Source organism: Pteropus vampyrus, unplaced genomic scaffold (genome assembly GCF_000151845.1).
Source record: "Pteropus vampyrus isolate Shadow unplaced genomic scaffold, Pvam_2.0 Scaffold152, whole genome shotgun sequence".
NCBI lineage: Eukaryota > Metazoa > Chordata > Mammalia > Chiroptera > Pteropodidae > Pteropus > Pteropus vampyrus.
Window position 1 is genome coordinate 2,735,027 of NW_011888933.1, and position 60,646 is coordinate 2,795,672.

General features: G+C 35.9%; 4 protein-coding genes, 2 non-coding genes and 2 pseudogenes across 8 annotated transcripts in view; 4 read left to right on the plus strand and 4 right to left on the minus strand.

The window, feature by feature from the left end:
* Positions 1-3,329, plus strand: part of GPR1 (G protein-coupled receptor 1) — a 42,410-nt gene extending 39,081 nt beyond the window's left edge. For both annotated transcript variants that reach the window (XM_023536297.1, XM_023536298.1), the window contains exon 5: positions 1,947-3,329. In XM_023536297.1, the coding sequence (XP_023392065.1) occupies positions 1,975-3,042 (1,068 nt within the window). In that variant the 5' untranslated portion in view covers positions 1,947-1,974 and the 3' untranslated portion in view covers positions 3,043-3,329. The remainder of the gene's footprint in view (positions 1-1,946) is intronic.
* A 7,508-nt stretch (positions 3,330-10,837) lies between these two features.
* On the minus strand, positions 10,838-13,813 carry EEF1B2 (eukaryotic translation elongation factor 1 beta 2). The gene is made up of 6 exons (XM_011369675.2): positions 13,358-13,813; positions 12,710-12,832; positions 11,985-12,111; positions 11,680-11,746; positions 11,147-11,272; positions 10,838-11,036 (listed from the first exon to the last, which is right to left on the minus strand). The coding sequence occupies exons 1-6, from the start codon at positions 13,435-13,437 to the stop codon at positions 10,882-10,884; spliced, it is 678 nt and encodes a 225-aa protein (XP_011367977.1). The 5' UTR covers positions 13,438-13,813; the 3' UTR covers positions 10,838-10,881.
* Positions 11,399-11,532, minus strand: LOC111745371. Its single transcript, XR_002782614.1, has one exon. It is a non-coding gene; the product is annotated as a small nucleolar RNA SNORA41 (small nucleolar RNA).
* LOC111745368 lies at positions 11,824-11,901 on the minus strand. Its single transcript, XR_002782612.1, has one exon. It is a non-coding gene; the product is annotated as a small nucleolar RNA SNORD51 (small nucleolar RNA).
* Positions 13,814-13,912: 99 nt separating the features above from the next.
* On the plus strand, positions 13,913-37,539 carry NDUFS1 (NADH:ubiquinone oxidoreductase core subunit S1). 2 transcript variants are annotated; one of them, XM_011369676.1, is made up of 19 exons: positions 13,913-14,100; positions 16,882-16,946; positions 17,457-17,548; positions 19,783-19,890; positions 20,596-20,672; positions 21,291-21,372; positions 21,459-21,589; positions 22,046-22,231; positions 24,333-24,467; positions 25,114-25,228; positions 25,991-26,136; positions 26,545-26,673; positions 28,232-28,361; positions 29,791-29,951; positions 33,381-33,535; positions 34,828-35,003; positions 35,568-35,702; positions 35,802-35,874; positions 37,161-37,539. In XM_011369676.1, the coding sequence occupies exons 2-19, from the start codon at positions 16,886-16,888 to the stop codon at positions 37,250-37,252; spliced, it is 2,184 nt and encodes a 727-aa protein (XP_011367978.1). In that variant the 5' UTR covers positions 13,913-14,100; positions 16,882-16,885; the 3' UTR covers positions 37,253-37,539. The 2 variants fall into 2 exon arrangements, with proteins under 2 accessions (XP_011367978.1, XP_011367980.1); XM_011369678.2 differs by lacking the exon at positions 13,913-14,100 and adding an exon at positions 14,161-14,183 and having other exon boundaries at positions 37,161-37,497.
* On the plus strand, positions 28,823-28,940 carry LOC111745355 (annotated as a pseudogene).
* On the minus strand, positions 36,113-36,231 carry LOC111745339 (annotated as a pseudogene).
* A 21,119-nt stretch (positions 37,540-58,658) lies between the features above and the next one.
* Positions 58,659-60,646, plus strand: part of INO80D (INO80 complex subunit D) — a 66,361-nt gene continuing 64,373 nt past the window's right edge. The window contains exon 1 of the mRNA XM_023536284.1: positions 58,659-60,507. The gene's annotated coding sequence lies outside the window, so the exon portion shown is untranslated. The remainder of the gene's footprint in view (positions 60,508-60,646) is intronic.

The following is a 60,646-nucleotide window of genomic DNA, read 5'->3' on the forward strand; positions in this document are numbered from 1 at the left end:
ACTAGGCTGGAAAGGATTTGACACTGCGGAGGGCCAGCCATCAGAAAGAATGGAGAGAGCAGAGTAGGATCCCAGACCTGAAAGAATACGGCAGCAAGAAAGAAGCCAATTCTTGCTTACTCAAATATGACACATGAAGGAAAGGACTTGATATCAAGGAAGAAGTCAAGAACCTGGGGATATAGCTGTGGGTCAAGGTCAGAAAGAGTCTGGCAGCCACACTGACTTAGGCGTTAACTCACAGACTCTCTCCTGAGACTTTAAAATTACATTCAGTTCTAAACAGAATTCATAGCAGAGCCAATCATTTATTAAGCACATGTTAGGCACCTGTGTCATGTTAAGACTTGTACGAGGCACTGTAAGGTACAGAGGTGATGGTCATTGTTTTCAAGGAGGTCATAGTTTGGTAGAGCAGAAATTAAAGATAAATCAATGACCATATAATGTATTAGGTACAATAAGAACAGTATGACAGAAGAGGGGATTGTCTTGGTGCTTAAGAGCTCAGGCCCTGGGTCCGACACATCTGAGCTTAGGTTGTGTGATCCTAGACAAGTCGCTGAGCTTCTCCAAGCTTCAGTATCCTTTCTTGTAAATGCAAATAATAATAGTACTTACCTACAACAAAAGTTATTATCATAATCGGGAGAAGCTAATGTCAGAAAATGTTTCCAAGAAACATTTGAGCCGAATATTGAAAAATAAAGAGAAGCTGGCTGAGTGTGGGGTTTGGAGGATGCTGGTGAATTTAATTTGTTTTTTAATTATGCCCTGCCAGATTTCCTCAAGCAATTTTAGGTAGGATGATGAATTCAGTGTTAGATGACTGAGTGTGATTTGCCTGTGAGGAACATGAGATGTTTTCACCTCTTTATTCTAACCCTACTAAAACCCCAAATCTTATACATTTGCCCCATTAATGATTGTAACTCCATGAAATGAATATAACTATAATCTTTTTTCTATTTAATTTGAAATACTAACAATAAGGAATAACATAAAATAAAATTGATAAAGCTAAAATTGCGCCCAGTAAACTTTGTGTTGATTGAAATAGACCTTTAAGTCTTAACTCAGGAAAACTGTCCTTGATAGGGGGACCACAAAAGAAAACTTAATTTGGGTGAAATCATAATAAATAAAATTGGGTATGGACAAAAATAAGTAGTAAAACTGATTAGTAAATCAATTCTTTGGTGTAAATGTAGAAAATAATTAAATCAATTCAAAACAAAGGAATTTCAGTAAAATAAAAATTTAAATAAAACTTAACTGCACTCTATAGGCAATTAATGGAGAAATTAAACAGCTATAGTCAAGTTTACTCTAAAAGATACCTTTTGATTGAAAATCTTTCCACATTAATATAATACTGATGAACATGTTTGCATTTATAAACACAGAATCAAAACATCCAAGGGTGAAATACAGTGAATAAAAATCTCTAGCGCTTTCCTGTGACATCCAGATGGATGGGTCAAGGAAATAGTTGGAACTCTATATCTGGAGCTTAAGAAGTTAAGGTACAAATAGAGAGCTTAAGAAGTTAGGGTACAAATAGAGATTTTGAAGTCATTATCACGTAAGTATTAATTTTTTTTTTTTGCATCTTCTGTAAAATAATGCATAGGAAAAACCTAATAGATACCTTTTGAATGTTAGATTCTCTCTAGTCAGCCCTTCAAATACTATGAACTGAGGAATCAAACCTGTAGAGTCAGTCATTTTAACTTAACACTTACTGCATATTTTACAAAAATGAACTCTCACAGCTTTGAGAAAAATCAGTGCAAAACTGACGTCCCCAAGACTTGGATCTAGACTGTACTACTAAGAAATGTACTACTTCTAGCTCATAAGATAAAATATTTTTATCTTTATATTCTTTATTTGCTGAACATTTCTTGTCCTTTTCAAAATTCTTTTTAAATTTACTTCTATAGATTTCCTCATCCTCCACTTCGCAAAGTCATGGAAGATCTAGAGGAAACATTATTTGAAGAATTTGAGAACTACTCCTATTCCCCGGAATATTACTCCCCAGAGTCTGATTTGGAGGAGCAAGTCCCCCTCATCGCTGTTCACTGGGTTTCTCTGGCGTTATACTGTGTAGCATTTGTTCTGGGTATTCCAGGAAATGCCATTGTCATTTGGTTCACGGGTTTCAAGTGGAAGAAGACAGTTACCACTCTCTGGTTTCTAAATCTGGCCGTTGCAGATTTCATTTTTCTTCTCTTCCTGCCCTTGCATATCTCCTATGTGGCCATGAATTTCCACTGGCCCTTTGGCATCTGGTTGTGCAAGGCCAATTCCTTCATTGCCCAGTTGAACATGTTTGCCAGTGTTTTATTCCTGACCGTGATCAGCCTGGACCGCTACATCCAGTTGATCCATCCTGTCGTATCTCATCGGCACCGAACCTTAAAGAACTCCCAGATTGTCATTATATTTGTTTGGCTTTTGGCTTCTCTGATGGGTGGCCCTGCCCTATACTTCCGGGACACTGTAGAGTTCAATAATCACACTCTGTGCTATAACAATTTCCATGAGCATAATCCTGACATCACTTTGATGAGGCACCATGTTCTGACCTGGGTGAAATGTATTTTTGGGTACCTCTTCCCTTTACTAACAATGAGCATTTGCTACTTGTGTCTCATCTTCAAGGTGAAGAAGCGAAGCATCCTAGTCTCCAGTAAGTATTCCTGGACCATCCTGGCTGTGGTCATGGCCTTTTTGGTTTGCTGGACTCCTTATCACCTGTTCAGCATTTGGGAGCTCACGATTCACTACAATAGCTCTTTCCACCAGGTGCTACAGGCCGGAATCCCCCTCTCCACGGCCTTAGCATTCCTCAATAGTTGCCTGAACCCCATCCTTTATGTCCTAATTAGTAAGAAGTTCCAAGCGCGCTTTCAGGCCTCGGTTGCTGAGATACTAAAGTACACATTGTGGGAAGTCAGCTGTTCTGGCACGGCGAGCGAACAGTTCAGGAACTCTGAAACCAAGAACCCGTGTCTCCTGGAAACAGCCCAGTGAAATTACTTACTACTCTTCCACAAATCAGTTTAAGGCTTTTGTGTGGATTGCCTAACAGATGCAAATGCTTTCAGATTATTTGGTTCCAAGATACAGAGCTGACCATATCTTTTTATTGTTTTTGGTCAGTTTATTGGCATCGCATTATTTTGTGGATATAAAACTTAGGAAAGAGCTTCATTTTTTCCCTCCTGCAACTTAAATTATGTGTCATTCTTGCTGATTATATCATAGTGGATTAATCAGTGCTATTGAGGCAATATCAGTTTGTACTTTTTAAATCTTAACAATACTTTAAAGTCTTAAATCTTAATATTAAATATATGACTAACTCATTTCAAAAAGGGTAAAATAAGTTTGCTTAAGCTTACTTTAATTTTGCACAGGTAATCTAATGGATCCTAAAATGTAACATATGTACTTATTTTTATTTCATGCAATCCTTGTATATAGCTTTATAAATTAAACTATAAATTAATAGTTGCTTTTCTGGTAATTTAAAACATTGTTTCAGTCGACTATTACTGCTTAGTAGACTGCCCTCAAATCTAGTTGCTTAAAACAACTGTTTATTACTATATATCTCACAATTCAGAGAGTTAGGAATTCAAACAAAGCACAGAAAGGAGGTTCCTCTTTCTGCTTTACAATGTCTGGAGCCTCAGAGGGACTAGGATGACCCAAATGGCTGAGGTTTCCAACAGCTGGTGGCTGGCTGAGCAGCTCTCTTCCCTCCACTCCTCTCCTCTCCCTTCTTCTTCCTTCCTCTTCTCTCCTCTCCTGCCCCGACTCCCCCCACCCCACCCCACCCCACCCTTCTTTTCTCCGCTTTGTTCACACAGCTGTTGCAGCATGGCACCTCAGGGTAGCCAGATTTCTTGTATGGCTATTTAGGGTTCCCAGGGACCAAGGTAGATGGCTTTAGTCCTCTTAACAGCTATGCCCAACACTGACACAGTATCACTTCCATTGGGCAAAGCAGTCGCAGGCAGCTCAGATTCAAGGAGGGGACATAGACCCTCCCTTTCGATGGGAATATGCTCCCATATTTAATCTTTCATGATATCAATTCAAATATAAGAGTTTTGGGGAAACTGTGGATATGTGCAAGTATGTATAAGATTGCTATAAACTTAAAACACCGACATTCAGATAGTAAGATAGGTTAGCCCAATCTCAGAATGATTGCAGGAAAAGGAAGCATGTATAACTTATTGATATAATTCCACCTTTTATTTTTTATAACTATCTTTATATAGACACTAGTGTAAGACCAAATAAAGCATACCTTTAAGTCAGGTATAAATCCGTTGCATTTTAGACTGTGATACTATTTTGACCTCTACTGATTTATCCCTTTAGCCAAAAGATGAGAATCTAAGATGTAAGATGAAATCTAAGAATCTAAGAACCGTGGTAGATAGATACTGTGAGGGATGCCAAGATGCGTATGGTATTTACAGTTTAGAAAGTGAAATTAAACTTGCCTAAAAACAATCCTATAACAAGGCACACAGTAATAATTGCCATAAGAGAGCCAAAGGAAGTGCACATTGTTCGGAGGAAAGAGACGGCATCCATTGCGGAGGTAAAGGAACACTGGAAATCTACGTCTTTGCCTTCGTGGTTCCCTAAAGATCCTGCTCCTATCTCAAGTCTCTGCCATCATCTTTTATGAATCCAAACTCTGCTACTCACAGCAATTTTCAAAAAATTGATTTGTTTTTTATAATTTCTCAATTTTATTTTGAAAATTGTGAGGGGAGCTGTGTTATTTCTTGAATCGATATTCTTTTTGTTTTTTTAATTTCTTCTTTTAGTTTTTGGAAATGCTAATCTCAGATCATTTATTGGCTATGTTCCCAGACTTCTTGGTTTCTACCATGTCCAGTATGGATGAAGGGAAGGCAGAGCGAGAAAGCCTCATTGTGAGTTCCCAACCCTTTGCGCAGCCTTTAACCCTGCCCCCTCCACCACCAGGTTTTGAGATATTTTATTCTGAGTTCCCTTTGACCCCCGAGGGGGTCAACCCAGGGACACTCCCTGGGTTCCCAGTATCAGGAGAAAAGCTGGAGGATCCAAGGTAGAAAAGAGAACTTCATGGGCTCACGCTGAGTTTGGGCAAACGGAGACTCTCAAGGCTGTGGGAGATAGAGGAAGGCTGAGGAGCAGGAAGGGGATTAAACAGCCCAGGGCAGAAAGAAATTAATGGAGCAGGTGATGTTCTGGAAGTTACATTTCAGGGCAGTGCTTTCTAACTCATCTTTGTGAGTTAGAAACCCATGCAGAGCCATTTATCTCATTAGGGCCTGTGAGCTTTCTAAGGGCCTATGAAAATATTTGAGATCTTAAAAAACATTATTGGCTCTAGGATACAAAAAAGAAACTTGAAAAGTTAAAATGAATAAATACCTAATTCTATGTCTATAAAAGATGTACTTTTTGTCAACTAATCAAATGAAGTATTTGATAATTACAAAAAAAACTCATATTCAATATGGGATTTCAATATGTTTCAATGTCCACTCATAAGGAGTGGAGCTTCCAAAAAGACAAGTGCTTTAAGGAAGGTCTACAAAGGTCTTAGAGGAACTTTGAATTAATCTGAAAATCTAATCAAAGTTAGGGGTCCTTTCTACAGAAAATGCTCTCAAATAAAATATCAGGGAGGCCTTAGACTCCAGCCTTAAGAACTCCAGTTTCATGGCTTTTAAAATAGCTGATAGTGGGGATATGACAGGAATCCACCAGTAGAAAATAGCAACCAGTACAGGCACTTCCCAGAGGAAACAGAAGTTAATTTTTTATTTTTATACTCAGTTTAAGGGAAGATCTGAAGAATAACGCGAGACACATGCTGACCCAGGATTGGGGACCCTAAGCCCCTCCCCTGGCAGCTAGAATCAGGTTAGTGGGGCTCTCTAGAGGTCCAATGACCAAGAGCAGAATGAATAACTGAAAACACCAAGGGATTGGAGGCAGGACAGGCACGACAGCCACTTGGGGAGGAAGGAAGGGGGCTCAGTGCCTAATTGGCAGGAGAGTAAAGAATCCCAGACACTCAGGGACTAGGGCATAGACCCAAGGAGACAGACCTGCCTCCTCCTCAAAGAAAGGAAGGTCTTAGGAATAGAGGGCAAGTCCCAAGGCCTCAGGAGGCAGGATACCTGACTTTGAATTATGGCTCCAACACATCGTAGCTCTGTGACCTTGGCAAAATTAATTCAAATTTCTAGACCTCAGTATTCCTCATCTGCACAATGGGGTTACAACAGAGCTACCTGCCACGTAAAATTATTGTGAAAATGAAATGAGTTGATGCAAGTACTTATAGGGCTTTACCCAGAGCACTTAAAGCAGCGCTCAGCCCTATAAATGCCTGACAAAAAATAGCTAGTAGTATAACGTTTACTCAATGAAACTCCTGGCATGTTCTGACTTAGTAAATGTTAGCTCTCTTCCCGCTCTTGAATGAACGTAAAACTCTCATAGGAAGAATTAGGGAACTACAGAAAGAACCTGAAAACAAGACAGTTTATAAGTACTATAAAAGAATATTATGCGCTGGGAGGCTGCAAGTGGAAGAAAGGAGAAGGATAAAAGACTTCCTGAAAGAGGTATTTGACGTGCATCTGGAAGAATGGCTACAATTTTAACAAAGTGCAGGTGAGGAAAGAGGTTATTTTAGGTAGATGGCACAGCAAGAGCGAATGTACAGAGGCTGGAAAAACTTGGGTTGTGTTCAGAAAAAAAGAGTAGTCCCATTTCATAGAGACAAAGTGCAGATAGAAGATTCAAAGTTGGTGTCAGGCTTCACGAGTAATCCATAGTTTTTCAATATTCTTACATATAGGCAGTAGTTCTTTTGAGGATGAATATTTAGGAGCCTATGGACCCCTTCCTTTGATTTTTACTTTCCTGAAAGCTTTTCAGGCCAAATGTGCCAAAGGACAGATTGCCATTTGGGACATTTCCTGAACCGAACTATTGTTATACAGAGTATGTAATGAGAGAATGTTTATCAGTCTCAATTTCCTTTTTAAGTTTACTCTTGTGATATTATCTTTTCATTCTCCCTAATTGAGGGTAGGAAGCAAGGGTTACACTGATGAAAAAGGATTGTCTAAATGAAGGGATGAAGAATTTTCCTCATTCTATTACCAACACCTTATCTGGCTTATGAAGACCTGGGTTTGAGTTCTTCCTCTCCCACTGGGTGAAAAATCGGGCAAGTTATCTTTCAGAGTCCAGTCTCATCTATAAATGGTGATTAACAGTATCTGCCTTTTTTATCTCCTAGGCTTATAATATAGTTCAAATTAGACGATGTACATGAGGCATGCTTTTTTTTTTTTTTTTTACTTTTTTATTCTAAGGAAAATAGTTGCCATTGCCAAATTGTATTTGTTTGGAAAAATATATATACGTATGTCTCAAAACACTAATGCAACTTTTTGTATTTGTCCTTATCTAGAAGCTTACTTTTGATAGTATGTCAAAAGGTTGACTTACTATGTTGCTATAGGTTCCATTATTTTTGAAAATTATGTTGAGCTTGTAATATATTTCACTGAATATATATGCGATAATTTATTCATTTTCATTTATATTAGGATTATAACAATCCTTTCATTTACCTGCTTCCAACTACACCATCTCCAGATTAGAGCCCTGCCTTTATTTTGTCCTTGTCTGATTTGGAACCTTCGAGGCTACCCACTGCCCTCATTGAATGAGCCAGCAGATAATTCAAATGATTCTACAAACTGGCCCCACCCTACCTAATCACAGTCACTGCAAATTCCAGCCAAACTGGTTGAATTGCCTTCTAAAAGTCTATTCTCATTCCTGCCTTTATCATTCTACCTTTTACACCCTCCCAGAACATTCTAACAAACTGATCAAGGTCTATCCAGTTTAAGCCCTGATTTCTCTAACAAGCTGTCCTCGATTCTGAAGTTTTGGATTACTTGCTTAATCACAAAATGACTTTTATAATTCATGTGTGTTTAAACCACCTTCATATAGTAATTTTCTTAACCCTTTATATTTTCACTGAATGAATCATTTTGAATTCCCAGTGTCCAGCCTTTTGTTGGGGATGCTGAATATGAAAAATAAACAAGGTTTCGGTTGTTATAATCACTTGAGCGGTGTGCAAAAGAAGATGGTCTCTAATTTTTTGTCTTCTACTCCAAAGCCACTGTATATACCTACCTACCTATGCCTTCTGAGTTTATTATTTCAAAAACAGCTCCTATGCAAATGTGAGTACTGCTCATAATAGCAAAAAATTGAAAACAACCTAAAGATCCAATAAACGGCCTGGTTAAATGAGACAATGGATTATGTAACTGCTAAAAAATAAAACTTTTTATGTACTGATAGGGAATATCCAAGATATAGATCATCTCTAATATATCCAAGACTATTTCAATGGGCAAAAGGCAAAATGCATTTTATGTTGCATGCTGCAGTTAGCCTATGTGTATGTTTAGACTAGTTCTGGAAAGACCTAAGACTCTGGTGATATTGGTTGTTTTTATGGAGGTGAACGGAGGCCTGGGGGATGGGGAGATTTCACTGTATAACCTCTTGAATTTTTAACTGTTAATGTATTATCTATTTTTTAAAATAAATAAGATACTATTAAACATATTTTTTATTCAAGGCCGTGGAGTCAAGATTTTAGTCACATGCTTCATCATTTTATCTTTTTTTTTTAAGTCATAAAATGACATTCATTCCCCAACTCTAGACAATGAGTCTGACCACCAGTTAGACTTCAAGGAGGACTTCCAAACCATGATATTATCTTTTTAAGATTTACAGGACAGCTGTGGTCTGAACTGACCATTCCTATTTTTTAACTTTTACTTTTAACCAAATTTTTAATCATGAGTTTATTATTAACATTTGTTAATCCTTAACATTTTGGTCAAGCTATTTAGTACGCAATCCCTTTAACATGTCAGTGATTGTGAATTATTTTTGGCTGCTATTCACTAGTTACTACATCTCTTTTCAAAGCAGCATTTCCAGAATCCACAGGCAGGTTCTCCAGAAAATGAAGTGCTGCCCTCTGCTGGCTTTCATGATACTGACAACCTGGAATTATCTACTGAAATTAGACAGGGTCTGTTGGACTAAATTGCTTAGTGAGGGTGATTTTATTCATCAGTACGTACATATCCGATTACATAAGGTTTCTTTAGCATTTAAACAATTTCCCACATTCAAGATAGTTACATATAAAGAAAATCACATTGAGAAGGGAAAAAAAGCAGCATTGTCTGCTTCTGCTAGGAAAATTTCGACCTCAAACAAATCATTTAATCTCTGGTCTGCAAAGACCACAAAATAAGACCTTTAGAGGTCAGCAATTTCCAAGCTTTTATAAAAACTACTGTCAAGAAAAAAAGTCAAATGTTATGTATAACCCAAACTAAGATGCTACTGTTACCAGGACTTTGACTATTATTTAACGTGCGGCTTTCATCTCTTTTACCTGCAGCACTACCTCAGTATTGAAGTCCTTCGACCCCAAAAGGTTCAAATTTCCAAATGAGTACAAAGTCTCGCTTGGTCCCCACCCACCTCCACACCCAATCCAGGCTGATGAACCACAGCCTGGGAATCCATTACCTATGTAATCTCCCTTCCAGGACACAATGCTACTCAAAACACATTGCCAACACTTCCCAAGTTCTCCTTTAACAGTATACTATGAGGCATTATTTTAAACTTGCAGAATCTGCTTAGACAAGTGGTTATAATTCATGAGAAATTCTGGGACTCCTTCTCTGGGTTGTGTCCTTCAGTAACATTGCACATTCCACCTCAACAGTTAACATTTGAAATTGTGCAACTTTTCAATCGTAAGGAACCCCCAACTTGAAAATGCTAGAACAAATTATTTTGTCACCCATCTATCAATTGTCTGTCTCAGCATTTAATTCCTTTTATCTCTAAATGTTTAACCCAGCAAATACTGTTGACAGCCACTATGTGCCTGGTTACCATTCTATACACTTTGTATTGACTCATTTCTCGAGTCTTTAATGTACAAGTCCCAACATTTCCACTGAAGAAAATCAGCTCGGATAGTAACTCCTTGCAAAGCTCAAGGTCTGAACCATTGTAAACCTACAGGGCTAATTTCTTCATCCAAAATTTTAAGTTTAGCTCCCAGATTTAAGAACAAGACAAATATGAAAACTTGCAATATTGTGGTAAAAGTGCTACCATCATGCATTACTGAAGTCAGCACTAATGGGTACAGTAATTTTACTAAGTCCATTTCTATTAGCTTGTAAAACCTACTAAACACCTGTTATTTTTGTAACAGGTACTTTCCTCTTTTTTGGGGCTGTGTTTAATAAGAATGCTGACTCAAATTTATATTGTGAATTACATTCACTGAACTTCTAAAAACAGAATACAGATGACCCTTGAACATGTTTCTACTATGTGGGTCCACTTATACAGATTTTTAAAATATACATATAGTTGGCCCTCCATATCCCCAGGTTTTGCATCTGTATTAGTAGAGGGTTGAATGCATGGTTTTATACTTCATGTAAGGAACTCGAGCATCCACGTAGAATCCTGGAACCAAATCCATGTAGATACCTAGGAACTTAAGTTTTTAAACATAGATTTTCAGCTGCATTTACAGGGGGAACCCCTAGAGTCCCCCACCCCACCCTCACCCCTGCCACCACTGCCACCTGCCACCAAATTGTTCAAGGGTCAGCTGTTCCACCCTCCTATTAAAGAGTCAAGAGCCAAGGGCTGTCTTTCAAGCTTTTATTTAAGAGTAATGATCCATGATGGATTTCAGATCTTGTTGAAAGCAGCCACGTCCATGGACTGCACATAGTCCTCAAAAGCAGTGATCTGCTCCTCCAGCATATCTGTTCCAACTTTATCGTCTTCTACTACACACTGTATCTGAAGTTTTTTAATTCCATACCCCACTGGAACTAGTTTAGCTGAAAATAACATTACAAAAAAAATCTTCGTTAGAATAAGTCCTACTGGTTAACAAAGGTAACTATGCAAATTCCAGATGCCACTTTCGAAAAGCAAAGACCAAACTCACAAGAGCCCCAGACCAAGCCATCTGCTTGAATGCTCCTGACGCACTCCTCCAATTTAGCCATATCTGTCTCATCATCCCAAGGTTTCACATCTAATAAGATGGAAGACTTGGCAACAAGTGCAGGCTCTAAAAAAAGTACAAACAGCAGCATTATTCAAATACTCAATATTATTTTTTATCCTAGCTCAAGGAACTTAGTATTAATGTTTCAAAATGGATTTCTTCCTTAGCCACATAAAACTATAGAATATATCTTGTTTGTCACACATATGCCTGCTTTCTGTTTTGCTAAGAAAGAGGTGTTTAATTGTGTAACAGTTTCTTTCCCACAGAGGAATGCCACAACTGCCACCATTAAGAACAGCTGCAGACCAGTAGCTGTGGAATTTTTAAGAATTTCTAGAGAAGGTTTTGAAATCCCGACCTACTCAGTAAATGTGGAGGAAAATCACTTTGGGGATCAATCTTTGAAAAAGATTACCAACATTATTATGAAATGAATGAAGATAAATACAAATCATAAAATGACTTACTTTTGGCTTTCTTTGACTCATACTGTGCAAGGCGCTCTTCTCTTAGCCTCTTTGCTTCTTCGCTCTCCTATAAAGAAAAAATTTAACACACTTCACAAAACTGGTTGTTCCTCAGCTTAAAGACAGTGGGTCATCACAACAGACCAGCTTTATCAGAAAAAAGCAAATCATCATGAGCTCAGCCGAAAGATGGTGATTTGATTTTATTCATCATGTAACCAGTAAGAATTTTTAAAAGACAGGTGATAAAATGAAGCCAGGATTCAAATCCAAGAGTCTGATACTTACATCAATTTATGCCATACCTCTTCATCATCAGATCCAAAGAGATCAATGTCATCATCATCTTTACTATCTGTAGCTCCACTTCCAGTGGTGTCTTCCACATTAGCAGGGCCATATTTGCCCAAAGCTTTCTTCACTCCAGGCAGGCTTGAAAAAAATTTTAAATTTAACTATTAGGTTGGTATAACATCCTTTTTCAGGCAATACATGAGAACTTATTTTCATCGCTATCAATAGATCGTTTTAACACTCTCAGGGAAGTACTTTTGTACGTTTAACTTCTCACCCAACAAACATTAGCAGTACGTGACACATTATATTCAATACTCACTATGATTTACTCTTTCAGAATGAGTATTTGAGATTTCATTAAGTACGCTCAATTCCATTCTTAGTGACCTGGAGTCCACTTCCCCAAACTTCCACCCTTGTTGGCAGTTTCAGAATGGCCAAGGACTGAATGAATGAGCCACCCTCTCACCCCAGAGGTGGGCCCCCGGGGTCAGGATCCAGGAACACTGGCAGGGCACAGTGTGGGGAAAAGATGAATTGCTGTTGTCCATGTTCTACCTGTTCTGTGAAAAAATGGAGGACTTCAGTCTCTTGGCCTTCTCAAGTCACAAAGAAATTTAGCTTACAATATCCCAACAAAACTAATGAAGCCTGGGTCCAATTCTGTAACGTGAAAGTCCTGACTTAAAGCTAAGAAAGCATTCCATTCTTCAGATAATAAAAATAACTTTACCTGGCCTTTTCCTTTTCGTAAGACTTGATGTGATTATACCAACGTAGGGCATGGTACAAGTCGGCAGGTGGTGGGCCAGAGACTGCTTCAAATACTGCTACATCTGCTTGTGATGGTACATACCTGCCAATGATACAAAAAATTACACACACCTTTAAAAGAAAAGCCACAAACACCATCGAATAAACGACAAACAATATGTCTGTCAAATATATTAGTGAGATCTCACCCATTTGTTACTGAGCTACCTAGGCTGCTTTAGTTTTTATGAGGAAAAAAAAAAAAAAACTTCTTGAGATAGGGGCTATCTGTTCTGTTCTATCCACAGAATGCCTGCCACTTAGTAGATCTCAAAGACTGCAAACTTCTTGAGCTAGGGACTATCTGTTCTGTTCTATCCAGAGAATGCCTGCCACGTAGTAAACCTCAAAGACTATAAACCTACAGGCTTACATTAACTGAGCAAAGAAGCGAAAAACCTGGTTGAATCAAGCAGGTAAGAAAGCACATTTTTGACCCTTCTTCCCTCACAGTTCCCATCACAGAGGGCCCTGGGGCTCGACTTCCTTTCCTCCTGCGGCAGCGGAGGCCTCGCCACGTGGTCTCGGCCGCACCCGGCTCGGCCCCGGCCCGAGACCGTGCGCTCACCCCTCGATGTAGCTCTTGTCCGCCAGGTAGTCGTTGAGCACCTGGAGGCCAGCGGGGCTTTTCAGGTCTCCAAAACCCATGGCGTTTGCTGGTCCAGCAACTGGGCAGCAGCGGAGGAAACAGGATCGTTTGCACTCCTCGCTGAACGTTAAGAGGAAAAAAAGAGGCCGCAAGAGTCCGGGAAATTCCTTATATAGAGACGGAGGCGTTTCCCTCCGCCGCACCGTGCCGAAGGTTAAAGGTCAAAGTATGTTAATCTCACTCTTCAACGTAAAAAGCAGGGCTCTGAATTAAATGGCCCATAAATCATCCGTGGCTTTTCTTTGGGTTTGAAAATACATTAATAAAAGGGGCATCTCTTAAATTAGTACCTCCACGGCACCGAAGAGTACAGGAAACGCCCCTTGAAGCGCCGGAGATGACCGAAGGGGCTCGGCCTTTGCCTCCCGGCCACTTCCGGCGGATCTGCGGGTCCAGGTCGTCTCTCTCCCTCTAATCCCCGCCTCCTCTCGGCTGCTACACCCTCCGCCCCGCCTTCTGTCAAACTGACGGAAATTGCCGAACTCAATCTGAGCAAGCAATTATCGAATCTGAGGCTTCTAGTCCCTCCTGGCTTCCCGTTCACCAGGCCCGGGTGACGGCCTTAGCCGAGGCCGCCATATTGAATAGGCTACCCGGCTTCTAGGGGGCTCGGTGTGGTGCAGACAGTTCTGCAGCGCAGCCTCAGCGGCTCCGGGGAGAAGGTGAGGTTGTGTTTGGGTGAGAAGGCTGAGGTGCCTCGGCCACAGGAGTTTATTATTTGACAAGACCGTTTCCTTTGGCCCAGGTGACTGATTCTCTTCTTGTCCTTGACCGGGTGCCGCGTCCTACCCCGCCTCCCCACGAACCCCCGAGACCCGGCAGGTTAGCCAAGGTCTCTGGTCGGCTGGAGCAGAAAGGAGGAGGCGGTAGGGAGCGCTGGCCTGAATGCACGCTTGTGGGTGACCTTCCCTCTGCAAGGGAAATGCAGGACATTCCCATTTCTGGAGAGGAGACCGTTTTGTTCCCTGGGAAAGGACCTTTGACAATGACTTAGGCCTAAAGGCTGAGCATTTCTCCCTAAATTAGCACACACCTGGTACGGTGCATCATTGTTTGGCCGCTATTGCGTTAGCAACTGTCCACGCCTGTTTTTTTGTTTCTTTGTTTTTTAGTTTTGTCCATTGACTGTCGGGTAGCACTTTTTATTCCTTTCACTGGTGGAGAAACTGAAGGAAAGGACATTTAAAAAGTTAGCCCAAGGTCGCACTGCGAATAACAAAGATGCATCGTTTAAAAGTTCTTGGGATCTAGTGCATATACAGTACTGTAAGAGCCTGCATCAGACACAACTCTGCTCAAAAACGAATTGAGGGTATAGAAAATGTAATGTGAACTGTTTCTGATGAATAAATATCAAGGGTTTTGTTTGTTTGTTTTGTTCTTTTTTTTCACCAAATTGTGTGTGCATCGTAAAGCGGGGTATTGTAAGGCTGCCAGAGAACCCGCACTGTTTATTGCCAGGAAAGTCGAAGTTATGTTTAGAGATTGGAAACAATTCATTAGCAAATAATTACTGAATGTCTACGATAAGCTAGAAATGAGTGCATGAAGAAGAGTTAACTGGGTGCACAACGGGAGCGTGTGGGAGGAGACGCCCCGCCTTCAGAGATCCAGTTCTTAAGGAGAAATGGCAACATCTATGGGGGCGGGGGGCGGAATTAAAGAGGGGGGGAAAATAAATAAATAAATAAAATTGTATTGAGACAAAATTATAGTATTAAAATTTTTTTAATTGTATAAAATATTGATTGCTGATTTGGAATCTGTCATTACGCTCAGTAAATTCAGGTTTATCTTTATAACAATAGATTTTAATAGGGCTGATCATACTCATTCTGGAAATTAGTGGTAAGACTATTTGTTGGTTATTTTCCTAAGGTCATGATGCTAGTTCTTCAGAAAAGAGAAATGACCAAAGTGCATTATTCCTTGTCAAGGAGCTTACATTTTAGTAGGTACTAAAATAGATTACTGACCTACAGTTTACTGGATAGAGTAATAAAAGTATATACACAATGTGTGCTGATAGTAATGAGAAGGAGCACAAAGGAAGAGCATTTTAAAACTGATCTGAAGTGGCTAAACCTGCCTTCAGCTTTAACTGACATTTATTGAGCTCCAACTAATAACACATGGCCTAGGAGGTATTTTTTTCTTCCTGCTCTATAGATAAAGAAGCAGAAACTCTTATTTACCAAAAATCACTCACTAGTAGGTGATAGATCTGATGTCTACAAATTCAGTATCACAAATTCAGAATTAATGACTTTTATGAATTACTGAAATCTGAATTATGAAATTTCGATTATACATCTTGTATGATAGGTATGTGAAACTTGGTGCTTAAAACTTATATATATATCTCTAATATTTCCCCCTCTCTTTACCTTTGAAATTCTTTGTGTTGATATATTCTGATCTCATAATTTGCATTTTTAAAACTTTCAAATGAAAATTTATAATTTAGATGTTTAGCCCATATGATCAAGTGAATGGACAAAAAAAACTAAAAGTTCAGATAGCTTTTCTTTCTGTTTGCTTGTGTATACCATAAATTGGTGTTTTTATATAATCCACTCCTATGTATTTCAGTAATTCAGTAAACCTTTTTGAGCAGGGTTTCTCAAATTCTAGCACCATTGACACTTTGGATCATTATTATGGGGGACTGTCTGGTGCACTGTAGGATGTTTATCACCCTGGCTGCTGCCTGCTAGAGATGCCAGTAGATTTCCCCCAGTCATGACAATGTGTCCAGACATTGGTCAGTGTTTTCCGAGAAGCAGAATTGTCCCTGGTTGACAACCACAGTTTTAGAGCTTACTGTGCACCAGCCTCGGAGGTAGGCACTGAAGATAGAGAGATTCAAAAAGTTTACAGTGAGTGTAGAACAGGTATATAAACAGATAATTGCAAATCTTTGAGACGAATGTACTACTTAGCACAGAATGTGGCACTCCAGACACTTCAAAGCGTTGGAGCTTGTGAGCGAACACAGAATATCTCAGGAGCATTTGGTAGATAACTGCTCAGAACATAGAATGTTGGAACGTTAGTAGGAAATGAAGGCAGAAAGGTGGGCTTTATTTTACATAGCTATTAATGATAAGCTCATTATTATTCTTGAAATTTGTTTTACTATATTGTGTTTAAAGTTTGATCATTTCTTGATAGTTAAAAACAACAGAACTGCCGTTTATATAGAATTAGAAAGCCCAATTTATATCCTAGTTGCTTCTTAGCCCCTTGATATCATATAAGTCAGTAATCTCTCTGAAATGAACAAGTATTGTCATCTATAGGATTTGAGTGAAAATATCGGGACTTGTGATTATTCAATGAAATAATGTATGTGGAGTGCTTTAAAACCATAAAATATCAGAAAGTTTATAATTAGGGTATTTTTCCTACGATGATCTAACTCTTCTTTGTTTTATTCTTAGCAATATGTTAAGGATACCTGTAAGAAGGGCCTTAGTAGGCCTTTCTAAGTCTCATACAGGATGTGGTAAGTATTTTTTAAATTTGCATTTGTGGCTATTAGACTTTCTATCTTTGTAAATTCATAGGTCTGTGGATTGTTTTTTGAAAGATACTAAACTCTTAATTTGTTTTAAATAAAAATAGAAACAAATGAACCAAGTTGAATAGAATAATTTTCAAAATATAATTTACCTTAAACAGTTTATAGAAATTATCATGAATAGAAAATATAGGAACTGCTCATCAGTGCTAGAATGGAAAAACTAGTCATTCTGCTTTTGAAAAGTAGTCTCATGAACATATTTTCATTGGTATTAAGAGCTTGAACTTAAACTGTTATTAAAAGTAGATACTATATTCTGTTTGGGATTCAAGATTGAAAAGCTTTTCAGTATTTTAAAAGTTTGAATCTAGAGAAAGAGGGAAATAGTATAAAATGATGAAAAATTTTAGGCTTGTAGAGTACTCAATCCATTATCCTCTGCTATTTCAACTCTGTTAATTTATTTTTCACTTTAATGTTTTTGATGGTCAGTCAGAACAACTGCCACAGCCGCAAGCAACTTGATTGAAGTATTTGTCGATGGTCAATCTGTCATGGTGGAACCAGGAACTACCGTCCTCCAAGTAGGCATACATTCTAATTCTTTATTTTTGTGTATGTTCTGATTTTCTTAAAATACCAATTTATTTCCTTTACACTTGTTTTATACTTCTAAAATTGTCAAGATTCCTCAATAAACATTCATAAAAGAACTATAGGCAATAAGGTTATATGAAGATAAGTTTGATTTGAAATCTTGGCAGAGTGAGCTGTCAGTTATCTGTTTCTGACTTAGTGAACTATGGCAGTTCTTTTATTTTACTTCTGCCTTCCAAACAAAAATTCATTAAGAAATTTGAAGTTACCTAAAATAAATTATTAGTTAATATAAGTAAGTTTGGGAAATAGTAACCTTTGTATGTTGTGAGCCTGCTTGATGGTTTTCACTTTCATATAACCTTTCTATTATTAGTAATATTTCTAGGAATATGTCCTACAAAGCATGTAAATGAAGAATAGTACATTCTTGGATTCATGCCTTAAATATTTAATTTCTCCAGTTTTCTCCAGAACTAACAAAATTGGTCATGGAGAAGTGATGCTTCATTCCATCTGCAAGTTATCACAGATCCAAATGCTCTTCATTTTAGTCTCCATTTCTAGATTATGCTAGGCACAGACATGTAATAACTATACATCAAAAGTATGTTCAAGGTACGGTGCAGAATATTTTGGCAGGTATAGGAGGTGGTAGAAAGATGTTAGCATTTCAGGTGATCCCTGAGGAGATTTTAAAGGGTGAATAGGTATTTATATGTGGACAAGGAAGCTTCAAATAGTTTTGTATTGTTGGAATGTAAGGTATATGTAAAATCTTATATAACAGGAAATTAAGTTATTCTGGTGGGGGGGGGTGGTTCCAGTCATGAAAGAAGATATATACCACGCTAAATAGCTTGTAGTTTGACTCATCAGGAATTTTCATGGCTGTTAAGCAGTGTGACAGTGACAGCAAGGTGATGCTTTGGAGAATAATAAGTCTGGAGTGAGAGATAAGGGAAGAGTATCTTGCATTAGTGGAGCAGGAAATGAAAAGGCCTAAAATAGATGGTGGCAATGGGAATGAAAATAAGAGGGTAGATTCAAAAGAGCGTGAGGTGTAGATAGGCCTTTAGGAATGATGAAGAGCAGAGGGATTTTTGTGGTTTCTGGCTTTATTAGCTTATTTGGGGATATATAGTAGGGGATAGAAATAAGTTGAATTTTAACTCTATGAAGCATACACAGAGAAATGCCTATTTTAAGTCAAAAGCTTGGAGAAGAGAACTATGGGTTGCAGATGAAGATGTAGATGTAATCATTAAATGTAAGCTAGTACGAATGCAGGGATACTATCTGTCTTGCTCAGTGCTCTACTCACTGGAAGAGCATCTAGCACATTGGAAGAGTTGATACATTTTTGCTAAATAGTTAATTTGGACGTTGATGAGATTGCTTTAGAGTGAAGGCTAAGGATGGAAGAACTAACTTTAGAGGAAATTTGAATACGTTTATAGGCTCGGAGAAGGAGGAATAATAATTGGTAGAGAAGGAACTAGGAAGAGCTTCAGCCACAGTGGGAGTGTGAGTCCTGGGTGGGGCATGTGGAACCAAAGGTAGGACCAGATTATAGTCAGCTAGACCAGGGGTCCCCAACCCCTAGGCTGTAGACTGGTACTGGTCCATGGCCTGTTAGGAGCTGGACCGCACAGCAGGAGGTAAGCGGCAGCTGAGTGAGCGAAACTTAGTCTGTATTTGCAGCAGCTCCCCAGTGCTAGCATCACAGCCTCAGCTCCATCTCAGATTATCAGACATGAGGTTCTCATAGGAGCACCGGTCCCGGGTGCCAAAAAGATTGGGGACCGCTGAGCTAGATGATGTGAAACGGAGTCTAATCCAAAGGAGGAGAGCTAGGCAATGAAGTCTAGATATGAAACCACTGGGACAGAGTTTAAAGGAAGTATCTTTGTGGATAGTGGTTTAGAGTAGAAATGAGGAGTCAAGCCTTCAGCACAGCTTGAGGATACGTCATCTAGATTCTTCCATAATATTTAGGCATGCTAAGGATCTTTAAAGAGTCGGCTTCAAAGAAGCCAGGTTTTGGAAATAAGAGCAAAGGAGGGAACTCTCTTCAGGGATGAAATAAGAATGAATGAAGATACAGATATAAGTAGGAGTAATAATATAGGTAGGGGATGGCCTCATGTTGTATGTATGTGTTTTAGACAAGGATGAAATCAGGTATTCTAATACAAAAGTTTTTTACTTTGTATTTTAGGCTTGTGAGAAGGTTGGCATGCAGATCCCTCGATTCTGTTATCATGAAAGGTTGTCTGTTGCTGGAAACTGCAGGATGTGCCTTGTTGAAATTGAGAAAGCGCCTAAGGTACTTGATACCTAAAATTCCACACCATGCTGTAGAAGGTAGAAAACTTTAAATCTTGCGGCCAGCTTTATTTAGAATCAATATTATTATAGTGAAGAATCTAGTCCTGCTTACTTCTATCTATATATTTATTTTTTGTGCAGTCGATTCTCTTCATTTCAAAACTGGAAACGCATCAGTGAAAGTTCTTTGTAAACACAAGTGCTGTATAATTAAAATAAGTAAAACAGATTTAGAAATTAAAGGTAACTTCTCACAGCTGTCAATATTTCCAAATGGCTATATGACACACAACTGAGATCTGGAGTTATCAAGCAGCACATTAGAAGTGCTCATCCTGTGCCATTTTAGTAGAGAAAAGCGTTGTATGAAGATGTTTAATTTCATTTTGGCTTATGCCATTTTAATTAAGTAACATATATACTAATCAAAACACAGTAATTAATTTGATGTTCTGTTGCACAGCCTCTTATAAAAAAATTCCATTAACTCTTGGAATAAAATTAAGAAGTAGAATGTCTTATTTATTTCTAAGAGAAATGTAAAGTGCTAGATTATCATATTAATATGAAAACTAAAAAATTCAGGTTTTAAAATACTCTCTTCTTTGCTTGTTTTTAAATGAATAATGTTTTTATATATTGGGTTACTTATAATTACAAATAAATACAAATACTTAAGGATTTTTTTTCATTGAAATTTTAGGTTGTAGCTGCTTGTGCCATGCCAGTAATGAAAGGTTGGAATATCCTGACAAACTCAGAGAAATCTAAGAAAGCCAGGTACTGTATTGTTACTTGGCTTAATAACTTCTTAGAGGACAAAATTTTACATTTTAGTATTTAGACCTTCCCGTAGATGAGAAATTCAGTATCAAACTGAAGAACTTGGCCTGCTAGGCTTCTAGTAGCAATAGAGGAGATGAAGTCAGGTGTTTATGGTTTTGAGCCTAGAGTGGGATCAGCATTTAAAACCCTTGTAACTTGCTCAGCTTGTGATAAAGAGTGTGCCCGAGGCTTACTGAATTGAAATTATTGCAGTGATATATACCTGTATGTCCTGGCACTTAATGTGTTTTTGCTTTGCATTTGTGTGTTTGTTTGTTTGTTTGTTTGTTTGTTTGTTTGTTTTGCATTAATGTATTTTCTGAGAACCATTCAGCAACGTTTGGTAATTTCGTATTGTTGAAAGTCATAATTTTCTAGGTTCTCTAATAATAATTTGTTCTAGGCACCTGTAAGTATTTTTTAGGTTGTATGTTTAATACTAAAATGATAGTTACATTGGCATTTTTGATAATAAATGTCAAATTGATACTAACTATATGACAGCATACATCTATGAAGATTATTAAATAGAGTATATGTAAAGCATTTTATGTATTACAACTTTCTATACAGAGAAGGTGTGATGGAGTTTTTGTTAGCAAATCACCCACTGGACTGCCCTATTTGTGACCAGGGAGGTGAATGTGATCTGCAGGTATGTAGTCTAATTTCGTAAATCTTTTTGGTTGTCTCAAGTTTTAATTTTGTTAGCATTAGATCAACTCTCGTAATCTCTTTAAGGACCAGTCCATGATGTTTGGAAGTGATAGGAGCCGATTTTTAGAGGGGAAACGTGCTGTGGAGGACAAAAACATTGGGCCATTGGTAAAGACTATTATGACAAGATGTATACAGTGTACTCGCTGCATCAGGTAATCCTCCCCCCCTTCTGGAATATCATTCATATGCTTATTTAATTGTCAAAGAATTTGGTAGAATAACAATACTGGGAAAGATGGTAACTTTTATTTTGTGGGAAAAGAGGGATTTTTTTTTTTAATGTTTTTTGTATAAGCCAATAAAATGAATAAATTGGTCACTTTCAGTTAATAGCAGTATTGGTTGGATTTAAAAATCAAAATCTATAAGCGTTAACTCTACAATAACTTGCTGAACTATATATATAATTTGTGCAATTTTTTTATGCATTGTGCCTCAAATTAAATGCAAGTATTTATTATTTTTTATTTAGGGGCTATCCTCACCATTGAAAATATACTCATATCTTTTTGATTGCTTTGAAAATCAGTATCTCTTTGTGATCATGAGTAGGAAAGGAGGTAATTTTGCTGGATTTGACCATTTGATGGTACATTTTTATCTTTCAGGTTTGCAAGTGAGATTGCAGGAGTAGATGATTTGGGAACAACAGGCAGAGGAAATGATATGCAAGTTGGCACATACATTGAAAAGATGTTCATGTCTGAACTGTCTGGGAATGTCATTGATATCTGCCCTGTAGGTGCATTGACCTCTAAGCCCTATGCCTTTACTGCCCGGCCTTGGGAAACAAGGTATTCATCATTGTATTTTTGGACAATTTTTTTGTCCTTTAATTTGCTATTATTAAAAATCTTTTAAGATTCATTTTCTTTTTGAGTCCAAATTGTATTGATCCGCTAAGTTTTTATTTATTTGCTTTAAGTAAAACCATTTTAATGGAAGATAGGTTGTTAGTTTTTGAAGGATAGGATGAACCTGTGCAAATTAATTGTAGTGTTCTTGGAAATTCCAAAGTACTTAACCACAAAATTATTTAATTTAGTTGTCCTTCCAATGAGTAAAATTTTCTTCATTTTTAAAAATTTATTGTTTCTTTTCATTGCACATTTATTAAGTTTTCAACTATGTGGATATATCCACATCAATAATAAATTCCTGTTATTGATGTTTAGTTTGTTTCTGTTTGTTTTATTTTATTTTTTGTAATGCCTGCAGCACCTGGTCTTTCTAGGTGGTCTCCCATCCAAGCACTAACCAGGCCCGACCCTGCTTAGCTTCCGAGATCAGAGGGGATCGGGCGTGTCTGTTTTTTTTATAATTACAAATCTACGATAAGCATTGTTATTCATAAATTTTCTTGTATATCTCTGATACTTCTGATTAAACCAAGAAGTGGAGTAGGTAGGTGCAACAAGTTTGAATATTTTTAAGGATCTAGAAACATCATCAAATTACCCTCCCAATTTCAAATTTTCACCAGAGTATATGGGAGTATCTTAAAATTCTAGGTGTTAAACCATGTATTTATGTATACAAAAGGATGGGGGTGTGGGAGAAACAGTACATAACTAAGATGTTTAATTAGAGAATTTCTTCCCTTCTCCAAGACTCCAGTATTATACACGTTGCTACGCTTGATGTTGTTTCATGAGTCTCTGAGCTACTGTTCATTTTTCTTAAATCTTTTTTCTTTGTTCTTCAGATTAGGCAATTTCTATTGGTCTATCACTAAGTTAATTTATTCTCTCTTTTGCCATCTCAAATCTGCTGTTGAACCCCTAAAAAGTAAACTTTTTGTATTACAATTATTATACTTTCCAACTCCAGAATTTCTATTTTGTTCTTTTTTTTATAATTTCTTTATCCTTACTGAAACTCTCTACTTATTGATTCGTAATTGTCATATTCTTTAAACATGATTTTTCTTAGTTCTTTGAGCATATTTTAATATTTTTGTTTTTTGTTTTTAAGTAAGGCTTCTTAGGAATTGGCTCTGTGTCTGCAGAGCTTAGTAGTCAGGTAATGATTGCTCTCAAATACTTAGAGCCAATAAGGCTACTTCTGTACTCTGCGAGTGGATCTGTGTGTGGCTAAAGGGGCACATTCAGAGTTCAGGCTATTTTCAAGTTGGCCCCGCTTGTGCTTTCCATTAGGCACTTTGGATCTCAGTATTATCCAGGAGTGTTGAATAGCTTGGGCCCTCTCTGGTCTGAGCTGCTCGTATATGCACAGCCTCCACTAGGAATGCTTGCCTCAACTATGAGCTCTCCTCAGCTCAATTGATCTCCAGGACTGCTTTGCCTATTATTCCAAATTGAGTGAGTCTTTATCTGCAGGCAAGAAACTCCCACCTTCACAGCCTGCCCTACCCTGGCAAAACCTCCAGTTCAGGGTGGTGGGAGAGGGGATAATAACAGCCCCAAGCTAGAACATCACTGGTTTCTACTGTTCTTACTCAGAGTTCAGCAGTTTTTCCAGGCTTAAAAGTTTCTCATGTTGTATGCCTGAATTGGTTGTTTTTATTAATTTCGTTCAGCTTTATTTTCGCTTTTGAGGAGAAGGGTATGTCAAGCTTCTTAATCATCTATACCCAGAAATCTCTCCCCTCTTGTTATTTATTTTGATATTCAAATTGTTCCAGATTTGGCTATTTAGAGCCCTTCCAAATGGCTTCTATATTAGATAATAGTTTCAAAGGCTTCATTTTTGCATTGGACTTTTATGCGATATGTTCAACTATGAGGGTGTTTTTTCTTTTAGCATTTCCTCTGAGTTCCATTATTTTTAGAAATTTAGAAAGGGAAGTAATTATAAAAAATTTTTTTTTTGGTAAACCAGGTACAGAAACTTGTTCTTAAAATCAGCATAGCAAGTATATGTGTTTATTCTCAGAAAGACCGAATCCATCGATGTAATGGATGCAGTTGGAAGTAACATTGTGGTAAGCACAAGAACTGGAGAGGTGATGAGGATTTTGCCAAGGATGCATGAGGACATCAATGAAGAGTGGATCTCTGATAAAACTAGGTATATGCTGTACTGTTTTCCTTTTGTAGTTAATTTAGAGGACATTTTATAATTTAATTTTAAAGAATTGTCTTTTATAGTTGCAAATTAATTAATGAATATAGACTATTAAAATCTTTACTGTTTATATGGAGAATTGAACAGAACTGACAGTAATAGTCCTACATATATTACTGTTTTCATATTAACTTTGAGAAATATCTTTTTTCCTCCCATATGGAGAAATTGAAGTAGGTGAAGATCTCAGTTTGTTTATTGGAGACAAAAAACTAACTATAAGTTAGAGTTTGCACAACATAATTTTGATAAAAAATTTAGAGGCAATCAGGTTTTATAAATAAAGATGATTTGGCTTTTTCAGCTATCAGATATTTTTCATGTTATAATTTTAAGATTACTCAGGTAGCTGAAAATAAATTATAAGAATTCAAGCTTTTTAGATGGTGTTTTAGCTTTTAGGTGATATTCATAAAATATTTATTAGTTCATCTCTAAAAAAACCTGGGATAATTATTTGTTTCCAGGTATTATTTTGACACTTTAACCAATACTGTATTTAATTAACAGTTCTTTCAGATTTTAAACTTGAAAATTATAATTGCCTCTTTAGCAAGATTCCACAAATGGTATAATTTCTGTTATCTAGATTTGCCTATGATGGGCTGAAACGTCAAAGACTTACTGAGCCGATGGTCAGAAACGACAAGGGGCTTTTAACCTATACCTCCTGGGAGGATGCACTCTCTCGTGTAGCTGGAATGGTAAAAAATTGAAATACGGAATAAATGTATTTGTGATTTTTAAGGGCCATCTTTATAGTGAAAATGGATGTGTATCCCTTCACTTCTTTTCTCTTACCAAGATTATATTCCATTTAATAAACATTTATTGAGAACAACATGTAATATGTCATGCTAGATGTTGGAATTTAAAGACCACTAACACGTAGTCCTTACCTCCCACAATCTTGTAGTAGAGAACGATATATAATTAGGCAATTATCATATGCTGCTATGGGTAGTTGTACAGGAAATGATATATGCCAGAACATATAGGAGGAGTGCCTAACCAGGGCTACCATATCAAGGATGCCTTCCTAGATTAGGTGACTCCTTAGGCAAAGTTCAAGAATGAATACTAGCTTACAAGAGCAAAAATGTAGGGAATGGCTTTCTGGTCAGAGAAAGGCAATGTATATAAAAGGGCTTGAAGGAATGGCATATACTTCAGAAAAAAATTATATTTACCTATAACTCCACATTCTTCATCCTCCAGACCTACTTTTGAGGCCCCTTTGTTCCTAATTTAAAACAGCTCTGTCCAAGTTGGTGTTATTACCCTTGGCCCTGCATATACTTCTGCTTCTCACTTTTAGATTATTTCATAATTGGTGTAAAACTTTTTATTAGAAGTTTGTTCCTTTTTTCCTCCTTGAAAATGATTATTGCTTTGTTTCTGAACAATTCATTGTGGTCTTTGCTGAATGAAGGCTTCTTAGTAATATGCTTTGCATCCATTTCTAGTTCCAGAGTTTTCAAGGCAAGGATATCGCAGCAATTGCAGGTGGCTTGGTGGATGCTGAAGCCCTAGTAGCTCTCAAAGATTTGCTTAATAGAGTGGACTCTGACACCCTCTGCACTGAAGAGGTCTTCCCAACTGCAGGAGCTGGGTGAGAAATATGAAGCTAGGATCTAAGCTTTCTTTCCTTCTTTCCTTTATTTTATTTTACTTTATTTATTTTTGATTACTTTATTTTATTTTATTATTTTATTTTATTTTTTATTTTATTGGTTACAAGTTGTGTATAAACCAACATTCATGGCATCATTAACTGAAATGTGACAATGTGGATTCTCCAACATGCCCACCAGTTTATTTTCACGTGTAGACCAAAGTCAAACCAGGAGTTATTGGAGAATCCCATTTTAATAAGTATCTGAAACTTTGATGTAATTTAAGAATACTTCAAAAATTTTTTGTCTGGGAGTGCCATGGGTTCATTGCATGAGACTATTTCATGGATTGTCAGCACATATTAGTTTGAAGTAAACTTGTATTTTTAATTTTGTATTTCTAGTACAGATTTGCGTTCTAATTATCTTCTAAATACTACAATTGCTGGTGTGGAAGAGGCAGATGTTGTCCTTCTGGTTGGTACAAATCCACGATTCGAGGCACCACTATTTAATGCTAGAATTCGAAAGAGGTTAGTAATAATGTTTGGGGTTTAAAAAACATATGTATAATAATTTTTATATATGAAAAATTATTATTTTCACCGATTTCTAATAGTGTAAGTGACACTTCAGAAGATAATTGGAGGGCAGTTTCTCACAGGTCCATTCAACCCCTCACCTCCTGCTGAGCTTTTTATTTTATCTTCTTATTTTGAAATAATTCAAGATACTTGAAATGACCTTTGTATACTCATTTTTCTAACACTGTTCACTCAGATTAACCACTTTTAACATTTTGTCTTATTTGTTTTATTATTCTTTTTTCTTATATATATATTCGTGTGTGTGCGTATGTGTGTGTGTGTATATGTATGTATATATATATGTACATATACGAATGTAATTTTTTGAATCATTTAAAAGTTGTAAACATGATGCCCTTTTATCCTTAAATATTTCCGCATGGATTTTCGAGAATTTAGTGTGTTTATGTTTATGCTATACTGTTTTCCTTTTGCAGGTAATTTAAAGAGCATTTTATAATTTAATTTTAAAGAACTGTCTTATAGTTGCAAATTAATTAATGAATATAAACTATTAAAATCCGGACTGTTTATATAGAGAATTGAACAAAACTGATAGTAATAGTCCTATGTATATTACTGATTTTCATATTAACTTTGAAAAATATCTTTTTTCCTCTCATATGGAGAAATTGAAGTAGGTGAAGATGTCAGTTTGTTCATTGGAGACAAGAAACTAAATATAAATTAGAGTTCGCGCAATAGTGTATGTTCAGATTTTACCAATTTTCCCATAATTCATTTTAGAATAACTTTTTCCTACCAAGATCCAGTCTGGAGTCATACATTGTATGTAATTATTGTCACTATTGTTCAGTCTCTTTATGGGGGCATTTTTTTGAAGAACACAGGCCAGTTTTGTAAAATGCCTCTTTTTATATCTTAGAGACTTATGAATAGGTCGACCATATAATTTATTGCCTAAACTGAGACATTGTTAAGAGTGAAACAGGGAGTTGTTCATTACTCCAGGATGACAGGTAAAAACCAGCAGTATTGCAGACAAATCAGAATATGTGGTCACCGCATTATAACTATTTTGGAGGAGCCAGATTCATACTTCACAGTCATAAAGAATAAATATGAATGATGTAGTTTATTTTCACGATCTATATTTAAATGGCTGTAGTGGATAATTAGGAGATAAATAACTATGATGTAAATAGGACAAAATAAAAACTACGGATCATTTATTCTAAAATTAAAGTCTTTTTTATAGAGTTAGCATTCTTATATAAAATTAATTCATTGAATTACCTTTGTGTATTTTTGCAACACTTTATTTTGAAAGGTACACAATAAATTATATATGTTAAAGTTAAGTATTCTGTTCATGCTTTTGTGCTTTTAACATTTTGTAGATTAACACCTAGCATTGATGAGACCAATAACTATGCTAACTTAATAATTTAGCTCTAAAAACTTAGATTAACACCTAGCATTGATGAGACCAATAACTATGCTAACTTAATAATTTAGCTCTAAAAACTTTGTTTTATTTCAGCTGGCTTCATAATGACTTAAAAGTGGCACTTATAGGTAGCCTTGTGGATCTCACTTACACATATGACCATCTGGGAGATTCCCCCAAAATTCTTCAAGACATTGCTTCGGGTAGTCATCCATTCAGCCAGGTGTGTTCATTATATATCTACTCTTGTTGATTGTTCTAAGTATTATTTTTTAAATTTCTTGTTTTTGTAATAACAATATCTGACTACTATTAAAAATTATAGTGATATAGAAAAGGACATGGATGAAAGTAAAACATTTGCCAACATCCCACCATCCCAAGCAAGTATTATCATAATCATTTCTGTTCATATATTAAAGCAAGATGGATGAATAAAACAAACAAAAATGAGATCATACTGTGCATGCTATTTTTATGTACTGGAGTTTAATTTTACTTGAAATTATCAGAAAAGAAATTGAAGTAAAACTGAAAGGATTGAACAATTTCTTTATTGTAAGAATTATACCTGAATTTCACCAGTCCTTTTATATGACTTTTTCATTACAAAGTCCTTTATTTGCATTTATTTTATTGCTGTCTGTAGATTATAGTTTTTATTTTTTTCAAGAGGGGTTCATAGTCTACGGCCATGCTACCGTGAACAAGCCCGATCCCGTCTGATCTCAGAAGCTAAGTGGGGTCGGGCCTGGTTAGTACTTGGATGGGAGACACCTAGGAAGACCAGGTGCTGTAGGCATTAAAAAAAAAAAAAAATAGGGGATTGTAAACTGACAAGGTCTTGCAATCTGTGAGGTCAACCAAGGGTTGCCTCGCCTAAAAAAATAAGAAAATAACAACAAAAAAAAGAGGGGCTCATAGGTGCATTATTCTTTGAGTTCTTGCTTGCTTGAGAATGTCTAGTATTTTGTTTGTGATGAGAGCCTTGGCAGGATATAAAGTTCTAGAGTCACACTTCTTTTCTTCTCTAAACTTTATAGGTACCCTTTTGTTACTGTGGAGTAACCCGACATCAATTGTATTCTCCCCCAGCCATGTCCTAACTTTTTTTTTGTGCCTGGATACTTTTTCTTGATACTTAATACTTGATCCTTTATCCTCGAAATTTAATAACTTCACCAGGTGGTGATGCTAGTGCTGGGGAGCAGCTGCACATACAGATGAGGCTTCACTCCCTGGCCTGCCACTCACTTCCTGCTGTACGGCCCATTTTCTAACAAGCTGCAGACTGATACCGGTCCACGGCCCCAGGGATTGGGGACCCCTGCTATTTAGAGAACATTTCTTAATTTTTCTGGGACCTACCCATAGTCATTCTGGCCAAAGAACATTTGGCTAGGGTTTTGATTCCCAATGCTTACTTTTAAAAAATCTGTTTTATCTGATACTTATTTAACCATTTCACAGTAGCATTGATAAGATGTTTTAATTAAACCTGGCTATATGTATGTCCATATGTTGACTAGCAAATCAGAGACATTCATGTTCAAATTAAAACTTGGGGACAACATATTCTAGATGTAAATTTGGCTAAGTTTAGTTTACTTCTAATGTTTTTTTAATCAAAGTTGTTTTTTTTTTTTAAATAGGTTCTAAAGGAAGCTAAAAAACCAATGGTGGTTTTAGGCAGTTCTGCACTCCAAAGAAACGATGGGGCAGCAATTCTTGCAGCTGTTTCCAGCATTGCTCAAAAGGTTCGGATGAGTAGTGGTGTTACTGGTGACTGGAAAGTTATGAATATCCTTCATAGGTATGTTGAGTGATTGTTTTATTTTTTATTTTTTATTTTATTTTTTATTTTTTAAATTAAGTTTATTGGGGTAACATTGGTTAATACAGAGTAATTGTTTTATATACTATAAAATTCAAGTAATTTTGTGTACATGTGTTCCTATTTCATTGTCACATTTAGATTTACAAAAACTTAATGTATAACAATGTTATCTCAGTAGCAGATGTGAAATAGAAACCTTTCTGCGTGAGAATGCAAGATAATAAATAATATTAAAAAGATCCGAAATACATGTTGAGAAAATCTTAAAAATCAGTATACTTTGGTTCAAAAATTCCAACAAGTCTTTCCTTAAATGATACAAGTGTAAACTAACATGAGAATTTATCTGAGTAAAGTTTTTTGCTTAATATATTAATAATGCAAATTTATTTTAAGAAAGTTGGAAAGAGAAGAAAATGTACGAAATAGAAATTATCTTTATTCCACAATCTGTAGATAATTCCTGTTGCTATTTAGGTGCACTTTCTTTTGGTCTTTTCTTTCCTGTGTATTTTTTTAGTTTCATAGTTGAGATCATACTGTGTATACAATTTTGTGACCTGATTTTGATCAGTTTTCATTGCCAAATAAGAATTTCCTCCTGTGATTAGAAATTCTCTATAAACTTTAATGGCAATGAGTATATATAATCTTTTATCCATTTCATTCTTATTAACATATAAATTGCTGGTAGTCTTGATTGATAATGCAGCAATACACAGATACCTCTGAACTTTAGATTGTTTCCTTAGGGTAGATTTCTAAAAGTAGAACTATTGGGGTAAATAGGATTAACATTTTTGAGTCTCTTAACATATTTCCAATTTTTTTAGAAAGGTGGTACCATTTTTACATTAGCGAGTTTTCTCATTTCACATAATCCTTTCTGCCTTAAGTATTATTTTTCAAATTCTTCAAATTTGTTTAAGGATTGGGGCTAAACATTTTTTTTACTTATGATAGGCACATTTGAAAATTTAAATGTTTACATGTATTTCTAAACATTAATTTCAATGTTGTATTTCTGCTCTTGGTTTAATTTGATATTGTTAATCATCAGATAAGCATTTTTAAATCTTATGTTTTTAAAAAGAGTTTATTTACATTTACCACATCTAGATCTATTTTAGCCACAGTTTTTACTTTATTTTTAATTCACTTTTGCATCCATGTCTTTATTCACATAGGGCCCCCCCCCCCCGACTGGGTACTAAATTAATTTTTTTTTCAATTTCTGAATGTCTTTCTGGTTTCTTCTCACAAATGACTACTTGGTTAGGATTTTTTCATCTGTTCTTTAATATTTTAGAGAGGATCTCATGAATTCTAAATTTTATCTCTGATGCTAACCTGATGTTGTAAATATGTACTTGTGTCTGTCTCCCTGTTCACCCTTTGGGTTTCTTATTTTTGATGTTAAAAAATTCTAACAGAATATGACTGGGTGACACTTATTTGTCATTACCTTTGCCTGGGAATATCACAGATACTCTCCTTTTTCAAATTAAAATTTTTAATGTTTATATTCTCAATTCAGAAAAAGCTTATTCACTTACTTTTACATTGTTATTTGTTCTCATACAGAAGTTTCTATTTGTTATGCATTGGTTGGCTCTTTTCTCTCAATTTTTCACTTTTTTCTCTATGCTTAGACATAATTTTTAAAATTCTATCATTTCGTGAGTTCATTCTGGAGAGCACTGATGCAGTTATAATTTTTAATTTACTAACCTTGTTTTTTTATTTCATTCTTACCACAAGATACCTTTTTTATGAGAAGTCAGTGTAGTTTATTAGGATATCTTTTAATGCTTGTTGAGAGCATGAAACATCGTTTAAAACACTTTCTTTTTCAGAGTAAAGCACATTTACTAATTCTTGAAGAATCTTTTAATGGGTTCCATAGTTTTTTTTTTTTACTGATCATCTTGCAGAGGCAAACTTAGGCTTACTCAGTTTGTTTTCCAAGGTAAGGTAGGCTTTGTCATAAGTTAGTGTGAGTCTGCCCAGATAGATCTGAGAGAGAGAGAGAGAGGAGAGAAGGGAAAGAGGGGAGAGAGAGGAGAGAGAGGAGAAAGAGAGAGAAGAGAGGGAGGGAAGGTAGAAAGGAAGGGGAGACGAGGGGAGGAGAGGGAAGGGGAGGAGAGCGGAAACCTCAAGGCTGAGAATGAGGGAAATTAAGAAAAAAATAGTGTGTACTTGATGGGAAAGGGAGAGGGAGCTAAGTTTTGAAATTGGGAAGTATGAGTCCTTCAACTTTGTTCATTTTTAAGATAGGTTTGGCTGTTCTGGGTCCTGTGCATTCCATATGAATTTTAGGATTTGCTGGTCAGTTTCTGCAAAGGATTAAGCTATGATTTTAGTAGGGATTATAGTGAATCTAAAGATCAAATTGGGGAGTGTTGCCATCTTAATGTTAAGTCTTCTAATCCATGAACATAGAATGTCTTTCAATTTATTAATGACTTTAATTTCTTTCAAAATTATTTTGTAGTTTTTGTTACACAAATCTTGCACTTCTTTGAAAAAAATTTTTAAAAGTATTCTTTTGATGTCGTTCCATCCAAGAGTTTATGATAGAGCAGCAGCATCTAGTGGGAGTTGGTTTGACCTGCCCTCTTCCCTTAACAAATATGTAAAGGCCTAGCTAGCTTTACATATAGTAAGTCCTCAGAATGGCTACTGTTTCTAGAAAGTTAACAATAGCAAACTAGACCAAAGACTCCTAATTGATTGTTCAAAGTATGGTTATTTCTGACCTCTTCTTTTTTTTTTTTAATTTTAATTTTTCAATTAGAGTTGACATTCAGTATTATATAAGTTTCAGATGTACAGCATAGTGGTTAGACATTTATATAATTTACAAGGTGATTTCCCCCGATTAGCACCCACCTGACACTGTATCTTGACCTCTTCTTTAAAAGATTATTTCTGCTTTCAAAACTAATACACGCTCACAGAAAAAAATTCCATAAGGACATACACCAGTGTGTTAATTATAGTTTTTTTCTGAATTACAGTTTTATGAGTGGTGTTTAAATTTCTCCCCTTTGTTTTTAAAATCACCTGATTTTTCTCAAATGACTATGTTTGGTTTATCATGTGTTTTATGACTTAACTATTGAATAAGGATCAACTTAAGACAATTGCAATTGTCAGAAAGTTTCCAGAATTATTTCATTAAATATTATCAAATGAAGAAACACAGTGTCCTAAGCATCTTTTTCCTTGTTTGCCATTCTTAAAACTGTAAAAGACTGCTGTTTCTGGTTTTGACATATGTTTTAAATGGGTTAAAAAAGGCGAGGTAAGGTTTTTGACAGCATTGAATAGAAAGACGACTAATATCACATTTAATTTTTTATAATGAAAACACTGCACTAAAAATCCATAGTTGTTTTACAGGATTGCAAGCCAAGTAGCTGCTTTAGACCTTGGCTATAAACCTGGGGTGGAAGCGATTCGGAAGAACCCTCCCAAAGTACTATTCCTCCTAGGTGCAGATGGAGGTTGTATCACTCGGCAGGATTTGCCAAAGGATTGTTTCATTATTTATCAAGGTTAGTAGCATCAGAAACAGAAGAGAATGGTGCACTGTGTGTATTAGAAACTGTATAGCAATATATTTAGTGGACCGAATATTTTCCATTTAGGAGTTTCCCACACACACACCGCAACAGTTTTTAAAACCAAATCATAGGTTTTATTAGTTACATAGTTGATATTGCTCTTAAGAATTATTACCTGACGTTATTTAATAACAGAATTAGAAGAAACCCAAATGTTCCCAGCAACAAGAATGATTAAATTATGGCTTATTTATACAAAGAAATATATAACATTAAAATTCAGCTTTTCAAGGAATATTTAGCATTATCATATAATCAGGGGAAAGCAGTTTTATATAAAGCCTGAAAAAGTTTAAAAGTCACGAGTCCTGTGTTGCAGGACATTAACGAATTATATTTAACAGCACTCCTTGGGTTTTTTTATGTTTGACTCATTTTCTTGAACTCTCATCATTGTAAATGTAATCAAGTTTCCCTGGAATAAATAGAGTCCAGAGTAATCCTGGATACTTTACAGAGAAAAGTATTACATAACTTTCTGCTTCTTTTACACATAAACACCATAAATTTCTAAGAAACTTTTCATGGTACATAAAAAGCATTATGTAATATTTTGTATCTTTAATAGTTAAACCAAGTGCATAAGCTAAAACCCTATTCCTAGTCCTGTCCAGAGATAATGACTGATTGTGGTTTTGATACACATGCTTCATGCATTTTCCTGTGCACATAGAAACATGTACACAAATGAGATCAAACTTTATATATTCTGTAATTTTCATTTAATTCTTTCCTTTTTCCTTCCAATAGTTTTGTTAGCAATATATGATAGTCTTTCAGGATACTATTTTTTATAATTTTCTGTTTATTTCCTTTTCAGTATTATTACTTCTTATTCTTGTTCTACATTTTTTTGTTCCTCTACCATTTCAGTCTGCAAATTTTGCTAATGTTCATCTGAACATTTCCACTTTGTAATCATCAAGAAAAATGATATACCTAGTTGCCCATTATATATGTGTATATGATAAAGATATTTGTATATTTGCAAACAATAGCCTGCAACATACCGAATAGTAATTTTCTTTGGGAAGGGAGTTAAATTGTGGGTGAGGTGGGCTTTAATTTTTATTCCAAATACTTCAGTACTATGTTGTTGTAATTTTAAAAACACTTTTGTAATTTTTAAAATGGGATTTTAAAAGGATGTATACTCTGTTCACATACAGTACCTAATCAGTTTTTTGCTAAAATGTGGCTTGCCGATCTTCATCTTTTCACAGGACATCATGGTGATGTTGGAGCTCCTATAGCTGACGTCATTCTCCCAGGCGCTGCTTACACAGAGAAGTCTGCTACTTATGTCAATACCGAAGGCCGAGCTCAGCAGACTAAAGTAGCAGTGACACCTCCTGGCTTGGCGAGAGAAGACTGGAAAATTATAAGAGCCCTCTCAGAGGTATTTATTCTTGGTGATACTGCTAATGGGAAGTTTGACATGTTGGCTTGTCATAATGATTTTCAAAGTCAAGGAAGATGCAAGCCTAAAATGGAGAGATATTTTGAATAATCTCTATAGGAAAAATGTGTTAAAAAATGGATATCTGAAATTGGTATTTTTATTTTTGATTTGTCTTTTGATACTTCCTAACTCTTTTCTGTAAAAAGAAGCGTCATGAGATTTAAAATAATAGACAGTTGTCTATAAACTGTGTATATGATCAATAACAGGTTAACAGAAGCATTCATATTTACTATAGCATTATTTCCTTTTATTTCATAATCAGTCTGTTTTCTAAATATAAGTTACTAATGTACGACAGCTGTTTATGAACTAGAATTTTTGACAATTGTGTTCCCCACTTAACTACTTGCTTAATATATACACTAGTGGACACCAGTAGATTTTTCAGTAGTACTGCATTGTTTCACCATAGTCTCAATTATATATTATTTGAAATTTTTAAATAATATATAATTATATTAAAGCTTCATGTTAATTTTTGGGATCTGATATGTTTAGATTGCAGGTAAAACTCTTCCATATGACACTCTGGATCAAATAAGGAACAGATTGGAAGAAGTCTCTCCTAATCTTGTTCGGTATGATGACGTTGAAGGAGCTAATTACTTCCAGCAAGCAAGTGAGCTCTCCAAGGTAAAAGCTTGCCTAATGCAGTTTTCATAGTAGTGTATCCTCTGGTGTAACAACACTAGTTTTTAATACTATTATGCATCTCTTATTCCTTTTCTGCAGCTAGTGAACCAGCAACTTCTTGCTGATCCACTTGTTCCACCCCAGCTAACGATAAAAGACTTCTACATGACAGGTATGCAATTGTCAAATATGAAAGGTGGTAAGGAATAAGATCCCCAAATTTAGCATTATGATTCTAACCTATTAGTGATAGAATTTGATATTTTTAACCTTTAAAGATTTTCAAAACATCAGAACTAATGTAATTCATATTTTCTGACTTTACTGTAATTTCTTTTTCTGAAATGTAAGCAGTTTTAAAATCCAAGAAAAGTTAACAGATTTTAATATTTATTTATTTATGTTTTAAATGCCTACAGCACTTAGTATTCCTAGGTGGTCTCCCATCCAAGTACCAACCAGGCCCGACCCTGCTTAGCTTCCAAGATCAGATGAGATCAGGCACGTTCAGGGTGGAATGGCCGTAGACGAAAAGTTAACAGATTTTAAATATAAAATTTTACTATTGTATGTAAAATCACTATAGCAGTTTAGGGAGAATTTTTCTGTGAAGGTTTTTCTGAGAATTATAGTAGAATAATTAAAACACTTGAATGGTGGAACATGTTAAATGGTGCTTTTGATGTAAAATGTTAAGAATGTTTTTAAAGAATGCAGGCTAACAAACTTGTTTACTGCAGATCTTGCAATACTTGATATAACATCATGGTTATGAGGTAGTTGATAGATGCTTTAAAATTATTTTCGAGCAGGTAGTATATTTTTAAATTTTTAGAACAGTCTATAAGGTTATTTTTAATAGGATTTTTAGATATGTTATAAAAGTTATGTTCATTATAGAAGACATACTTAAGCTAAAAATAGCAAGGAAATTCACTATGATTCCACTACCCAGAAATAACTATTTATTTTTAACATTTTGGTCAGTCATCCAAAAATATTTATTTAAACAAAAAATAAGATTATTTATGTGCTGTAGGGTTTTTATTAGACAGCTTTATTGAAATATAATTCATATACATAAAATTCACCCATAAAGTGTACAAGTCAATGTATTTTAGTACACATACTGTTTTGTAACCTTTTTTTTCAGTAGCAGTATATATTCATATTTTTTTCTGTCTTTAATACTTTCCTATAATATTTTTAATGGTAGCATACTGGCACATAGTATGGCTGTATATGATTACTTAATCATATACCTATGAGTACTTATTAAAAGCATTTAACTAATAAGGGCTTCCTTCGAATTTGTTGGTCGATCTCACAAAATTTACAGATAGTTATATAGAATTTTATAGCCTTTCTTTTCCCCCCTGAATATGTGAAACAAAGTTTTACTATGTGCTTTTTTAAAAGTTATATTATCAAAATACACATTTTCTTAATATCTTTCAGATTCAATTAGCAGAGCCTCACAGACAATGGCCAAATGTGTCAAAGCTGTCACAGAGGGTGCCCAGGCAGTAGAAGAACCATCCATATGCTGAAAAATCTACTAGGAATACAGTTTTACTACAAACAGTTAATGGACAGTTATGTTGGAGTTGTCTATTAGAGGTTCCTCTCTTCAAAAATAATAATCTGAATGATGTAATATTTAAGGTTCTATCATGTTTATTTGGAAACGATATTGCAATCATCAAAGAACTTGAGGTTCCAAAAACATTTATGTATTGTGTGTAAACATTAAATAGTTGAATAAACCTGTATACAGATGCTCTTACATGTAAAAGCACTGATAATCTTCGTGAGAAATAAATCCTTAAAATACGAATTTTTGTTTGTAGATCATTTATGTTTATAAACAGATTAAATAAGAGCTTCCATTAGGACCCTCTTTTTTCTAGTGCTCAAGATTTAAGCATTCTGTCAGGCTGGGTACATAGAAAAAAATATAATCCTATGTCAGATATGTATCTTGGACAACTATAATAATGGAAGCTAATGATTATTCAGCTTTTTCTATGTGCTAAGCATTCTGGTTTTATATGCATTATCTTGTTTTGTCCTTGCTCCAACCCTATCAGGTAGTATTATCTAATGTTATAGATGAAACCGAAGGCCAGGGATATTAGGTAGCTTGCCATGGGCCACAGCAAAAAAGCCACAGACTCAAGCCTAGTTCTCTCTGACTCTAAAATTCATTATTTTTAACTGCTACACATAATTCTCTGCCATATTGTATAGGTTGTTACTTCTAAGAGTATTGAGAAGCTTAATGGAAAATGTATTTTTCTATTTTCTCTTGAACCTGTTTTTATAATGTCATGGTGATTTATGTGACATTTTTCCACGTATACTAGATTATACACATACAACCCGTTGGAATGAGGGAGGTCTTGAGATAACCTAGGTCTTCACTGATGTTTCATATTCATTATATTAGCACCATCTGTAGTATTAAGTCAAATAAATTATTCCAGTAATAGAAGACAAAACTAACAGCTTTCATTATTTTTAATTGTCAAAACAAAAAAAATAAAAATTTTACAAATAATCTCTAAAGCTGTATTAAATTTTTTTGAAAATCTATGTTCAGAATTCTTTCGTAATCCTTACTCCTTTCTGTTCTCTGCTATAAACTCAATTCCATCAATTGTAAGGGAAAGTCATACTTAATACCTCCAGCTTATATTTTTTTTCAAGAAATGCATTCCTTTACTAAGGCTCAAAGTAAATAACTTGTCCAGGGTCAACCCAATCAATAAAATATTGCTACTACACACCATCTACCATCTTACCAGGCTTGTGAAAATTAATTTATTATGCAGAACTCTGCTTATTTCGATGGAATTTTTACCAGTCATAGTAAGATTTACTGAGTCTGTTGGATTCTGACCCTTAAGAGATTACCTCTAAGAGCAAAGACAAAACAGTGCTATCAAAAGAGGGAAAGCCATATACTAGTGATAAAACGGTATGAAGGAGGGTTAGAGCTGTTGACGTGCATAGAAGGAGACAGGTGGTTTCTTTTACCAACATAAACCTTGGGCTAAAATAAACTGTCAGCGTTACTGCTGCTGCAACAAATTACCCCACCACTATTCAAGCTCCCGTAGAGAGAGGAACTAGAGCAGCTTAGCAACCAAAGCCATGGTAAGACGTGTTTTTTTTTGTTAACTGTTAGTCATGACTGCTGTTAAAATGTCACTAGCACAGTCATAAACCCCTGTTACCAAAGGCTGTGAAAATTATGGTTCAAGCAGAAATTAATGATATACATGAGTATAACAAAATTTTTTAGGACATTTTGTAAGGCTAATACTATCAGCATAGCTAGACCTTATGTTTGTGATTGACTCAACGTTTGGAAACACATAGACATGAAAAACTTTTAAAGATCTTTTGGAACAAAAAACTATATACACATATATGGTCACCTTTTTATAAAAAGATGAAGAGAGCTGATAATTCCCTAATTTTTTAATAACCAATATTTTTAAATATCTTAATTGCATAGTATTCTAGTTAGTTGGTTTATTTAGTCCAAGAGACAAGAATGTTAATGAGAATACTATGACTAGACCTCAGGACTAGATTTTAGAAAACAAGGATCTTGGAACCAAATACCTTTGCTTAGAGTGGTTTTTTTTTTAGTGGGGGGGGGGGTGATTAGGGGGGGGGTTTTTATCACTGAAAAATTTGAATAAGGATTGGCTTACCTATGATGGAGTTTCAAAATCTTTGACATCTTAATATTTTTAACTCAAAAGCAATCCATTGGTATTGAAAAATATGGCAAATGGTCTAGGACTAGCGATTATAATACTTAATTTGAATTGGTATGTAAAGAGGTCATACGATGAATAACACAAATTTCCTATTTAGAAGCATATAATTTTGGATCTGAAAAGGACTATAGGAAAATAATCTAGTATTACACATGCACTTTATAATTGTAGAAATGGAGGCCAGAGAATAAGAGACAAATTAGAGGCAGCTTTTGTGTTTTGAACCAATTCTGATTCTGGTTCAGTGACATCTTGAAGCCTTAAATTCAACTCCAACATTTATTAAACATTTACAGAGTATCTACTGTGTGCCAAGTATGATATTAAGTTATCAGGACTACAAAGAGAAATGCAATTAAGTTTGTGACCTCAGGAAGCTAACCTTCTAATAAAAGGTATGTAAACATCAATTACAGTAATGTCATACCGTATTCTAATACAGATACGTACATAATGCAGTGGTAGCCGTGGCTGGAACTGATAAAATTTTAAAGTTTACTAATATTCAGTGTTAGCCATTATCTAGGGAAACAAACACATTCATATACTATAATATCCGTCAAAATTTTAAATGCACATTTTTTAGACCCAGTAATTCTACTTACCAGGAATTTATCCTAAAGGGTACATCAGCATGAATTTGCAAAGACATGGGTAAGAATGTACATTTTGTATCTTTTGTCAAATAGCAAATTTACATGTCAATAGGGGACTGCTTAAAATATTTTTAGTATAATCATAAAATGAAATATGCAGATGTTTAAAAGAATGACCTAGGCCTCTACATGCTTGATATGGAAAGAGCTCCAAGATATATTAAGAACATTAAGTATACAATAATATGTATATAAGTATGTGTGAAAAATATCTCAGCAGATTAAAAAAGATTGTGGATACCTCTGGGTCCTTCAATTAGTATGAGGAATAGCATAAAGAAAAGGATTTTACACCTGTATTGTTTGAACATTTGCAAGTTTTTACAGGAATATATTGCGTTTATAATTTTTATTAACATTTAGATGAAGAATGTAGCAAAACAAAATGATAAAAACTCGAAATCAGCAGGATACAAAATTGTGTACATGCTACGTATGGTAGGTAGGCAGCCTCTAAGATAGCCCTCGTGATCCCTGCTGGCTGAGATTCACATCCTTGTGTAATCCCCTCTCCTGGAGTGTGGGCTGGCTTAACTGATTCATTTAGGGATGTCTCTGCTGAGATTAGGTTTTCAGAAGACTGTGGCTTCTGTCTTGGGCTCTCTGATACTCTCTCTCTCAGGTCGCCACCTGCCACACTGTGAGAACACTTAGGCAGCATATGGAGAAGGTCCCCTGTGGTGTGGAAGAGCCCTACCAGCAACCATGTGAGTGAGCTGAATCTTTTGGCCCTCTAATTGAATCAAGATGACTGTAGATTCAGCCAACAGCTTAACTCCAACCCTGTACATTGCTGAATTTCTGACACACAGAAATTGTAAGATGATAAACATTTGTTGGTTTGAGCCACTAAGTTTTGGGTTATTTTGTTATGCAATAATAGATAACTAATACATTGTAATTATAACCTAACAAAAGCATCTGGCAGGGTGATTCGCATCTAATGACTGATCCATGTAGGAATATAAAGGCCATCTAGAACCAATGGGGGACGATTCTGAAAGGCTGTGTTAGCTCCTGAGCTCTCTGGGGTTGGCTGAGGTTGGCATTGGATCTGCATTCAGCTCAACTTTTCCCTCTGTCCACTGCTGCTTTCTTCCCCTCCATTTATGTGTTGACCCCTGGGGAACTCCTTAATTAATATTCTGCACACTAAACTCTGCTCCCTGGGGACTCTAACCTGTGACAGCATACTGGAACATCTATGGATCCTAGGTGGCTGCTTTAATTATCATTGTCTCAGCCAGCAGAAGTGGGTGGGAGAGAGAAGTGGAAGACAAGCACTTAATATTTTATTGACATGACTCGGAAATTACACCATTTCTACTCACGTACTATAAGCCAGACTTATAGCCACATTCCCCTGCAAGAGAAGAGACCAGGAAATGTAGCCTCTAACTGGACAGCCATCTACTCAACTTAAACACACAGATTGTAAGAGATGTTTTAGTTATATTTTGCTGTGTAACAAACCACCCCAAAACTTAGTGGTGTAAAACAACAACCTTTTATTATACTCATGAGATTCCATGGGTCCAAAATACAGAAAGGGTATAGCAGAGATATTTGGGGATGACTCAAATAACCAGTGACTGAAGCAGCTATGACTGGAGGACTCAGTCCCCAGATAGCATCTTCACTCATATGTTCAACTCCTGGGCTGGAATCTTGAAAAGACAGATTCAGGTGGGATTGTCTTCCAGAGCATCCAGTTGTGGCCTATTCACCATGGCAGTCTCAAGATAGTTGTACTAAGAGGGTGTATAGGGCTTCAAGAGCAACAGCATTCCTTGAGACAAAGGAGGAAGCTAAAAGGCTTTTTATGACATAACCTCAGAAGTTAAATAGCACCAGTTCCACTGTACTGTATTGGTTAAGCCTGACTCAGAGCCTACCCATATTCAAGGGGAGGAAATAAATATACCAACTCTTGATGGGAAGAGAGTTAAACCATTAAAACTGCCCCCAGGGTAGATATTGGGAGACAATTAGTTCCTGCCATAGGCCTTGTGATATGTACAGCAGTAATGAAGAAGGCAATACAGGAAAAAAAGAGACCATGATAACTATGAAATGAAGTTTCTATAATATACCAATAATCTAACTATTTTCTGATTATTTACCACCTAACTCTACTGCTTTTGTATATAGTATAGAGTTGGTAAGTCCTTATCATATGTAGGCTAGAGTTGAGGCCCTTTTCTTTGGCTCAAATTCTTTAAGCTTTTAAATATAGCTCAAGAACCTTGGCACATATAACTGAAATGCTCTTTGTGGAATCAGGACTATTTATAGGAAGAAATTACTCTTTGTTAGATTGCTTACAGATCGCGCAGCCTGGGTTGCTGTAGATTGGCTAAGTATCAGGTCCATATGAAGTAGTTTTCCTCATTTACCGTATTTAGTATCACAGTTCTGAGTACAGTAGTGGAACCCAAACTCTAGTTTCCCAGTGTCTTCTATTCCACTTCTGCTTCCACTTCGCAGGATTTACCATATTCTTCGGCAAGACAAGTAACCTCCCTGCCAGACAATGTACTGTACATTATTAATATAAATTATTTTGGGATTTTCCTCATGTACCCAGGGGATAGGGTGACCTTGGCCCATTGTTCTCAAACAGAAGCATCTGCTTTGCTGCTGGGAAGTCCTGGGGTAATGTTGGAAGTCTGAAAGAAGCAGTAAAGTATGACTAAATTTCATTAATTTCAATTTCCTCTGCCAAGAAGAATAAAGGCCATTTTTTTTTTTTTTTTGCCTGTTTCTTTTTTCTTTTAAGACAGGAAGAAACCTAGTCTTTATGTGAGGTGTAGCATTACATGGATAAAGTGAAATAATAATAAAATATATGCCGTCCTGCAGCTCCCAGAACCCAAACTACAATTCCTGTAAAGCATAAAGTAGAAATTTATTGGTTGCTCAGTAGCAGGAACTAAACAGCCACACCCCTTCATGGGATAGGGCTTGTTTTGTACCTGCAGATCTGGAGATAATGAGGAGCTGTATCTCTGGGCAGCTGTATCTCTGGGCAGCAGCATTCCCTTGGAAAATTGGGGCTATTCTATAAGACTGGGTGTATCTTCACTCTGTGACCTATGACCTCTCCACATTTATCCTTTACTAGCCACTTGTGTGTGTCCTTCTCTCTTCAAAACTTTTGTTTCATAAGCGGTGAGATGTGTTCCTTACTCCCTTCACTCTATACCTCTAGTGGTTTGCCTCTAATATTCTCAATATTTTCCTTTCACATTATGCCCACTTATCCATAAGGTACATTTCAACAGGTTCACAGTTGTTATTGTCATCTCATGTATTCTGCACCTTTCCTTCACTGTGACTCGGCATATAAAATATATTGCCCTTTGGTAAAACCGGAATGATTCTCATCCAAAACTGAAATTTTAGGACACATTTCTTATATGGGAGTGGTTTTAGGAAAGCGTGGTACCCTGTATAAATCTTTCGATTGCCAGAAAAGAGATGTCTAATCATTTTTAATAATATATTTGAGTCTTGAGAGTCCACATCTTATTCCACTGTGAACTTTTTGATTGTAATTGGTTCTTCCATTCATGTTTTGTGGTTTAATTCATCAAGTCCTTATACAAGAAAAGCAATTTTGAAGGGAAATGAAAAACACCCTAAAGGGTGACAGAAGCCTTTCTGCTAAGCAAACCACCAAAGAGACTATTAGGAGCTTCTACACCTCTGATACAGAGACCTGTTATTATCTTTAATGCTTTACAATTAAGGCTACTGGACAAGGACTGTGCCTACTCAATTTTATCCCCTGGGCAGTACCCAATGTGCTCTTAAATCTGAACATTCTGATGTTAACTCGAATTATGCTTGATCTTCAAGGTTGAGTAGAGCAAGTCATCTGCTTACCCCTGGGAGGAAGTTAATTTTTCCGAGGCACCAAGATACTGATTAGAGTACTGGGCAAGGAATTTTCCTAAATCAGCCCTGCCGTCTGAGAAGAGGTTGTTCCTTTTCCCTTGGGGAGCACCTCCCTCCCAGAGAATGGGGTTGACTCGACCTCCGGCAGCATGATTACCCACAATAAATGGTTGATAAATTATTGTTTCTGCTAGAATTTCTGATGCAACAAAGTATATTTATGTGTTTAATGACCAAAAAGATGTCAGATTTCAATTTCCTATAGGGCTCATAATTCTATCCCTGGTCCCTTCTCTTCCCTGAACCCACTCACCAAACTAATTCATCAGATTTGTTGGCTCCTCTCCTCACACCCCACATTGCTCCAAAGCCTCTTGCCTTCCTTCCCTCCAAAAAAAAAAAAAAGCCCCCAAATGCTTTCTTCACCAGAGCTCAAAAAATGTACTCTTTGTTCTTTAATACATATGCACCAAATTTAGTCCCTCTCTAGCTAAGTTTTTTCTTGGGTTGTTGGAGGGAGGAGACAAACTGAGTCAGCAAAGACTACCTTCTGGTTAAACAGTGTATACAGAGTTCGCTTTTTAAAATAACTGCCCAGTATTCCATTGTGTGCCTTTTCCAAAATGTATCCTGATTCCCTATCAATAATGGTAACTAAAATGTATTAAGCATATTACTATGGATTAGGCACCATTCTAAATGTCATCACAACCCAGTGAAGTAGACCCTGTTATTAGCTCACTTCACACATGGGTAAACTAAAAGCACAATGAGATACCTTGTTAATGATCACACAGCTAGTAAATTGTGGAGATGGGATTTGAATCTAGGCAATTCTTAACTACTATGCTATACTGCTTCACAATTGAAGGGATATTTAGAGCTTTCCCTAGATTTTTTTTTACTATTACAGATAATGCAGTAATAAATATCATTGTACATAAATATTTGCATACTTTTCTAAGTATATCTGTAAGGACAAATTCTCTGAAATGACATAATGGGGTCAAAGAGTAGCACATTTTTATTTGAACAGAAAAGAGTTCTCCAAATTTATCATTTGTTTTGAGGAGGGAGCACTTTATCAGAGGCAATAAACTGTCCTCTTGATGCATTTAAAATTTTACTAGCAAGAATACTAGAAAGTCATCTTAGTCCTTTAGCAGATGAAGTAATTATCCAAGTGGTCCTTTCCTAATGCATTTCTAATATTTGATCAGGAGTAGAGAAAGCTAAGCTACAAACAAAAAGTCCCTGGACTAGGGGCCTGGGTCATAATAGTTCAGTGATTGATTTAAATGACAGACTTTGATTTTTTAATCTGTAAATGGGGATATTAAATATTACCTACTTGATCTACCATCTATGGCTTTAGAGGCACAAATATGAATGTATATACGCTCTTCATATGTATCATTAAGAACACTTATAATAGAATGATACCCATTCAGGAACCAGGGGAAGAACTATGGGCGAATAGGAAGCTGGGACCTGGTGTCTTTTTAGTTACCAAATGCATATGTGTGAGCTTTGCTGCATCAGAAACTCTAGCAGAGACTTAATTTCTCAACCACTTATTCTGTGTGACCTTTGTGTACGTCTTAGTACACTTTCAGCAGGTAGGTTCACTATAAGTGTTTTATGAATAAATTAATGAACAAAGTTTTCAAGGCCACTCGGCTGTCCAAAGATCAGGTTAATGTCTTCTCTAAAAAAAAAAAAATAATAACTTTCAGCTTTGTCTTACCCCTAAATAATAAATGTTTGTATCTTCTTTAGGAGAACCATGTTAATAATACAGTTTAAGGGTCTTAAAATTTGATCTCAGGTAAGCTAATAACCAAATCATCCAGATAAAGAGTCTAAGTTATCTGGTTTGTTAAATGTTGAGTAACTGCCTCTCTATAAATTTGGGAAATACAGAAATGTAGAAAAATAATTCATGTATTAACTAGTAATCCTTTTTTTATGCCATACAATTTATTAGTTCTTCAGAACACTATCTTCTGTTTCTTTAAAGTAATGGGTAGACAATCTTATTTATGAAAATCACTAATTAGGAATTTCGTAGAAATTAGTCACTTGTAGTCATTTATATACCAACAAAACTTACTTTCAAATTATTATATAAACTTATTTTGAAGACATTTTGAATTATGTGTATTATACTTAACTATATAAATCACATTTCACATATTTCATCTTCATATTTTATTACCAAACTTTCAATTATCTTGAATAACATTCCCTTTTTATTGAGTACATCCATATTTCAAAAACTTGTACAAATGGCGATATAAATTGAAATAATTTTTCCTCTTTCCAACTTATCTAGATTTATATATTTTTAAAAATTAGGTTTAGAAATATCTACAAACTTCGACATGAAAATAATTTAGACTTAGGTGTCCTGGAATGGAAAAACTTACATATTTCTTTGAATGAAACATGTAAGTACTCAAAGGTAGAAATAAAGCAAACATGAAAAACTTTTTTTATGATTAGATGTGAATAGAATGTATGTTTAAGAATCTATTACTAGGCAGTCAAAATTTATTTACCCAAGAGTTTCCTTCCAGAATTTTTCCAAGAACTGAAAACTAATACTGTTTTGGTCTGTTTGGGCTATTATAACAAAATATCACAGACTGGGTGGCTTTTAAACAATAGAAATTTATTTTTCACAGTTCTGGAGGCTGAAAGTTCAAGATCAAGGTGCCAGCATAGTCTGGTTCTGGTGAAAGCCCTCTTCCGGACTGCAGACTGCCATCTCTCTTGCTATGTCTTCACCTGGTGGAAGGGGCTAGGGGCTCTGTAGGGTCTCTTTCATAAAAACACTAATCCCATTCATGACAGCTCCACCCTCATGATTTAAGCATCTCCCAAAAGCCCCATCTCCTTATATTATATTGGACATTAGGATTTCAACATGAATTTTGATGGGACATATATTCAAATCATAGCAAATACTTAAATTGACAGCAGTCTTCTTCACTTATCAACAAGTAATTGCCAATGGCAAAACAGATACTAGTATATAGTTCTAGTTCGTTCTGAACAACTGAGTCATGCCATCAAATTAAAGAGATTATTTCAGTTGTAGCAATGATAAATTTGAGTCTGCAATGTCCTGGGCTCTACTTATCATTCAACAGAACTTTGATTTAGTAAGTCTCCAGTATTTACGCTATTTCTAAAATTTCTGTTCACTGTGTGTGTCGCAATCCATTGAGATTATACTTTTTCAGCTATATTCCAAAGTTGGAAAAAATGATTAAGTTATGAACAGGATTTGGAGCGATCATTATATCCAACACTATTTACTGAGTGGCAACACTGAGTGACTTTGTACAATGTTTTGTTTGTTAAGGGAGAAAGCTCTGGAATCAGTTTGCCAGATTTAAATCTTGGCTCTACCAATTACCAGCTATGTCATTTTCTATTGAAATGCGGATGATGATGATAACAACACCTGCCTCATACAGTTGACTAAATAATAAGTGTAAAGCACTGGGAAGGTGTAAGTGCTTAATAAGTCTTAATTGTTGTTGATATTTCATCCTTCAAAAGGAAAGAATGAAAATGTATACCTAGGATCCTGTAATTTAGTATACGACCAATTTATAATTTAATACTAGAATAGAAAGCATTAGATGGCTTTTAACACAAAACTTTTTACATCAAATATTTTATTTCTAGTTGAAAGTAATAATGGAAAAAGCTTGTTTTTAGAAACAACCTCCCAGACAGAAAATAAGTAAATAAGTATTCGATACTTGAATTACTCCCCGAAGCTAAGCTACTTAAAGCAGTATCTCCATATTTTGAATCATGACTTACTACATCTTACTGGTCATCACCAATATTGCAGTGTCTTGCAGTCAGATATTCAATAAACATTTGCTCAATAAATAAATGAATAAAAAGTAAGTGTACAGTTACAGCCAAGAGTATGAAGAGAACATTTAATTATTTTCACTTAGTTCCAGAAATGTAATTCCCAACCAACAATGAGCATACAGGTTATATAAACTGATCTCTTTGGACAATAGAGTAATGTATCATATGAAATTATAATCATTGTTTTTACAACTGGGTATGATCCTGTAAAAATCTGTGCTGTTGGTGACAAAGGAGGAGGACAGACAGATGGATCAACAGAAGGTCTTCACTGCTGCTGGAGGACAAATCAAAATGAATATCCTATTAATGGAGGATTAATGATATTTTTGTGAAAGATTTAGACCAATATGCAAATAGACTGCAGTTTTTTTAAAAGTGACTTACTGGGCTAAGGAGAAAACGTAAAAAGAGAACTGTTATTAAAGGAATATTTTCCTTTTGTCTGATTTATGTGGACTGATTATCCCATCAGTCCAAATATATTCATATGGTAAACATAATAATGGCCCCCAAATATGTCCATGTCCTAATCCCCCAAACCTGTTACCTTACATGGCAAAAGGGATTTTGTAGATAAGATTAAATTAATGATCTTGAGATAGGGAGATTATTCTGGATTATCTATGTGGCACAATGTAATCAGAAGGATCCTAATAAGAGTGAAGCAGGAGGACAAGAGTCTGAGGAGATTAGATGACACTGTGCTGCTGCTAGCTTTAAAGACAGTAGGAAGGGATCATGAGTCAAATGCAGGTAGCTTCTGGAAGCTAGAAAAGGCAAGGAAACGGCCTGTCGCTTGGAACCTCAGAAGGAATGCAGCCCTGCCGAAACCTTAATTTTAGCCCAGCAAAACCATTTCAGATTTCTAACCTGCAGAACTGTAAGGCAATAAATTTGTGTTGTTTTAAACATATTTGTGACACTTTGTTAGCACCACAAGTGGAAACTAATGCATTCGTTAATCTGCTCTTAATTTACAGAGACGCTAATTTGTAGCCAGTACAAACTGAAATTTACTTCTAGTTCTCTTGGATTAAAACTAGAGTTATCCTTGGAAAAAAGATTTATTCTAGGGTTGAGGCAGGAAAACTACAAGATGAATCCAGAGCATCTTATGGTGTCAGAAAGTAAAAAAGTGCTCAAAAAGGATGGGGCATGTCTAAAGGGTGCAGAAGCTAACAAGAAAGAGCTCCCAATGGCCAAAGCTGCAACAATTTGAACAAAATAATGATTGTATTGGATTATAACTCCCCAAATAAAAAAAAAAAATATATATATATCCATGAATTTGCAATGAATTAATAATAGAGAATGGACCATTCCATTGATGAATGTTAAAATTAGAATAGGAAACTTTGAGGAGAAACAGAATATTTGCATAGTTCAAAGTGTCTCCTCCTGATATATTTTTTAATTACAAATGGAAAAACATACAGTAGATAAAGCCAAGAAGATACCAGCTTAGTCAAGTAATCAAGATTAATGTTGCTAGTGGGTTAAGCAGAATTCTAAGATGTCTGCTCACTCCCACTTTCTTCTCCACCTTTGGTATATACGCCCTGCATTATCATTCAGTGAATATCATGGATTTCAATTCTGTTTTTAGGTTATATTATGCGACACAGTTGACTTTAAGAAAGGGAGATAATCGGTTTGGGCCTGACCTAATCATATGAGCCTTTTAAATCTGGGTTTGGAACTCAGAGATTAAAAATGTGAGAGTTAATTGTATTAACCAATGTTAGCCCAATAAACTTAAAAAAAAATGTGAGAGGGATTATACAGGAGGAGAATTCTCCTGTTGCCCTTATAGATGAAAGGGCCACAAGGCAAGAACTAGAGAGCGGCCTCTAGGAACTAGGAGTGATCCTCAGCTTTCACTTAGCAAGAAAACTGTTCGGTCCTAGAACGAAGAAACAGAATTCTGCCAACAACTGGAATAAGCTGGGAAAAGGACCATAGACTCCAGATGAGAATGCAGCCTAGCCCACACCCTGACTTCGGCCTGGTGAGACCCTGAGCAGAGAGCCCATACATATCTTGCTTGAACATCTGACCTCCAGAAATTGTGAGATAATAAGTGAGTGGTGTTTTATGGTGCTACGTCTGTGGCGATTTGCTACAGCAGCTATAGAAAACTCATTATAACACATATCAACCTCATGTCCTCACTGATAGGATGCTCTGAAAAGACCACATCACTTTGGAGATTTTCTTGTCAAAAATACATTACTTCATCTAATCATGAGAAAACATCAGCCAAGCCCAAAATGAGAGACGGTCTACAAAATAACTGACCGGTACATTTCAAAAGGGTTGGGATCATGAAAGACAGGAAAGACTGAGGGTCTAGAGCAGAAAAAAGGACATCAGTGGTAAACTGGTGAAATCTGAGTGAAGTCTATAGTTCAGATAACAACAACAAACTACAACAAAACACACCTAAAGATACTTTTCTCTAAAATTGGGCTGGTCTATGTAATCTTAAGCAATTCGCTTGCTAGAACTTGTTTTTCCAATTGTTAGGTAACATGAAAAATGTAATGTGCTTTGAGATTCTTAGCTGAAATAGTAACAATTAAATTGCTTACTGTTTGTTTTTTAATAATTTTAATTTTATTTTCCTTTTAAGATACCTTAATTTTGGAAGAGTTAGTGTGTTTTTGAAGACTTAGTGGTCTTCAAATTTTACAATTTTGATGCAATAGTATAAATTAATGAAAACAAATGCTATTAATGAATGCAATCCAAAAATGAAAAAAAATTTGGACAACTTAGTACAATGTGGAGGCTTTTTGTGGTTGTTGCTTTGATATTTGCTCTTTATTTTTATTTCAAATTAAGGAGTTAGCATGTAAAACTATAAATTCATAAAATCTTTCAACAGCTTGAAAGAATAAACATTTCACAAGTTTTCTGAACTAAAGTCAAGAAAGGAAGGAAGAAGAACTCAGTAGTACACTATTTGAACAGTTTGATTCAAACAAGATAGAAGCCCCCTTCCAAAATAAAAAAAAAATACAAATAGCCAGCATGGAATATTTTGAAGAGCTTTCTAAGAATGGTATCATGAGTCTCTTCCCCTATAATTTTTTTTTCTTAGCTTCATTTCAGAGAGATGGATACATATTATAGGGATTGAATAAAAATTTACATCATCAGTGAGTGATTATAGTATGAGGTACTTTGCTACTCATACATTTTAGCTAACATAATTCTTCCCTCCATCAAGAAACATTGTGCTTCCCATCCAGCTCAGGGCCGGCATAACGGCCTCCTCTGAGGTTAATGTTAACATCTTTTTGGACAGAGCAACAGGAAGCATCTGTGTATCTTACCGCAAGCTGAGATGATCCATTCTTTCCCCATTTGAAGTATAAATACTGTTGGTATTACTTAACTGCTCTTGCTTTATCCATTTAAAACACTGAGATATATAAAACATCATGGTAGTAACCTCTGAGAAAACTGAAATGATTCATGACTATATAAATATTTATTTAGTTCTTTACCAGTTGGTCAATATTGATTTTTTTCTCTATAATTTAAAGGATACTTGTATTATGAAACCTATTCTTACAAATCTTTTGTTCTTATGTTCTAGAACCATCTATGGTGACAGCAAAACTCAGGGAGTTTCCACACAAATGGCTATAATGAAAACTATGTCTTTTCCTCTTACATATTTGCTTTTTACAGGTGATTCTCTTATGTTGTATTTTTTTATTTTTAACCTATAGTTTTCAATATTAAGTTAGCCACTTAAAAATAGATTATGCATACATTTTAAGTGTTTTTAGCAATGAAGAATGCATAACAGAAATATGCTAATAGAAAAATGTAGAATACTTAACACCACTTTCAGATTTTTTAAGCTAGACTGTAACGTGGTCAATTGGAATATAATGCTTGAGGTTTACTGACATAATTAGAATTGTACAGATATTTTCATCTTGGATTCTTTTAGTGAGACTGACGGAAAGTCCATACTTGCTTCCTCAGAACCCTGCTCATTTAACCTATCTAAAAGCCACATCCTCATTAGCTAAGTCTCAAAGAGACTGTATCCTTAAGAACTCAAAATCTCAAATATTCATTAATTCAACAAATGTTTATGGTATATATTTTGTGTCAGGTACACTGCTCTAGATGCTAAGTGAAAAAAATAGATAAAAAAAAAAAAAAGGGCAAAAAACTAACCTTAATGGAACTTATAAAGGTAGGATCTGTATAAAAATAAAACATCCCCCAAACAATAATTCTTTTCTCTCTTGCCAGACTTAAGCCACTTGAGGACAGGAGCTACTGTTTCCCCAGTATCCTAACTACAGTGCCTAGCATGCTACAAATGATTCACAGGTACTTCCCAAATAATTAAATAGAAGACCCTTTTTGCTTAAGTACAAATAATGGTTCTTTATTTCCTGCTATATCTGTTTGAACTTTTCGGCTTGGCTTTCAAAGTCCTCTTAATTGGGCCATACCCTAGTTCCTCATTTCCACCATTTCTTAGCACATAACTCCTGTTGTACTGTAGAAAAGACAGAATCACTCCTGCTTTACCTTATATTATTTCCTCTGCCCTAGATAAATAAAAATTCTCCCCATTTAGAGTCAACAAACACTGATATAGTATCTTCTACGTGCCAGGACTGTGCTAGAGGTTTTCACACATTTTCTTGAATCTACACAACCACTCTCATTGATTTTTAGGAGCGAAAGAGGCTCAGAGTTCTGAGAGCAGCCTAGGGGCTCTCAGCCACTGAGTCAGGACCTGGATTTCCTCCAACAACCCAAAGCAGGCTACTCTCCTCACTCTGCCCCTTCCGTTCCCTATTACGAGCCCTTGCTTCTTCTCCCAAAGCTTCCTGCATGTTATTTATCTTTGCAACTAAACGGTAAGCTCCCTGTGTACAACTGTGTATTTTATTTTCTTCTACTTTCCCACACAGCCTAACTCAGTACTTTGCCCATGGAGCACTCAAGAAATACTTCACTTACTGAAAGAAGGCTAACCACTTAGGCTGAGTCTCCCATTTTCAACTGTTACAGAGTTAACCTTTGCAACATATTCTGTCTTTTGAATTAAGCTCTGTATGGTTAGAACTTGCTGTGTGAAAAAATACTTCCTTTTAGTCTTAAATCATTTGCGATTCAAGTTATCTTTGGTTTACAGGTAAACAATTTAATGTTCAGCTGATCTACTTCCTTCAATGACTAATCACAACACTGTTCATTTTATTTTTCTAAGCAGAGAAGTCCTAGCATTTCCAGGTTTTCTTTTATTCTTCGGACCACACAATGGCTCCTTTGGGTCTTTGAGGTATGGCAAGCTGAACTGCATGGACAAGTTGCATTTTGACGAGATGACCTATCCTGAGTCACATGTTCTCATCAGCCAGCAAACTTGCCACAGACACATTTAACTTGGCCAGCAGTTAAAAAAAAATAAGAAACAATATTTTTAAGCCCAGTAGTCTCAAGTTCCTCTCAGGCCGCACCATTTTTATAGTCTTCAAAGGCCAGTTTAGACCTTTCTCCTAAGCCAGACTGTAAAGCCAATGATGACAGGGGCTGTCTGTCTTGTTTACTACTTCGCCACTGCAGGACACTACAAATTTCAGCCTTATAACATACAGCAGTAGCTCTTTAACTTTTTCCTCAATTCATAAGAAAAATATACAGACATGCATATGTAACTGAAGGACTTTGGACATTTTCTATTGTGTATCATTCTATTCTTTTTAGTAGGTCGTAAACTGCTAAACTGATACAAGTTCCCTGTTTCAAACACACTATACCACAGAGTTGTGGTGAGGTTTCTTGCCACTGTATTATCTAGTATTCCTAAGGAGACCCCTGTAATCATTTTCTGTTAAAACCAAGTGCTAGAGAAATGCCTAGCAGTCTGGCACTTAGCTGAGGGAATAAATGCTTATGGTTTTGGTTGGCTGTGATCCTGTTCTTACTGTGAAAATATTTAGTTCAATCATATTTTTAAAAATTAAACTCCCATGTACTCAAGAGCACTAATAACTTTAATCAAAGAGAAATCTCACAAAAATCATGCAAGAAAATAGTAAATATATAAATAGTTATAATTAATTTGATATTTATTCTTTAATACTATAGAAATTGATTCTAGAGCAAGGCCCCTTTTCACAGTTTTCTAATTAAAGTCCTACTTTGATTATAGCCAGTTTCTATGAATTCAATGAAGAGGAAAGAAATACAAATTGACAGTTATGGAGTGGCTGTTATGTGTCAGGTATTATATTACATATGGTCCTATAAATCATCTTATTCAAGCAATTGTGCTAAGAATGAGGGCACTGAGGTTTGAGAGGCTGGGGAACTTGCCCCAGTTTGCACAGCTAGTAAATATATATTAGCTCTGGGATTCATGTATGATTTTGTCATCTAAACCCCACACTTTGCCTACTACCTAACACTGTATGTGTATTTTAAAACAATAAACTAGTACCTGTGCCATAATGCTTTATACGTTATAATGTTAGCTGGAAATACGACGTGTGTCAAACATATACTATTCCCTTTGTGGGATGACTTTTTTTTTTGCAGATATGAATTCATACTTCTTCTTATGTTTCATTGTCAGAAAAGTCTTCAATACCTCATATTGCAGTATAAATTCATTTATCTTTCTTTAAAATGGCTAATGAAAGAGGCATTAACAGGTCACAATATTCTTCTGCTGTGAATTCTGTATGTACTCTTCCTATACCCCCATTTTATATTTTTTAAGATCTATATTGAGTCTGAGGAATACCACAATCTCAACTTAACTTAAAATTCTTTGTTGCAGATTTTTAACTGTCTAGCTATTGAACAATATCTTGGGGGGAAAAAAATCAATGGATTGTTTCAGTTTTAATGTAGATACTTGGTATATCATAATCACAGTCTTCTTTCATCTTTTTCTATGTTGAATTCAACTTCTGACTAGTGCTAAATCCACTATCTTGGTACTGTTTAAATACAAAACAATACAATACTCCCTAACCTTAAGCCATACTGCCTGAAAAGTGTTTATTGGCAAGCAACCAAAGGAGCAGCTGACCTTAACACAGGACTATGTGCTAGAGACCCTGCCTCGTACCTTACATGCACTATGCCATTTAATCCTCAGGACCACACAATTAGGTACCATGATTATTCCGAGTTTTATAAACGAGGAAACTGAGAGGTTAAGTAGCTTTCCTAGGGTCACATTACCAAGGAAAATGGTGGAGCCAAGTTTCTAAGCCAGATGGCCTTGAATGGAGATTGAGCTCTTAACCCCTAGGGCCCCTCTTGCACAAGACGAACACACGTGGAAAAAAATACAAAACCTAGAAAACAACTCGAGTTGTTAAAATAAGGTCACTGTATAATCAGGCTGGCACCAGAAAGCTTCAGGGACAAGATTTTGAGCATGGCATCAAGGATGAGTGGGATTTATCTGGCAGAGATGAGAAGAATGGAGACATCAAGACAGGATTGACCATGGCTTGCTGTATGGGGTAAAAAAACAGCATCAGCCTAAAAGAAGGACGAGGTTGGGTGATTTTTAGTAGAATCTTATTGACTTTGGTCCCCTCATTTCTTTTTCTGGTTTTCCTTAAGAATAAAACAAAATGCAAATACCTACTTTAAGATCATATAGCACCCAGATATGCATAGAACAGAAACATCAATGTATACAGTTTAAGTAGTACACTTTTTAGTTACTGATATCTTTTTTTCCTTCCTGGTGTTACTACAACTGGCCTCACCATTTTATATCTGATAATCTTCCTTACCTGAATTTAAATCTAGCTATTTGAATTGTGTTAATAGTTATTCCTATTTCAATTGAATGAAAGGATTCCCCATTTCCTCCCCCCAACCCCTCAGCCTTTTCCCAACCTTACTATTGAATTCTGGAAATCTATAACAAATATACGGCAAAGATGTTATAGTACAGGAAGTCCAAGCTTATTAATGGGCTGTGTTCCAGAATAAATTACTTGTTGGGAAGAACCTGGAATTTATTTTCCTATAGAAATAGTTGTTAAGTTCCCAGCGGGTCCACAAAAGCTTGGTTAACCTGAAGTGTGTAGAGAAATGAACAGTCACCTTTGTGTTGATCTCTGCCTATTCTAAGGACTCTATGGATTTCTTTTCTTATTACATTTTAGCTAACCACTGCTTTTGGGACACAGTTTTTTCATTATAAATTATGGAAAAAGCTGACTTACACTTACAATTCTATCCAAATCCAATCCTTAATTCTATTTTAGGCTGTTTACTTTTACTGATCATTACTTAAACTATGACTTCAACCGGAGAGTTATTTTCTTTAGCCTAAGGTCAGGAGTCAATAGAATAGCCCAAGAATGCTAGGGCTTAGGTTATGACATTACCTTCTCTACCTGCAGCAGGATGAGAAGGCAGTGAAACAGCACCAGGGCCCCTGTCTTGCCCCTGCTGCTGCCAGTGACCATCTGGTTCCTGGAAGATATCTTTTGGCCCTTGCGAGGATTTAAAAAAAACATTTTTTTTTTGGTTTCTGATTTGGCATCAGGTAGTAGTTCCCAGGTCTTTGTGCCCCTTGGTTAGGTGTTAGAACTTGAGAGATTACCTGATCATGTGTGTTTTAACTATAGTTGAATTTATATTACAGAAATTTCATTCTTAAATAATCTAAAGCTATGATGTGGAAGTCTGCCAAATACAACGCTTGTCGCAGAAACATTTCCTTGCAGGGCACAGTAACCACAATAAAACCAAAATCTTTGTTTTAGATATTTAGATAGAAACATTACCAACAAATGTTTCTAAAACAAAATGCTTAAAGTGAAAAACATTTGTGTCTATAGCCATCATAATAGTGTGGTTTAAAAAACATTTAGGATCTGTCTAACCCCCACTTCTACCTTTTTACCTCCTTGAGTTTTGACACTAGCTAAGGACTCCTGGTATAACATTAGAGCCTGCCTTAGAAATGTTAGAAAAACATTTGTATGATTAGGGAAGATTTATATTCACACGCCTACCCCTCCAAAAAAGAAAAGAAAAGAAAAAAAAAAACCCCACTAAATCTATACAACTATGTCTGCTGTCACTGTCTTTTTAAACACCTGGTAATTTTGTCAGCACATATTTGCCAGTAAAGGAATGGCTTTATTGCTTAAAGACCTCTTATATATTAAACATGCACACATATATCTTTCCCTTTAAGTCTACATAATCTAGAATGAGACTTTTTAAGGATATAGGTGGTATTTTCTTAATAACTTCATTATAATATTCACAATAAAGTGGTTAATTTTTACAAAATTAAAATCACTATCAAAAGGCAGATCAATTACTTAAGAAAGTAAGGCATAATAACAGAATAAAAACACTACTGCTTCAAGTATCACATAGGTAAAATTATGCTATTTTTAAAAAGATCTAGTCATCCACTGACAAGATCTTTTTAAAAATAGCATAATTTTACAACCATAGATAACATTTCTAATTATGCCCGTGCTTAACAACATATACTTTTTTCAGGATCAGGAAGTCTCTCTTATAGTGCATTTCAATTGACAAATATATTTTTTGTATTCCTCAAAACAATGGATAGACAGGTGTTAGACTTCGCAAAGGTGAAATAAGCTACCGGTTGCCACTTATGAATGAAGAGAGCTCCAACTGCTGGCTACTCCAAGTTTGTTTTTGGCAAAGGGCATTTGGCAGGAAGTTAGCATTTCCATATATAGAGAGCACAGAGCTGTAGTAGGCTTCTGGGAAACTCTACAGTAGGAGAATTTGGAATCTAATTGGAAAGTTTTAGGGCCAAGTAGGTTTACAATCACTGAATGTGAAGACAGTTATCTCAACTGTATTTAAAAGGAGAAAGAAAGAGAAAGGAGGAGGAAGAGAAAAAAGAAAGAAAAATAATTTTAGAGCTCTGGGGGGGAATTAAGTGAGAGCACACGCATAAAAGCGTCCAGTGAGGTTATCAAGATGCATTATGTACTCAATAATGTTAGCCAAATTTGAGCAGTGGGAATTTTAGTGGGCAAACATAGGATTATTTAAGATTAATTATGTCAGTAGTTTTGTTAGCACCTGCAGCTTCTAAGAATTATAGACATAGCCCCTGAAATAAGTTCAATTATCAACTGAAATAAACACTAATCAAATTCACTAGTATTGCAAATATAATGAGATTTCTTTCTTGGTTGGGCTATAATTCCCCAAGTCTGGGCTACTTAGCGCAGCTGGTAGATAAACATCATGGATTATAGCCATGTTCAAGTCAAGCTTTATAAAGAGAAGACAGTGAAATGCTAAGATTAGGCACCACATCCCTATCCCTAGATACATGTCATGCAAATAAGTTTGTTGGTCACAAAAAAGGGACTGGATAAAAGGGTGCAGCCAGCTTAGAGCAAGCACATCTTAATTTCTCGAAAAATTCAAAGCCTATCTATAAAGTCATGACATATATAAGGAACAAGTTCGAAAACACGTTTTTCAAGTCCAGTAGAGTTCTCCGTTAAGGGAACTAATTTCCTTGTTATAACCAGCATGTTTGATCTCCAAATGTTTTTTAAAAATTGTAAATAGCACATAACTTCACAACTTAAGTTTCGAAGATGGTAAGAATTTTACTTTAATTTTTTCTAAAGAGGAAAAAAAACCCACAAAAAGAAAATCTACACTATTTAAGTACTGTATTCAAATTCAGACGATAAAAATGTGGGTCAGAATAAATATAATATCTGATCTTGCTTTAACATTATGGGAATTTCTAAATTCGAAAGTTCAAAAAATAAACATTTTGAAGTGGAGTTATCAGTTCTTTTCAAAATGCTCTGTAATAAATTTTAAATGAAAGAAATTCAATATTCTACTGATTTAAGGCACCAGTATTACAAATTAATTCCCACTTGGTTAGCCAACATGTGTCAGAAAAATAATTTCCTAAGATTCAATTCATCATTCCTGCAGAACATACAAAAAGATCCTCTGGTCATGTTCTAGTATTCTCTTTCTCACAAAAACTAAAAATATCTTGCAATTTATTCTCCTTCAGTAAGAGTTCTACGGGAATCGGTGCAAGTGGGCACCTTTCTCACCTCTGTGCTACCTCAGCACTGTGTAACTTTGATCCCATTTATCTACTAAGATTTGCTCATTAAAAAAGATTAATGCCATCCACTGTAATATACTAAAAAGTACTTTTTACAGGCTGGCAGCACACTGGAAGTTCTGAACCAACCACATTTCAACCCTAACAAAACGACGTATTTCTCAATTCTGTGACACAACGAAGTGGACAGCAACATGTGTAACGCACCAAAGATCTAAAACTTAAAAAACCTAAATAAATTAAATGCCCAGACAGAAAATTCTTAATAAGCCATCTTACTTAAAATTGAAAGCTGTCCTTAAAATCTATTTCCAGTTTTACAGTAACGTTTCTTCGTGAGCAGACCACAACAGAATTAGGATTATTTCCAGAAACGTGGTCAGTTATACCTAAGTTGTATTTTACTCCCCCAGTGATCTCTGCGCCTTTATTTGCGCTGTGAAAAATAAACAGCTGTATCATGTCTTTCTGGGCCATCAATAGGTTTTATTTACATTGTTTTGAGAAAAGGAGACAAAAAGACATCCCTTTATAATTGTCTTTCAGCAATCTGTTTTGAGAGAAATGTGTAACACACAATTTTATACATAATATAAGGAAACATAAATATCTATATATACAAAAACAGACATATAAACAGACAAAGATAAAGTGGCTGTGAAGTCTCTTAAAGTATAAATTTATAAATTGACCGCCTGACACATAACTTAGGTCTGTAATGGAGAAAAATCATTGAGTGCAAAAAACCACGAAAACACCACTGTCACTAACAGAGAAAAAATTAAATAGAAAACAAAAAACAATAATCACCGGAAAACCTGGGTCTTGTAAAGAATTTTTTCCATCAGAAGATGCAGAAACATTTTTCCCCCTGATGCAAATGAAAACGTTTCTCAAGCACCCCCAGCTTCTTCCCTGCTTTTTCCCCCAGGCGCCGGTGTAGACGGCCGGTGTGGACTTTTTTCCAAAGATGAGAAGTAGAAATTTGTACTTTATCGGGAGCGGGTGCACTTTTCCCCCTCGCCCCCCTTTCCTCTGCCTCCAAGATGGTAGGAAAGTTGTCGTTTCGGAGGGCAGAGGAGCGGCTCTCTGGTGTTATGTCCTCGCAGTGCCTGTAGTGGTGCTGTAGGAGGCTGCTGCCTCTTCTTGTGCAGCCCCGGCAGCCCTGCCTTCTTGGCTGGAGAGTATATTCAGGGATTTCCCCTTAATAATCACCGACCCTGGGAGCACTTTTTAGTTTCCAAAATAAAAATATGATCCTCACCCCTCTTGCCTGACAGGGAAAGGCTCTCGCTGGAGCCCAGGGGGGAGCAGTAGCAGCGGCAGCCGAGCTTCCTAGTCCATTGCCAGCGCCTCTCACTCTGATCTGTCAGCCCAGCCGAGGGAAAAGGGGGGAAGGAGAAAAAAAAAAAAGCAGCTGAAAGGTAAGCAGAGGCGGCCCCAGGCCCGGCCCACATCCCCGGGCTCCCGTAGGGCGGCGGGCTGGGCCGCGCAGGCAGGGCGGGCGGCGAGCGCGCTTACGTGAGGCCGGGGATTTGCCGGCCCGCGCCAGGCCCGGGAATG

Coding starts and splice junctions, on each gene's coding strand:
- NDUFS1 (XM_011369676.1), top strand. CDS start 16,886: ATGTTAAGGATACCTGTAAGAAGGGCCTTAGTAGGCCTTTCTAAGTCT. Junction 22,232..24,332: donor GCCCGGCCTTGGGAAACAAG/GTATTCATCATT, acceptor GTTTATTCTCAG/AAAGACCGAATCCATCGATG. Junction 29,952..33,380: donor GTTATGAATATCCTTCATAG/GTATGTTGAGTG, acceptor GTTGTTTTACAG/GATTGCAAGCCAAGTAGCTG.
- EEF1B2 (XM_011369675.2), bottom strand. CDS start 13,437: ATGGGTTTTGGAGACCTGAAAAGCCCCGCTGGCCTCCAGGTGCTCAAC. Junction 11,747..11,984: donor TTGGATCTGATGATGAAGAG/GTATGGCATAAA, acceptor TTTTCTTTATAG/GAGAGCGAAGAAGCAAAGAG. Junction 11,273..11,679: donor TGAGTCAAAGAAAGCCAAAA/GTAAGTCATTTT, acceptor TACTTTTTTTAG/AGCCTGCACTTGTTGCCAAG.